The following is a 72,089-nucleotide window of genomic DNA, read 5'->3' on the forward strand; positions in this document are numbered from 1 at the left end:
TTCCTTTTCGCTGATCATCGTTAGCCCATCAGCGATCAACCCTCCTATTTTTCCCCGACCTGGCATACTGCCCGAAGGACCGTGGTCGTGGTGGCTAAGCGCTGCCACGGAGTTCTCAATACGGAGGTATTTCTCTGTAAGGTTGTAGAAGCAGGTGAGAGAAACATCTTCGTCTGATTACAGCTCCTTCACAAATCTATCTATGGACGAACTCTCACGATGATGAGAGTCCGAACGAACTCTTCGGGAGTGTGAGCTACTTTATGGAGCTCTCTGTAGAATCTGTCGATGTAAGATTGGAGGGATTCATCCCTCTCTTACCTTATGTTGCTGAGGTAACTCAAAGGCATTGAGAACTTCATGTTCGCTTGGAAGTGTCTCAAGAATGTTGAGCTCATCTGATTCCATGAGTTGATAAATCCCGCCAGGAGCGACCTGAACCATCACTTGGCATGAGATGTAAGAGTTACTGCCAAGCATCGGCATTTTGCCAAGTCTGAAACTTGGTGAAGTTTCATCAGGTCGTTGAATTCGTACAAATGATCATGCGGATCAGAATTTCCATTGAATGCTCGCATATCGGCCATTCTTAATATGGATGAGAGAGGGGCGACTAACACAACCGGAGAAAAGGGAGGCACATCTACGACCTGCCCTCACTTATTTTGCTGAGCCTTTAGCTTATCCAAAGCTCGTTGCAGCTCTTCAATATGAGGCAGTGGAGCCATCTGGGGATTACTCTCCCCAACATGGGTTCGGCCCTCGCGATTGCAGTTAAGGAAAGTCCGAAGGTTAGATTCCTCTTCGCCTCGGCCGACAGTTCCGGCCGCTCTTGACACACACTGGCTAGAGTCGTGCGATGGCGCTGAATGGTCAGGGGAACCTTTCCGACCTCCTTGGTGGTGTGAACCGACCTGCGGACGGTAGGAACTTCCCACGCGACAACGATCGAAGTCGTCATTTTGGCAATAGTGGGAATCTCTCTGCCTTGTACTTTTGTGGGAGTGCTTGCGCGATGTGGCATAATACAACTCCGGCCGCGACATGTCACCGAGTCTTTGCGCCACGGGTTTTCTACCCAGGGTGCGGTCGATGTTTGTTGGTCCCTCGGAGCCTCTAGGCCCACTGTTTGCCACCTGCTTTCCCTTTCTTTGATGCGCTGCAGTACGCGCGGCACAGGATATCGCCCTTTTTCGCACTTTCATGCGACCTGCAGGCCTTTTTGGTGCCACCACCTCATTTGATTCGGGTGGCGTGACCCGATCCAAACGGTTAACGGTCCAGCCTTTGGTTAACCGTTTGGAGAGTATTGTTGAACCTCTCCAAGTAGCTTATGACGGTTGGATCAAGCCGTGAGCTTGAAGAGATATCCCCTACGAGATTTTGTAGGACTGGGGGCACTTCGGAAGAAGTGTCCTCTTGCACTTGGGAGATATCTTCCTCACCATGATTGGTTCGCTCAGGTTCAAATCGGCGAGCCATTTGTTGTTGTAGGACCGATTAGTTAGAGATTCTCCTGATGAAGGACGAATACTAAATCAGGCCCTCCTTCTAACGCCAAACTGTTGATGCGTGATTTTGACACCAACTAAACGCACGTGAGAAATACTGAGCTGACTCAGATGATACACCTGTACGGGGGTATTGAACTGAATAGAAGATGAAGAACAGTGTTTAAAGTGGTTCGAATGCCTAAATAAGTGAATCCTACATTCACTGGTATCGCATTAATATATGAGATCAGGTCGCGTTCAGCGAGCTGATTTACAAAAGATTACAAGAGAAAGAGAGAGTATATATGTTATTCCAGAGAGAAATTAGCTAATCCCACAAACGGGAGAGGAACCCTCTATTTATAGTGGGATGAGTTAAGGTAATGATTACTAAATCAGGAAGTGGGTCAGATTGTCGTGCAAATCCTTCTTTGCGTCCCGTTATTCACCTGCTCGAGTGATTTACTCGACTCTTGCAGGGATTGGACACGTGGATCGCCTCCAGCCTTTCACTAGCCTGGCGCACACCTACTGCACTGGCAGGAGCATGCCGCTTGCGCCAGCGTATGACATGGCTGCGTCTGAATGGCTGTAAGACTTACCCAAGCTCTGACCGCTTACGCTAATAGGGCTCTACGTCAACCCTACTTTTCCAGGCATAACAAGTTTGATAAAATTAAAAATATATATATATTCAAATTGCATTATTGAGAGAAACTCTTGTCACTCTTCTGTCATCACAACAGCAGCACATAGTAACCATATTTATTTAAAGTAAGAATGGGCTTTATGGTTGTGTTTATTTCATGTTCCTATCCTATCCAAAATACATATTTGCAGAGGCGGATCCAAAGTGTATTATCATGGCCCACCCTCAATTTTTTTTTAAAAAATAAATTAAATACATTATTCTATTTAGTTTGACTTTGGCCCACCCTTAATTTTTATTGTCAAATATTAAAAAATTGTGGCCCACTCTCAATTTTAGAACTAAAAGTCTTGGCCCACTCTCCCCTTTAGTACTAAAAAACTTGCCCACTGCCCACCTTCAATTTTTTAATGAAACGTGTAAAAATAGAATCTTCCTTTGCAGTTGCAATTTGCAAACCCTCAGTAAGTCAGTCCGGTGGTCGCTCGCGTCTTCCACAACTCCTGTGCTGGATTGGTGCTCTCCCTAATTCTTGTTCAACAAAATTCTATCAGTTAATTTCTCTCTGGTTAGTACTTTTTTCTTTGTGTATAGTGTTTTTTTGTTATTTGTGTGTATTAGTATAATAGCATTGTGCATTTAATTTTTTATTGAGAAAACTTTTAGGAAAAAAGGGGAAGTTTTTAGATTACAATATTTTGTGATAGGTGAATGATTGCTTTGTGGTCCCAAAATTTGGAAGAAAAATAATATATAGACAATAGAAATAGAAATATAGATAGAATCAAGGAGGGTTTTATTTTTATGTATTGTTTAAGTCTTTAAGACTTTAAGTTGATGATTAAAAAACTTTAAGTTGGAAAATTTAGAATTTCTATAGTTATTATAGAATTCAATTCATGAGTTAATTTATTTCTTTGTATTTATATAATTTTATTTCTTTGTATTTATATATGGAAAAATATTTTAAAAGAAAGTCAATTGCTAAGACNCTTGAATGTTGTAAAAAGGGATGATATCAATGTTGAAATCATATTTGCTCTGTCCTTCTTATAGACTACAAGTATTAATGCATTCCTTTCTGTCTGAGTTGGACATAAAAACTTTGAATTTATGAATGAATGAAAAAACTACAAAAAAAAATAAGGTAAAATCTATTAACAAAGAAATAGAAAACGAGAAAATTAAAAAGAAACAACAAAAGAATATTTGCAGTGAACAGAACAAGAGAAAAGTTTCATACTTGCAAAACAAATATAACTAGAATAGAGCTGGTAGCAGATGAAAGGATGACCTTTCAATTATGAGAAAACTTGAATGTAAATTTATTAATAAATGATCTCAATATAAATGCTGATTATCAGATCTTTGAGGATTTGATTTACCCTTAATCCATTTAATTATTTAGTTTAACGTGAAACAATACTCCAGTAGTGGAAGACTAAAAAAAATTAAAACTTTTTGACCTAAGTCTTCTCTGCTAGGGGGAAACTTAAAAAGAAACTATAACATAATTGACTGAAGTCTACTCAGTTAGTGGAGACTTATTAGAAATGATACAAGTCTCTGAAGGAATCTTGAAGACAAGTCAAACCAACCAGAAGGCAAAAGATCTTCTGTCTTAATGTAGGTCCCATTCTCCCTAAAAATCTTCATCCAAGATGTTATGCAGGTTTTTCCAAGGACCCATCTCAACTTTATGGTGAAATCCCACGAAGCATTTCGAGGTTGACATATTTGAATCACTTGAACTTATCAAATGACAACTTAGTTGGAAGCATTCCCTGGAGCACTCAATTACAAGAATTTGATGCATCCAGTTTCACTGGAAATAAACTTTGTGAACCTCCACTTCCGACGAACTGTACTGCAACTGTTCCTTGCCTGATCCTAAGATGCAGAATGAGAAGATGTCAGCAGGGGCGGATCCAGAAATTTCTTCTAGGGTGGGCCAAATAAAAATCAATTGTATATAACATTCGTATTCTATTTTTCCGGTCAATATTGTCACAAAAAAAAAAAAAAAAATCTTTTACTATTGTCCTCGGCGGGCCTTCGTATTGAGGAACGTTGCATGACCATCTCTTTATCAACACTGTCAAATATATCTTTCTCAACGTATGGAATTAGACTATCATTCAAGAATTGATCTCCCACCGATTGCGTAAATGAGTTTCACAATTTTCATAGCAGAAAAGGCCTCTCTACACTTGCAGTTGCAACTGGTAAGGTTAAAGCCAATGTGATGAGCAAATATACCACTGAGTAATAGATGCTTTTTCTTTTCAACCATTTTCTGAGCAAGACTGATATATCATTTAGTTCTGAAAATCACTATTGGAGCGCATATCATCAATGTAAATTCAAGTTGAAGTTCAAGTGCCATAAGATCAGTAGAAGAAAATTCAAGTTATAATTGAGCAAAACAAACTAATTTTCCCTTATCAAATGCTTGAAAGCAATCACTTGATTTAGGGAGGCCAGGCAATAAGTAATTTTGTATTACCTCATTAAAACGACTGTCAAGCTCTGATAGTTGCAACTATTATGGCATAAACAACTCAACACATATGAAATAAATTTGTCATCTCTTAACATTACGCCGCGATCTCCCTCGTCCAACAAATTTCTCTTGCATATTGGCATACTATATTATGAGCAATGCAAAATGAGAAACTTCATCAAGTAGATTATCCCATCCGTTATTTCTTATCAACATAATCTTCTTTTGACAAGTGAACCAAGACATAGCATTTATAATCTTGATCCTTCCTTTGCAATGCTTGTGAAAGTTCAAATGTGATTCCCAAAATGTTTTTCATCATGTGTAGGTTAAAACAAAATCAAAGAAGTCATATAATCCCACAATCACTTGCTTCAACTCGATTATCAGAATTTCAGTAAGATCCTCAACAACTTCAATAACAGATGAAAACAAATTAATCAAGCTCAATAAAGTCCCATAATGTGAACCCCACCGTGTTTCCCCTGGTCGCTTAAGACTAGTATCTGATTAAGACCTTGTCCGTTGAAAGCTCCACCACTTTCAATAGCTTTTTTCACCTTCAATGCTTGTTTCTCATTAAGAAGATCCCTACGTCATGTGACATCCAACAATATTTATCACACAAGAAACTTTCAAAAAAGTCTCTCAATATTTGTATCCTTTTTGCCACAGCTACAATTGCTAATTGAAGTTGGTCAGCAAACAATGCACATAGAAAGCTATTCTATCTTTCAATAAGTGCCTTTAACCCATTAAACTGACCTCGCATATTACTCCACCATCATACCTTGTCCACGTAATCTTGATAGGCTCAAATTGTATTTTAGAGAACAATGTTTCGATTCCCATCTTAATGACAAAGCAGTCGTATCTGTGACATGCATAATGCTCATATAGACACTCAACAACACATCTTTTTATTTACATAACGTAAGATAATTGCCATCTGCTCTTTGTTGGATACATCACGAGCTTCATCACTAGTATAGAAAAAAAAAAGCATCTCCAAGATCACTAATTAGTTTGTTGACGGTTTTCAACTGCAAATGCATTGATTATATCTTTTTGGATACTAGGAGCAATCAATTTATCATGTCCAGGACATTCTCCAATGCGACTAATCTATATTCTTCATTTTGCTCGCTGTATAGTGTAAAAGTTCAAGAAAGTTTCCCCGATTCATTGAATTAACAGACTCATCATGGCCACGAAAAGGCAATCCTTGCCGAGAAGAAACCGACTAGCAAAATTGATCCTTTCAACCGAATACGATAATCTTCTTGCTGTTGGTCAATTTCTTATTAATAATTGTACTTACATGCTGCTTTGGTTCATCAAAGCTTGACAATTTTTCACAGCTTGATTATGATAGCTGTTGAACCTCCATATGATATTTATTTTTTTCAAGTCTCTTCCATTTGCGAAACCCATCAAGAACAAAGAATCACCACCACTTTGCTCACCTATATCTGGTTTGAAAAGATAACAACATAACATATGCAGCATCATTCTCAATACTATATTCCAACCAGTAAGGATATTTGTCAAACCAAGAACATTGGAAACTCCGTTCATGATCACCAGATTTTGATTTGGGAACTTATGGTTACGAGGTTTCACGGACCCTTTTGTGATAACGCATTCTGACTTGGTCTCGAATATTAGGATGATAAAATGTAATTCTTGGTCGAAATCCAGGATCAAAAGGAAGATTTTCCAAGTCAACTTCGAAGCAATTTTTCTTTGAAAAAGGTTGGTTTTCATGATCATAACACCAGAACAAATTTGAGATATCTCAGCATGTGACTTCCTTTTAAAATTTTTTCCATATCTAAATACAAAGAAATAAAATTATATAATACAAATAAATAAATTAACTCACTAATTGCATTCATATACGATAGAAATTCTAAATTTTCCAACTTAAAGTTTCTTAATCATCAACTTAAAGTCTTAAGATTTAAACATACATAAAAATAAACCCTCCTTGATTCTATCTATATTTCTATTTCTATTATCTATATATTATTTTTTTCTTTCCAAATTTTGGACCACAAAAAAATCATTTACCTATCACAAAATATTAGAATCTAAAACTTCCCCTTTTTTCCTAAAGTTTTTGTCAATACAAAAATTTAATGCACAATGCTATATACTAATACAACCAAATAACAAAAAACACTATCCCCAAAGAAAAAATACTAACCAGAAAAATTAACTGATAGAATTTTTTGAAGAGGAATTAGGGAGAGGACCAATCCAGCACAGGAGTTGTGGAAGACGCCAGTGACCACCGCACTGATTTACACTTGCTGAGGTTTGCAAATTGCAACTGCAGAGGAAGATTATATTTTACACGTTTCATTAAAAAATTGAAGGTGGGCGGTGAGCAAGTTTTTAGTACTAAAGGAGAGAGTGGGCCAGACTTTCAGTTCTAATTGAGCAAATTGCAAGACGTTTCACCGCCCACCTTAAATCTTTAAGACTTAAGTTGTGATTAAGAAACTTTAATTGGAAAATTTAGAATTTCTATTAGTTATATAGAATGCAATTAGTGAGTTAATTTATTTATTTGTATTTATATAATTTATTTCTTTGTATTTAGATAGGAAAAATATTTTAAAGAAAGTCAATTGCTGAGATATCTCAACTTTGTTCTGGTGTCTATGATCTGAAACCAACCTTTTTCAAAGAATGTGCTTCGAGTTGACTTGGAAAATCTTCCTTTGATCCTGGATTTCGACCAAGAATTAACTTTTTATCATCCTAATGTTCGAGACCATCAGAATGCATTATCTACAAAAGGGTCCTTGTAACCTCGTAACCATAAGTTTCCAATCAAAATCTGTGATCATGAACGGAGTTTCCAATGTTCTTGGTTTGACAAATATCCTTACTGGTTGGAATATAGTATTGAGAATGATGCTGCATATTGTTTATGTTGTTATCTTTTCAAACCAGATATAGGTGAGCAAAGTGGTGGTGATTCTTTTGTTCTTGATGGGTTTCGCAATTGGAAGAGACTTGAAATTTTAAATATCATATTGGAGGTCCTAACGCTATCATAATCAAGCGTGTGAAAATTGTCAAGCTTGATGAACCAAAGCAGCATGTAAGTACAATTATTAATAAGAAATCTGACCAACACAAAGATTATCGTATTCGGTTGAAAGGATCAATTTCTGCTAGTCGTTTTCTTCTTCGGCAAGGATTGCCTTTTCGGGCCATGATGAGTCTGTTATTCAATGAATCGGGAAACTTTCTTGAACTTTTACACTATACAGCTGAGCAAAATGAAGAATATAGATTAGTCGCATTGGAGAATGCTCCTGGACATGTAAATTGATTGCTCCTAGTATCCAAAAAGATATAATCAATGCATTTGCAGTTGAAACCGTCAACAACTAATTAGTGATCTTGGAGATGCTTTTTTTTTCTATACTAGTTGATGAAGCTCGTGATGTATCCACCAAAGAGCAGATGGCAATTTCTTACGTTATGTAAATAAAAAGGATGTGTTGTTGAGTGTCTATTGAGCATTATGCATGTCACAGATACACTGCTTTGTCATTAAAGATGGGAATCGAAACATTGTTCTCTAAATACAATTGAGCATATCAAGATCGTGGACAAGGTTATGATGGTGCGAGTAATATGCAGGTCAGTTTAATGGGTTAAAGGCACTTATATTGAAGATAATGAATTGCTTTCTATGTGCATTGTTTTGCTCACCAACTTCAATTAGCACTTGTAGCTGTGGCAAAAAAGGATACAATATTGAGAGACTTTTTTTGAAAGTTTTCTTGTGTGATAATATTGTTGGATGGTCCCCTAGACGTAGGGATCTTCTTAATGAGAAACAAGCATTGAAGTGAAAAAGCTATTGAAAGTGGTGAGCTTTCAACAGGACAAGGTCTTAATCAAGATACTAGTCTTAAGCGACCAGGGGAACACGTGGGTTCACATTATGGACTTTTATTGAGCTGATTAATTTGTTTTCATCTGTTATTGAAGTTGTTGAGGATCTTACTGAAATTCTGATAATCGATTTGAAGCAAGTGATTTGTGGATTATATGACTTCTTTTGATTTTGCTTTTAACCTACACATGATGAAAAACATTTTGGGAATCACATTTGAACTTTCACAAGCATTGCAAGAAGGAGTCAGATATATAAATGCTATGTCTTTGGTTCACTTGTCAAAAGAAGATATTGTTGATAAGAATTAACGGATGGGATATCTACTTGATGAATTTTCTCATTTTTGCATTGCTCATAATATAGATATCCAATATGCAGAGAAATTTGTTGCACGAGGGAGATCGCGGCGTAATGTTCAAGAGATGACAAATTTATTTCATTATCGTGTTAGTTGTTTCTATGCCATATATTTTGCAACTTCAGAGCTTGACAGTCTTTTAATGAAGGTAATACAAATTACTTATTTGCATGGCCTCCCTAAATCCAGTGATTGCTTTCAACATTTGATAAGGGAAAATTAGTTTGTTTTGGCTCATTTTATCTGCAATTAATTTCTTCTCTGATTCTGATCTTGCACTTGAACTTCAACTTGATAATTACATTGATGATATGCCTCAAATAGTGATTTTCAGAACTAATGATATTATCAGTCTTGCTCAGAAAATGGTTGAAAAGAAAAGCATCTTATTACTACTCAGTGGTATATTTGCCATCACCTTTAACCTTACCAGTTGCAACTGCAAGTGTAGAGAGGGCATTTTCTGCTATGAAAATTGTGAAAACTCATTTACGCAATCGGATGGGAGATCAATTCTTGAATGATAGTCTAATTCCATACGTTGAGAAAGATATATTTGACAGTGTTGATAAAGAGATGGTCATGCAACGATTCCTCAATACGAAGCCCCGCCGAGGACAATAGTAAATGTAATTTTTTTTTTTTTTTTTTGTGACAATATTGACTGGAAAAATAGAATACGAATGTTATATACAATTGATTTTTATTTGGCCCACCCTAGAAGAAATTTCTGGATCCGCCCCTGTTTAAAATTATATTTTCTTTCTTGGAATCAAAGTTTGAATTATTAGCATGATTGTAATTAGTAACTCTGTTTTAGAAGACTTTCAGTCAATGCCATTCCAAAAATTGTGGTCAATAACTTATTATAGATAATATCTATTGATTCAAATAATTAGATGGAGAATTACGAGCTCATCGATTTGATAAAAACAAACAACACGGCTTGACCTCCTTTAGCATTCCGTCAATCTCAAAGTGACCAAATTTCCAAACCGTTTTAGGAGCTAGACTTTAAACTTTGAATAAGCGATGATCTAAAAATTTATCCTTGTCTATAATTTCTAATCGCTATTTTCTCATTGCTCAAAATTTCAATTTTATTGACTCAATAATGAATCAAATTGTCTTATGAATTTCCACAAATATGTTTTTGATCAAAGACCATAATTTTTTATTTTTTTTGAAAAAATTAGGCTTAGAAGTATCAATAGTCACCTGTATTATTTGTCAATGAACTAATTTGGAAAATATGAGACTAGTTGCTTTTTGTTTGTTGTTTTTTTTTGCTTTTTCAGTTGTTAAATTTAATGTTATTTTCTAATTTCATGAAAGTTAAATTTAAATTTCATATGGTTTATTATGCAGAAAGAGAAAAGAGTCTGCATGGCATTTCAAAGAGGTAACGGCAGCAGCCTAACAGTTACTACAGTGTTACTGAACACTGTTACAAGATCCAAGCGTGCTAATGCAAAACCCCATTTATTGTTGGCAACTGTCGGGTGTAAATTGTAATTTTTTTGATTGTTTAGGACTTGATACAAATCTGGTTCATAAGTGTAATTTTATTTATTTATTTATTTTTCCGATCATTAAATTGTTGAGGTGGAAGTGGTCCACTTGAATAGAGTTAGGCTTATTTTTGGAAGATTTTTTAATATCTGAAAGATGTATTTTGGAGAAGAGTGTTAACATTATTATATTAAAAAATTAGTACCCAGAGCATACACTGTATTATTTGTCTACCAGGGATTGTGAGAGTAATTGGTTGCATTTTGGGTTGGTTAAAAATTGGATTATGAAAGACTACATCATTTTAATGGAAGATTTAATTTCTATCAACAACCATTGATCTTGACTTGTAAAAATCAACCATTGGTCTTGCTGTGTGTTAAGCAAAGAAAGAGAATAGATCAGTTTCTGAAATGGAACAGGCATGGCAAGCACATCAACTAACTAACTTACTATTCAAAATTCAGTTAATATTTAGCTCATGAAGACTTCAACGGAAAATGTTACAGAAGCTGTTAAAGTTCTATACTTTCTAACCGTAACCTCAAGTTCCGTTAGTCATCCGCCAGTTACTTAGAAAATGAATAGGTGATGGTTTATCATCTAATACTGTATATTCTTTTAGGGGTCTCAAGGGACATTAGTAAACTATTTTTGTTTTGGTAACTGGCAAATAGAATGTTGGAGCATTGTTGTCATTAAATTTGTCACAGAATTCTCTTACGGGAAGAATTCCTAAGAATATAGGTGCTATGGGATCATTATTCTCAATTGATTTCTCTGCAAACCAGCTTTATAGTGAAATCCAACCGAGTATTTCAAGTTTGTTAATGTTGAATCATTTGCACTTATCTTATAACAACTTACACTACAAGAATTTAGGCTTCTCACAACAAAATAATTTGTCACTATAAATATCAAAATTGTGACCATTTCTTTAATGTGAGGAATTATATTCGTCACTAGGTTTGTCACATTAAGTTCGTACTCTTAAGTGTATGGTAATGAAAGAGCGTTTGGTCACCATAGCCTAATTATTTATTGTGACAATAATAATTTGTCACTTTAAACTAGTTTATTGTGATAAATTATTTGTAATAATAGAAAGCAATTTTGATCACTACAAGTAATATTTTGTCATAATTGATTTACATTTAAAGACCAAATGATAAGCTTTATGGTGAAAAAATCATATATTATGACAAAATTGATTTTGTCAAAATTGTTAATGGTGACTCAATTATTTGGTCATAATTTTAATAGTGACAGAAATTTATTTGTTATTAACTTTATTATGACAACATTTATTTCGTCATATGTTTGTTTATATGACAATATTATTTGTCAAAAAATGTATAGTGACAAAAATAATTTTGTAAAAAATTTAATAGCATGACAAATAATTTTTGATACAAATATTTTTACATGACAGATTTTTTATTGTGAAAATAACATAAGTGTGACAAATATTTTTTGACATCTCAATAATGATAAAAATATTCATGTCTGTGCTTCTAAAATGTGACGAATCCTTTTCGTGAAAAGAATATTCAAGTGAAAAAAAGAAATTATGGGGAAATTAAAATAGTGATAAATTATATTTATCAAATTTTGTTAATAGCGACATAGATACTCTTGTCAAAAACATGAAAAGTGTAGTGACAAAAATTTAAGTCATTAAATTTTGAGACCTTATATAATTTTTTTGTTAATATTAAAAGTGACAAAAATATCTTGTTAACAATTTAAAAGAGTAACAAAAGTTATTTTATATCAATTTGATCTGACAATTTTATATATACATTTCACATTTAATAAATAAAATTATAAATAATTACCTTTTTTTTTTCCCACAATGGAACATATAGCTATTATCATTATCAAAACTATGAATCCATATATCACTTTTAACTTAAGATGAAATTATATCAAGGAAAAATTTATTAAAATATATAAAGTCAACAACATTTTAATTTTAATAAGTTAACACATAAAAATTAAAGACAGTCTACTACAGCATATTATTTATATAAATATGAAAGCATCCATGTGTGATGGTCCCTTCTTGATCATTTTTTCATTCTGAAAAAAAAATATATATTATATGGTCATAGGAATATATGTAGAGAGAGAAGGAGAAAAAAAATAACAATAACCTCTATATAATATTACATATTACTAGAAAGGCTTTTAATTAAACATAATTTTCTTTATTACGTTTATTATATCAAAAAATACATGAAAAAGAAACAAAAAATTTTTTTAGACATTAATTAAGTAATGATCTTACCTTCAGGGGAAATAGAACCATCTTGTCCACTCCTTTGTTGGCTTATCAATTCATCAACCTTTGACATAAGGTTTTCATGGATTCTTGTAAAGCATTGATTATCGCTGTTGATTTTGTATTTGCTTATGTTGATTTGTATTTGCTCCTTCAATTGACCATTTCATTGTTCGAATTCAATTTTTTCAGCATGTAAAAGAGCCTCTAATTTTGACTTCTATATTGGTTTACCCCCAAAACTTTCTCTAAAATTTCACGTCCAGTCATATCAATACCCTCCTCTATTACTTTGAGTCATTTAACCTTTCTCTAATTTTGCTCTTAATTTTATAAAATTAATTAAAAATATTGATTAATTTTAAACTTCACATAAATTTAACAAATAATAAGAAAAATGAACTTGAATTAACAAAAAAAACAAACAATTACCTCTAGTATTTAATGATTCAGATCTCATAGGTTCATTTGGTGTAAGGGTCAAATCATCAATCTCAATTGATGTGGGTGGTGAGATGCCGTTTGATATTCTTGAAGATACTCTTTTTGAGTTCAACGCACCTTTGTTATTCTTGGAGATAATTTTTGAGTTCGACTCAATTTGTTTAGGATGAATGTTCATGGTAAAGTAGTTTTCTTCTTACGATCAGGTGCCATGATTGTGTGATATATGAAGAAAGATTGACAACAATGCTGAAAAGAAGGAAAAAAAAAAAGATTAAAGGTTAGTAAAGAGGGAGTTAGATATTCATTCGTTAAATATTATTTAAATATCCTCAATCAAAGAGAAACGACATTGCTAATCAAGAATAAAATAAGAGGAATTGAAGATGAGGTGAGAAAAGAAAAGACGATAAAACAAAAAAAAAAAAAAAAAAAAAAAGCAAATTTTGCATTAAGGAAATGTAAAAGTGGAGCAAAGAGTGACTTACAGAGAAGTTTCACTGAGAAGGATGTGGAGGGCGTTCGTAGTAAAAGCAAAAAGGAGTAGTTGGTTCTCAAATTATAAGTTCTATAAAGACAGGTGAGAGAGAGAGAGAGAGAGGAAGAGAGAGAGAGAGAGAGAGAGAGAGAGAGAGGAGAGAGAGAGAGAAAGAAAAATGTGAGTTGACAGTTGAGAGTTTTGACGGGAACAATGGTGAGATAAAAAAAAAAAAAAAGATGATGATGATGAAGGGTTAGTAAAGAGGTAATTAGGAAATATATTTAAAATAGGAAATATGTTTAAGAATATATTCAATTTTTAATTGTATATATATAATTGACTTAAGAAAGATATTTAAAATAGGAATGATACTTAAATATTGTTTAGAATTTTAATTGTATATATATAATTGAATTAAAATAGAAAAGATGTTTAAAATAGGAAAAATATTTAAAAATAGTTTAAAGCTTTAATTTTTATATATTCAAGAGGGAATTAAAAAATAAAATTACCGCCTCCTTATAAATTGCCTCCAAAATTTTTACTAAATGTTAGAGAAATGAAAAATTCAACTTGCAATTGTATATAGAGTAATGCTACACTTGCACCATTTTTTTATATCATTTTGTAAATATCATGATGTGGCATATGTTACAATCACATAAATTCTATTATAATAATAAAAATTCAAAATAATTAAAAATTTGTGTGGTTGTGACATGTATCACATCATGATGTAATGAAAATTATGTAAAAGAGTGATATAAGTATAATATTACTCTTGTATATATCAATACCTAAGAAATCTCCGCTTTTAATATAAGAAAATTAGAGTCAAGGCGTTATTCAGTTATTAACACAGTGAGAATGCGAAGGGGCTTGTGGCGCCTCGTTTACTTAAGAATTTTGTAAAATTTTAAAAATAAATCTTAAGTTTCATTAATTAAACAGGTTGCTTTTCATTTCCCAAGGAAAGTGAGACTTTATAACTTTTCAATCTTGAATTAATTGGTGGCGCATGAATCTCTTAATTAATTAATTTATTTTAATTGGGAGTTTATCAACAGTTAAGTGATAGATGCAAAAAACGAAAATTAATATAATTTTATATTGATTAAAAAAAGAGAAGCAAACATTTTATAATGTTATTCGTTAGTTTATCTCGTATAATTTTATGATACATTTGATCCATTAGAAAATTTAATTTGATTTTCTTTACTTTAAATCATTCAAATAAAAAATTATTTATGTCAGCAAATAAAAAAATTATAATTTATTAATTATCATGGGATCCTCTTAATTTATAAATAAGTAGTAACATTAAAAGAGATAAATAATATACAAATCAGTCATCTTACCTTAGGACAAATCCTTGGACAGGAACAAAAACACAAGGTTAATAGATTGAGAACCTAATCTCTTCTTGTTTTTCTATCTTAAGCACACAAAGAATAGGAGATAAGAGTAAAGGAGTAAGCAAAGGAACATGAAGACAAGAATATCTTACTACAGGACGAGCCTTGAAAAATAAAAAAAAACTATACACAACATCATCCCTACTTGGGACAAGCCTTAGGTTAGGGTACGCATATTTATAATTACTTTAATTCCTACTGAACCCAGCAACTTAATCCTCAATTGTGATATTTATATCTGTTTAATTATTCAATTACTTATGCTTATAAAAAAAAAACAAGATTGTCTATCTTTAATATATAAAATATATATTATTATTTGACATAACTATAAATATTATAATTGTTCTTTTTTTTTTTTGTTATAATGTCAAGCTAATATATATTCATCATTTACATGTATATATATTTTCACTCGCCCCATAAAATTAGAAGTTTAAAGCAATTATTCAATTGGAGTCCTAATTGCAATAAATTAGAAATAGCACATCGAATAAAATAGAGTATTAACAAAACCACATATCAAACACTCACCTCAAGGGTAGCTTGAATTACATAATTTATCTCAATATTCTAATTTCATATGGTCATATACTATATATGTTTTAGTACATGACAACCTAAAAGAATGAAAGTGTTCCAAAGAGGACGAGACAACCGTCTGTATGGTCAAATACTGGTTGTAAGGCTTTTTCTGAAATTAATTAATTTAGTCAAGTTTTATTATTCTAGAGTTATTATTATAAGTTGGAGTAGTATTAGGATTAAGTATTACTAGCTATAGTTAGGAATCTTACTCATTATATTATACCATTACAATCATTTTAGGATTATGAATTGGGATAAGATGTAAGTCTATATAAAAAGCGTAAACCATAGATTATCATTGTATTTTTATTAGGTAAAGATATATTCTAATATGCTAAAGCAAGTTTTTTCTTTCTTTTTTCAAATTAAGAGTGAATAACATGCAAAGATCATTGGTGGAGGCGGTGGAGCTGCTAAATATTAATGAAATGGATTAAAAAAAAATTAAAAAAAGACCAAAGGTTTAAAAACCACATTTTTTTTTTTTTTTTAAATGAGGACAGTAAGATTCGAACTCAGGTTCTCCCAAGTCTTTCCCTTAACCACCCGGGCAAATCTGCTCATTTGTTTTATTTCCTTATTAATTAAATATAGTTAGTTTCTTTATATCTAAATAGAAAAACAAACTCAGCTCAAGTGTGAGAGAAACGACGGCGTTTTAGTTGTTTGTTTGTCCCCTCTCCCTGCATATTTTCCTTCTTGCCTTTCGTCTGCCACCTTGCTTCCAATTCATTTTTTCTTCACAATGGCGAATCTTTATTTTTCTTCTTTCATATTTGGTTTTCCCAATTCAAATTTACAAAGAAAAGAAGAGAGCAAAGGCAGCTTACTTCACCCAATTCAATTTTTCCCTTTTTCGCCTAATTCAATTTTTCCCCTTTTCGCCCAAATCAATTTTTCCCCTATTTCCCTTTTTCGCCCAAACTCTAACCCGAACATTAGCTACAAAAAATTTAGGACAATCAAAGGAGAGTTCATAACGAAATCAAGAAAAGAAGCAAAGGAGTAAAAGAAGAGCAAGAAGTAAGAAGGTGACCTTGAAGAAAACCAAAAAAGCAGCTCCGGATCTTGAATTTCGGGTTCTTTGGGCTAGAAACCAGTAAGTTCTTTATCTTATTATTCTTGCTGATCTAGGTTGTTTCATTTTTAATTTATGCGATCCTGGGTTATAATACAATTTATGATCACCGTATCTTATTTATTTATTTTTTATTGAGATTATTTGAATGGATAGAAGTTGGATGAAACTCAATCAAAGATTCATCCCCACATACATTCGAGGGGTACAAAATTTCTTGGATGCTGCAAAATATCACGCTGACTCTGCTAATAGAATTCGATGTCCATGCAAAAACTGTAATAATTGTATCTTGAAAACTTTAGCAGAAGTCAAAACTATAATAACTTGACCCGCCCCTGATCACCCCCCGATCCTGACCAAATTTCTTAGCCCATGACCTTGTATAATGCAGTAGAAGTGTAGCAGAAATTCACTAAGAAAATGCAGAAAGCTGAATGGGGCAGTAGAATGAATGTGGGAGTAGAATGATATTGCAGGTCATGCTGGAATTCAATGTAGAATGCTGCAGAAAGGTGAATGTGTTAGAAAAATGCAGAAAACTTAATATGTGAGTAGAATGCTGCAGAAGTTTAAGGCAGAAAATGCAGAAAGCTGATTGTGTTTAGTACAATGCAGAAAAACTGAAGTGTTAGAAAAATGCAGAGAGTTGATTGTGTTAGTAAAATGCAGAAAAGCTGAAGTGTTAGAAAAAATGCAGAAAGTTGAATGGGATAGTAAAATGCAGAAAAGCTGAAGTGTATTGATAAGCCTCCTATAACTAAAATATACAAGAAGAAGAAAAAGGGCAGCCTGGGAAATTCATTGGACAGGGGCAGCAAAGGAAATTCAGATTAGAATTAGTTAAGAAGAATCTCCACGTAAGGGAGTGCAGAAAGTGTGGTTTCAGTTGTATTTAAGAGAGAGCATTTATTAGCTAAAGGAGGATGAAATCTGGAATCAGTGGGAGGCCGCTAGACCCTCGAAGTGCTAGCCACTCTTTTATCTTTTCTCTATCATTCTTATTTTCTGCTTGTAGTGTTTGTCAATCCAAATCAATATATATATCAGTTTATTTTTTTTAGTCCAGCGCTATTTCGCTGAGTCTCATTAACAATATGTCATTGAGTTTGGGTGGCATTTTGGTGATCTCATCATGTTAGAAAAATGGAGAAAGTTGAATGGGATAGTAGAATGAATATGTTAGTGGTATTTTTTTAGAGACCAATGTAGCGGCTGGATGTGTTAGTTGACTGATATTGCAGAAAATGCAGCTATAACAGAAGGCAGAAAATGAGCGTGTGCATGTGCTAGGAGAAGAAAATGGCTGAGAAAATAATGCTGAATCTGAATGAAGTAGAAACACTGCAGAAACTGAATGCAGTAGCTGACCAAAAAAAAAAAAAAAAACAGAATGGAATTGAAGTTGTGTTTAAGAGGGAATATTAGATGAAGTGGAGAAACGTTGTCCTGAATGTTTGAAGAGAAGTTATGTTCGAGAGGGAATATTAGATAAAGTGTAGAAGAATTGTCCTATATGTTTTTGGAATGAGGTGAATTTGTAATAGTGTAAAGAAAGGGGATTTACTTGTAATAGTCCAAAGAAAAATCAAACGCAACATTTTGTTTAATTCTGTATGTTCAAAACGCTGCGTTTTTTCATTGTTTTTCACCAACTATAAAAGAGTTGGTCTTCGTCTTCTTCAAGAGAGAAATACAATCACACATTTTCAATAGTTTTTTTTTTTTTTTTTTCAGTTTTTCGTTTAGTTACAGATTTATCAACGTCTTTCATACCCGATCCTATGTGTTAATGAGTTTTTTTTTAATGACATATATGCTAAAATTATTAACGATTTTTTTTAAATGACATATATGTTATTGCTAAAAACTTGAGAGGAATGATAAATAGTTGTAAACATATTAATTATGTTTTTTTAGCAAATTTTTGTCACAAAATATCACATATAATTTGACTCAAGTATTTTGTCATTAATACCTTGATTTTAACATATATATATATATATATATATATAAATAATTCTTTTGTGACAAATTAGTTTGTAATTATAGCATGTATTACTAAATATAATGACTAAAGTTTTTATGACAAATATGGTTTGTCACGATAAACAATTTATCTCGGCGCTTAAATTTTGACTCAAACATTTTGTTATTAATACCTCCATTTTAGCATATATTATGACAATTTATTTTTGTAGTTATAGCATGTATAACTAAATATAGTGACTAAAATATTTTATGACAAAATATGTTTGTCACAATAAACAATTTACCTAGGTACCAAAATTTGGCGCCAAAAATTTGTGACGAAATATTATGATAAAATTGTTTTTCTTTAATATATTTCTTATGGATTTCTTTATTATGATAAAATATTATGACAATATTTGTTTTAGTCACTATATATTCCTTTTTTCATACTTAATGTGATGTTTTTTTATTTTGTCATAATACATATATTACTTGTGACGAAATAACTTTTGATAAAATTAATTTTGTCACAATATAATATATTTCTTGTAGTGTTGCGTGGGAGAATTCCTTTAAGCACTCAACTTCAAAGCTTTGATGCATCCTACTATATTGGCAACAAACTTTTGGACCACCACTTCCTAATTGCACTGATGATACTATTTTATAACCTTTACCTAACCACAAAAATGGAGAGGAAATTGACGATTATGGAGATGAAGTGGATTGGTTCTATGTAAGCATGGAGCTTGGATTTTGTGGTTGGCATCTGGAGTTTTATAGGTCCTTTATTAATCATCAGAAGATGGATGTTTATATATTGTGATTTCTTGGACTCCCTCGGTTACATGTTTTACAATGTTTTAAGAAAGTGTTAGTAGAAATTTTGTGTGAGTTGTGTCAGTTTATGTACTTCAATTATCAAATGAAGAGTTATAATAAATGTGGGAACTCTAGTTCGTGTGTGTGTGATTGAAGGTGTAATTTGAAGTATAATTTTGCACACACGTAAAAGAATGGATCAACAAAATGATGTTGTCTTCAAACAGAAGATATACTTTTAGTCTTGTGACCTGAGGTTGTTATTTGTCTCTCTAGTTTGGAACTAACACCCTTGATTTCCGCCATTGATCAACCTTTGCTTGATTTTACTTAACACCCATGATTTCAGCCATTGATCAAGCTTTTGTTGATTTGGGCTAACAGTGTGATAAGAAGAAGACATAACAGAGTGGTTAAGTGAGCAAGTGCTGCCAACATTTCTCCATCATTCTTTTACTGCAATGATAAATTAAACTTGAAGGTGGGGTTAGAAAATTCAATTAAAACTTTGATAGTTCTCTATTGTAATCTTTATTGACTAATTAAATGTACACTATGAGGTCCTACTTTTTAGATTTCTATTATAAATGAGCTGTGTTGGAGTCTCACACCGACTATGCACGCTCAAGCCTATTGAGTTATAAGAGTGGGCAATCCTCCCATTCAAAAAGGCCTTATTGGGTGAGAAGTTAGACCCACCTTAAATTCTATCATGGTATCAGAGCACAGGTTCAGTTGAGCTGAGCACTTGACCAACGGGTGAGGAGTTAGAGCCAGCAACTACCTCCATCAATAGGCATGACCCAACATATGGGCTTGACCGTGAGGGGAAGTGTTGGAGTCTCACACCGACTAGGCACGCTCAAGCCTATTGGGTTATAAGAGGGGGCAAACCTCCTATTCAAAAAGGCCTTATTGGGTGTGAGTAGTTAGACCCACCTTAAATTCTATCAAGCTGGATAAGCTGAGAAATTAAATTGGTCAGCTGAATAGGATATGACTTGGAGTTTACATACTTTATTAATGTTAACCATTGAAATTAATTGGATGGATGAAAAGTACTTTTTATTTACTTTATAGATAACTTCTAGCTCCGAACATTACAGATGATCTAGAGATGCAGAGATGTACGAATCTTTTGGGTCATGATCAATCAAGCATCAAACAATAATTCACTCCAATTAACGTACACAAAACGCATAAAGATCTTATTCTTGTGAAAGACTTGTTGCTAGTGTCATATTTCCAAAATCAAAATCTGAACTTGGAAAAAGTATAGCAATTTAATTGAATCAATCTCATAAAAAATCATGAATTAATATTTACATAAAAATCAGCACATTGTGTGACAAGAAGAAGATGTAACAGAGAGGTTAATTTAGCGAGTATTGCCAACATTTCTCCATCATTCTTTACGACGGTTGAGGGTGGTAAATTTAGTTAGAACTAAACTTTATGGCGGGAAAGGCAGCAGTTCTTGCTAGTAAGAACTTCGAGAGCTAGGTGCTGTGGGTTATTTCTCAATGGCTCATGAAAGGGTTTCCCCCGTTTTTATAGTGAACCTAGGAGGTTGGTGTCCTAGTAGAACTCTGAGTCCTACTTGGTAGATAAGTCTCAATTAGGAAGGAAGCATTATTCCTTGCCTTTATCAGATTAGGCTTACCACTTCAAATAGATTCAAGATCTTGACTAAAGTAGAAAGTAAATAGGATTTCGATTCTTTTTTTGGACTGATGTGGGCTAATGGGCTAGAACTCGATTTAGCTTAACTTGTAGGATAGCCAACCTCATATAGTGGTCAGTTCACAAGGTGGATTTAAGCATAGACCCAACTAGAATTGGGCTAAGGCATTGGGCCATAAGGTGTTTATTTCATTATTGGACCTCGTCAGGCCCAATATGATTTTCGGCCCATACACTATTGCAAACTTTATTGACTAATTAAATGTCCTTTAAATCAACGGTAAGACTTTCTTGATACTTACGTGGAAAATACTGTGAGGTCCTACTTTTCAAAGATGAGTTGGATAAGCTGAGCAATTAAATTGGTCATTCATGAGAAGTTCCATGGATGAATAGATTTAATCGGGTCAGCTGAGTAGGATTTGATTTAAGAGTCGAAAAAATTTATTAATGTGAACCATTGGAATTAATTGGATAGATGAAAAGTTGTAGCTACTTCTGTAGTATGAAATCAAATGTCGCCCATGATACTTTCTATTTACTTCATAGATAACTTCTAGTGCCAAGTATTTTCCATGTACTTTAATCATTCTTAATTTCTTGGTGATTCAATGGTGATAAACAAACTTTCTCTTTAACTACTAATTTGAATTGAAATTTAAACAAGGGCCCGAAACAGAGTAGATAACTAAAGTAATTAGAATTGGACACTAGAATATTTCTCAACAAACTAAGCAAATACTACACAACTTTACAAAATATGAACGGCAAGCTATAGAAAATTTATAAAAGGCATGACTATCTTTGGTTAAATTTTTGATAGACAATATGTCATCAAGCTTTGTACATAAATAAATGGTAAACATTATATGCTAACTCACTCAAAGAATGTTTTGGACTTGGAGAAGAGATTTTTTTGCTAGGTGTGAATTGTAATGTGGTGTGATTTGTGAGGAAAGAGCAAAGCCTCCATTGTGGTCAATAACTTAATGCGTTCACATGCATAATTAACTCCACGCTAATTAATCACCAAGTTACATTTTACCTTTGAATTCTTTTTCTTTTTTATTTAAGTCAAACTTTAATACTTTGGCTTTAATCTTTCAAACTTTGTGTTCTACGTAAAACATGTGGAACGGATATCAGATTTAACATTTATATGGTTAGACAAGATGAAATACTTGTTCAAGGGAAGTAATGGTGCTTCAAATGATAAGAGTATAATCACAATCTAAATTATGTGATCTTCGTTTTGGACAGAGCTTGAAACGAAGTAATTTTCTAAGAGATCACCGTTCTCATATGTGCTTGTTATATGTTATTCTTTTTAATTAACTTGGATTCCTTGCCAGTTATTAAACAAACGTCCATTATATATAAAACATATTACAATAATTTACATAAAAATCAGCACATTGTGTGAAAAGAAGAAGATGTAACTTATAGGTTAAGTAAGCAAATATTGCCAGCATTTCTCCTTCATTCTTTCACTTCAATGATATATTAAACTTGAAGGAGGGGTTAGAAAATTCAATCAAAACTTTTATAGTTTTCTACTGTAATCTTATTGACTAAATTATAGATTTGTGAGGAAAGAACAAAGCCTCCATTGTGGTCAAGAACATAATGCATTCACACGCATAATTAACTCCACGCTAATTAATCACCATGTTTATGGTACTTTTTACTTTTGATTTTTTTTTTTAGTCAAAATTTATTAGTTTGGCTTTAATCTTTCAAACTTTGTGTGCTACGTAAAACATGTGGAATGGATATCAAATATAACATTTATATGGTTAGACAAGATGAAATACTTGTTCAAGGGAAGTAATGCTGCTTCAAATGATAAGAGTATAATCACAATCTAAATTATGTGATCTCCGTTTTGGGCAAAGCTTGAAACGGAGTAATTTCCTAAGAGATCACTATTCTCATATGTGCTTGTTATATGTTATCCTTTTTAATTAACTTGGATTCCTTGCCAGTTATTAATCAAACGTCCATTATATATAAAACATATTACAATAATTTACATAAAAATCAGCACATTGTGTGAAAAGAAGAAGACGTAACAAAGAGGTTAAGCAAGCAAGTATTGCCAACATTTCTCCATCATTCTTTGACTTCAATGATATATTAAACTTGAAGGAGGGGTTAGAAAATTCAATTAAAACTTTTATAGTTTTCCACTGTAATCTTTATTGACTAAATTATAGATTTGTTAGGAAAGAACAAAGCCTCCATTGTGGTCAAGAAATTAATGCATTCACATGCATAATTAAATTTAAATCCACGCTAATTAATCACCATGTTTATGGTACTTTTTACTTTTAACCTTTTTTTTTTTTTTTTTGGTTATCAAGTTTAATACTTTGGCTTTAATCTTTCAAACTTTATGTGCCACGTAAAACATGTGGAATAGATATGTATCAGATATAACGTCAAGCATATTTGCATACTTGCAAGACAAAAGTATATGGAACCCACATTGAGATCAAATCAATAAAACTTGTGAATATCACTTGATTCCATTGATTTCTCCACAAAAAATTTACATTAAAATGTAATAAACAAAAGAACGAGAAAAATTGAAAAGAAAGAACTGTCCATGAATCTATCATACTGCAGTGATCACTTGATTTCAGATTTGCTAAATTAGTTTGAAACCGTGGGAAACGAAAACTGTTATTTTTTTTTACATATTTATTATTATTATTATTGTTTTTTTTTGCACGGCTTCTGATGAGGTGAATTCATTCTAGTGAAAAAGTACACTATTAGTGGAAGACTTCAGAATTTACTTTATTAATGTGAACCATTGAAGTTAATTGGATGTATGAAAAGTTGTAACCCACGATACTTTTTATTTACTTTATAGATAACTTCTAGCTCCAAGCATTACAGATGGTATTGACATATTGTTAAAATCATTCCTAATTTCTTGATGATTTAATGGTGATGAACAAACTCTCTCTTTAATTTCTAAATTGAACTTGAAACAGGTGCCGAAACAGAGTGAATAACTAAAGTAATTAGAATTGTGGACACTAGTAATATTTCTCAACAATTTTTCTGGAACCATACCGATATATATCAATAACTTCAGTGCCATGATGACAATGAGCTCTAATGACCATAAAATGGATATAGGTTACATGTAGGATTCATTTCTTGTGAATAAAGGTCAACTTGTTGAATATAACACAATTCTGAAGTTTGTGAGAGTCATATACCTTTCAGAAAATACTTTCTCACGAGAGATTACTATGGAAGTGACAAATCTTACAACATTGCAATCACTGAATCTATCACACAATTCTTTTACCGGTAGAATTCCTGGGAATATAGGTGCTATGACATTAGTGGAGTTGATTGATTTCTCCACAAATCAACTTTCTGGTGAAACCTTATTTTGAATGTACTGAAATGGGTGTAATAGAAATTATAAAAGAGTACAAAGTTTCTGCTAATTATATTTTTTGTCACTTCTCCGGATTGAATTCTGAGATGTATTTTTCATCATGTGCAATCCGTTTCTCATCGGCATTTTCAATCATAGGGATCATTGTGCATATAGTAATTTCTACTCCTCATGATTTTAACTTTCATGCAAATGTATTTGATCCAAAACACATTCACTTGATTGAGGAATATAAACTTGTAAACTAATTACGTTGTCAATGTAAAGATCAGGTGATGCTGAATCACAGTAAGTTGCCATGGAAGGATACTAGTATCAGTCTCAGAAAACTGTTTCAGTGCAGCGCCAAAAGCCTTTATTATATTGAATCAATTGGTTCTCACAAGTGGAATCATAATTGCTTCATAGATACCGATTCTTTTGGAGCACCATGTATCTGAAATTATAAAGAAAGCCTTGAGGAAATGAGTTTGAAGACCTCTCCCAGAAGATAATTTTTGGAACAGAAATTATTGAAATGTTCTATATCTTTTCTTTCTCCTAAATGTTGTGTGAAATGTTGAAATGGGCAGTTAGAAAAATCAAAGTTTCATATTTTGTCCTCTTTAATTGACTTGAAGTCTACTCTGTTAATTGGACCTACTAAAATTAGAAGTATTTGCATCTTTTCTAAAATGTGTAATGAGATATTATTGATCATGTGAAAATGATACCAATTATTTTGTTTTTTTTTCTTTCTTTAACAGAGCAATTTTTCAAGATTATTTATATTTTCCACGTCAATATTATAAGGCACGGGGTCCCATATCTTTGAAATTTTGATGCAGAAGTAAATATTATGATACTTTCTATTTACTTCATAGATAGCTTCTAGTGCGAAGTATTTTCCAAGTACTTTAATCATTCTTAATTTCTTGGTGATAAACAAACTTTCTCTTTAACTTCTAATTTGAATTGAAATTGAAACAAGGGCCCGAAACAGAGTAGATAACTAAAGTAATTAGAATCGGACACTAGGAATATTTCTCAACAAACTGAGCAAATATTACACAACTTTATAAAATATGAACGGCAAGCTATAGAAAATTTATAGAAGGCATGACTGTCGTTGGTTAAAATTTTGATAGACAATATGTCGTCAAGCTTTATACACAAATAAATGGTAAACATTATATGCTAACTCGCTCAAAGAATGTTTTGGACTTGGAGAAGAGATTTTTTGTTAGGTGTGAATTATAATGTGGTGTGATTTGTGAGGAAAGAGCAAAGCCTCCATTATGGTCAATAACTTAATGCATTCACATGCATAATTAACTCCACACTAATTAATCACCATGTTTACGGTACTTTTTACTTTTGAATTTTTTAAAGTCAAAATTTAATACTTTGACTTTAATCTTTCAAACTTTGTGTGCTACGTAAAACATGTGGAATCGATATCAAATATAACATTTATATGGTTAGACAAGATGAAATAGTTGTTTAAAGGAAGTAATGCTGCTTCAAATGATAAGAGTATAATCACAATCTAAATTATGTGATCTCCGTTTTGGACAAAGCTTGAAATGGAGTAATTTCCTCAGAGATTATTGTTCTCATATGTGCTTGTTATATGTTATCCTTTTTAATTAACTTGGATTCCTTGCCAGTTATTAAACAAACGTCCATTATATATAAAACATATTACAATAATTTACATAAAAATCAGCACATTGTGTGAAAAGAAGAAGATGTAACACAAAGGTTAAGTAAGCAAGTATTGCCAGCTCTTCTCCATCATTCTTTGACTTCAATGATATATTAAACTTGAAGGAGGGGTTAGAAAATTCAATCAAAACTTTTATAGTTTTCTACTGTAATCTTATTGACTAAATTATAGATTTGTGAGGAAAGAACAAAGCCTCCATTGTGGTCAAGAACTTAATGCATTCACATGCATAATTATATATAAGTCCACGCTAATTAATCAACACGTTTATGGTACTTTTTACTTTTAATTTTTTTTTTTTTTTGGTTATCAAGTTTAATACTTTGGCTTTAATCTTTCAAACTTTGTGTGCCACGTAAAACATGTGGAATTGATATCAGGTATATCATAAAGCATATTTGCAGACTTGCAGAACAAAAGTATATGGAACCCACATTGAGATCAAAAAATTTACATAATAAAATGTAATAAACAAAAGAAAGAGAAAATTTGAAAAGAAAGAATTGTCTATGAGTCTATCACACTGCAGCAAATATTATTTCGGGTCAATTGACTATGAGGCCATGGGGGTCCCTTATCTTTGAAACAGGGGATCTTGGAGCCACGTGGCCCACTGACATCTTTAAAATCTTGATGTTATCAGTAAAGATCAAAGAGATTTCCTGCAAGTTTTAAAATTGATTTCTGGACAAACTAGTTGAGTGGTTCAGTGAATGGAAACTCTATAAATAGCAGGCCACTAATAATAATATTCTCATGCACAATTCCTTTACCATAAACTTCTCCTATGCAAATGAAAACCATGAGCATTTTTCTTGCCTTTCTTTTCATTTCCACAACCCTCAACATTAGCTTCTGCGGAGGAAGCTCTTACCGGGGTTGCATTGAAATTGAGAGACAAGCTGTTTTAAGGTTCAAGAAAGATCTGATAGATCCTTCCAACCTGCTTGCCTCTTGGACTTCTGGTCATGCAGATTGCTGTACATGGTCTGGCATTTTTTGTGACAACTTGACGGGCCATGTCCTTGAACTCAACCTTACAACTCCTCCGTTGATTTCTATAGTTGATTCAACTATGAGGCCAAGGCTGGGTGGTAAGGTAAATCCCTCTTTGCTTGATTTAAAGCATTTGCGCTCGTTGGACTTGAGCTTTAATAATTTTTCTGGAATTCAGATTCCTAAATTTCTTTGTTATATGCACAATTTAAGATACCTTGATCTTTCTGCAAATTCTTTCCAAGGTATAATTCCTCACCAGCTTGGAAACCTCTCTAATCTGCAGTATCTTGCCCTCGGTTCTGGTTCAGATGTTGACGATGTAGGGTGGTTAACTAGTCTTTCTGTTTTAGAGGTTGACAATTTAGGGTGGTTATCTAGTCTTTCTTTGTTGAAACACCTTGACTTGAGTGGTGTAAATCTCAGCGAATCCTCTGATTGGCTGCATGTGATCAATACACTCCCTTCTCTAGTAGTGTTAAAATTGAGTTTTTGTGAAATCCATCATTTTCCTCAACTACCCATTGTAAATTTTTCGTTTCTTGAGACCCTTGATCTGAGTGCTAATCATTTTGAAGGTCCAATTCCTTATGGACTTCAAAACTTGACTTCCCTTAGATATCTTGATTTATCTCAAAATTATTTCAATTCTTCAATACCCAATTGGTTTTACAGACTTAGCCGTCTCCAGAGACTTTCTCTTGGTAGTAATTGGTTGAAAGGCACGTTGGGGATTCTAGGAAAATCTGACATCTATAGAAGAGCTTGATCTCTCATCAAATGGATTTGAAGGTGGAATCCCAAAATCAATGGGACGACTTTGCAACTTAAGGTTAATCGCTCTCTTATATGTCAATTGAAGCCAACCAATATCTGATGTCCTTGATATTTTTTCTAAATGTGTTTCAGACGTACTAGAGATTTTGGATTTAACTGAAAGTCAAGTTTTTGGTCAATTTACTGATAGACTTTGACAATTTAAAAAGTTAGATACTCTTTATCTGTTTAACAATTCTATTTCAGGTTCTATTCCATCCTCTTTAGGAGAACTATCGTCGTTAAAATATCTTCATATTGGGTTTAATAAATTGAATGGAACTGTTTCTGAGATGCATTTTTCCAATCTGACAAGATTATAAGAATTTTATGCATATGAAAATTCATTAATATTCCAAGTCAGTCCTTATTGGGTTCCTCCTTTTAAACTTGAAGTTCTAGGATTGAGATCTTGTCATTTAGGGCCTCAATTTCCACCGTTCACAAAAGCATTTACAATATCTTGACATATCCAATTCAGGAATTAAAGATGTTGTTCCAACATGTTTATTCAAAATTCCTTTCAATTTTGTAAATCTCTCTCACAACCAACTCTATGGGCAAATTCCAAATTTAACAGAGTCCACTCAACTTGAGGTGCTTGACTTGAATTCAAATCATTTATCAGGTTCATTGCCTCTTTTACCCTTCAACTTGTATCGACTTGATCTTTCCAACAACATTTTGTAAAGATCAATTTTCCATTTGTTGTATCATAAGATGAATGAGTCAGAGCGCAAGATGCAAATTCTCATCCTTAATAACAACTTTTTGTCAGAAGTTATACCTGATTGTTGGATGAATTTGAAAGCCTTAAAAGTCTTGAATTTAGGTAACAATAGATTCACGAGTAAGCTTCCAGCTTCTATTCGGACTTTAGGTTCTCTTAAATGGTTAAACCTTCGCAAAAACCACTTTTCTGGAACAATTCCTGTGTCACTCAAAAATTGTACACAGATGGTGTCGCTTGATTTGGGTGAAAATGAGTTTGTTGGAAATCTCAAGGTGTGGGTTGGAGAGAGATTTTCAAGAATGAAGATTCTCAACCTTAGATCAAATAAGTTTTCTGGCCATTTACCAAAAGAACTTTGTAATCTTCATTCTCTGCAAATCTTAGACCTAGCAGATAACAACTTCTTTGGAACCATACCAAGATGCATCAATAACTTTAGTGCCATGAAGTCAAAGAGCTCTAATGAGGAAAACGATATGAATTATGAACCTGATGCAGGTTATTTATCAACATATTTGGAGAGTGAACTACTTGTGAAGAATGGTCAAATGGTTGAATACAACACAATTTTGAAGTTCGTGAGAGTTATAGACCTTTCAAAAAATAAGTTATTCGGACAGATTCCTATGGAAGTGACAAATCTTTCAAGATTGCAGTCATTCAACCTGTCACACAATGATTTTACTGGAAGAATTCCAGAGAACATTGGTGCTATGAGATATGTAGAGTCTATTGATTTCTCCAGAAATCAACTTTCAGGTGAAATCCCACAAAGTCTTTCAAGTTCGACATTTTTGAGGGACTTGAACTTATCCAACAACCACTTAACTGGAAGAATTCCTTCAAGCACTCAATTAAGTGGCTTTGATGCATCCTGTTTTACTGGAAACCAACTTTGTGGACCTCCACTTCCTAATAATTGTACTGTGACTGTTCCAACACTCAACGGTCATAACAGAGGAGAGAAAGATGGTAATGAAGATGAAGTGAACTGGTTCTTTGTGAGCGTGGCACTTGGATTTATTGTGGGATTCTGGAGTTTTATAGGTTCTCTACTCGCCAGCCAAAGATGGAGGTACCTGTATTGTCAATTCTTGAATGGCCTCCAGGACAAACTGGGCAATGCTGTAAGAAAATGTTACTAGAAGATTTTTTTTTTTTTTTTTTTTTTTCTCTTCTATTGGAGCTTAGTTTGTATGTACTGAAAAAAGGCGTAAGTAATGGTTTGAACGTGTGTCATGAAATGATATTTGCTATCATTTTTACAACCAAAAAGATTACAACACGCTGATCAGTGACTAGAATTGTTGTAGAATGATTAAACTTTTTGTTTTAATTGGGCATGCAAAAATTGAATAGACGACATAAATATTAATAAATACAAATTTAGCGGCAAAATCTAATAACAAAGGTAGAGAAAAGTGAATATCTATTTAAAGGAAGAATAATACTACACATACATCATTCGTATACAACATTTCTCATACAACATTACGTGACAAGATATGATTGGGTGAAAGTTTAATTTTAACTTTAAATTAGTCAATCATATCTTACCACATAATGTTGTATGAAAATGATGTATGTGTAGTATTACTAAGCTTAAAGGAATATATACAAAATTAAGTATACAAAGTGAATATATATTGACACTGATCTATCTCTCTTTGATGAGTTTACTTTACATTTTCACTCTCTAAACCATAATATGACACATCACTGTATACACTACGACATGGAAGAGAAAATCTAGGGTTGTCTATGACAATGTAGTAAACAAGTTTAGAAAACAGAGATATAAATTTGAAAATCCAATATATTTAGAACGAAACTTCATAATAGATATAAAAAAATTATCAAATAGCTCCAAAAAAAAGTTATTAATACTATAAATAATCAATTATCAAATAACTCCAAAAAAAAAAAAAATTAATACTATGCATTTTCAACAGCTAAGCAATAAATGGTCTGAATATATATTATTAATACTATGCATTTTTAATATCTTTCTTATCAACCACTAATCACAACCTTGTATTTTGTTTAGGTAAATATTAAATCATTAGTGTTTGGAGTTTAGCTTGAATGTGCTAAAAAGGGATTAGACCAGTGGTAGGAACATTTGAGACATGATGAAATCATATTTGCTCTGTCTTTTTTACAGACTACAGGTATTAATGCATTCATTTCTGTCTGAGTTGGACATGCAAACCTTGAATTTATGAATGAATGAAAAAATTACAATGATAAGGTAAAATTTACTAACAAAGAAATAGAAAACATGAAAATGAAAAAGAAATGACCAAAGAATATATGTAATTAGAGAAAAGTTTCATACTTGCAAAACAAATATAATTAGAACAAAATTGATAGAAGATGTAAGAATGACCTTATAAAATTCAATTATAAGAAAACTTGCACGGAAATTTATTAATAAATGATCTCAATATAAATGATGTTTATCAGATCATTGAGTATCTGATTTACCCTTAATCCATTTAATTATTTAGTTTAGTTGAGCCATGGCACATATATTTCATTCGAGTGAAACAATACTCCAGTAGTGGGAGACTTAAAGAAAATTAAAACATATCTGATGTTCTGCAGGTTTTTCCAAGGACCCATCTGAACTTGGTAGGTGATTTTTATTTAGATTATCATCATTTCCTTTCAATTCCCCACTCTAAACGGAGTGCAAAACAGGAGATGCGAGTTTCGGGACACTTGCTATTACTGTGCAATGCCAAAAGCCTAATTAGAAATTCTTCATAGATACCGATTCTTTCTGCATGGAGAAGCATATATCTGAAACTATAAAGGAAACAATTATGAGTAATGCTACAGTTACTGACTGGTGTATACCGATTTTGTGCACCGAATGACGTGGCACAATCCTGACCGTTTATTTATTATCAGTTAATATTAATCAACGGTCAGGATTTTGCCACGTTATTCAGTGCACAAAATCGGTATACACCAGTCGGTAGCTGTAGCATTTTCCAACAATTATACGGTTAGACAGGAAGAAATACTTGTTCAATGTTGCTTGATGATCAAGACTCGGGATAATATATGAAATCTAATTATAGAAATAGTACTAGATATTCTTTGTTTTATTATCTTTTTGAATGCAAGGCCACAGGGGTACCATTAATTGAATTGAATAAAGAAACCAAAAGACTTTTGAATAATATGATCAATGATGAATACTTTTCAAAAGGAAAAAACAAAACCACTTCCAGTACTTTTCTCTCTCTTTTTTGAAGCAAAAAGATGAAGAACCCTATACTCACAAATCCCACATTTTTCTGTCTTCCATAAACAGACTTCAATTTTTAATCTTCAAGACTGACTCTTGATTTTCTCTCCCCCTTGCTCACAAAGAAACCCACATACCCATTTCAAGAGACGGTTTTTTAGACATCATTTGTGAGTTCCAACAATGGAGGATGTGGTACAACTTGGCGTTGAAGTGAGACAAGAGTTGCTGGTTTCTCCAAGTGATGGGATTCCTACAAAGAAGCTAGCCCATTTTCTCAAACCTACCATAAAATCTTCAAAAGGTGTGGTTTTTGAGCTTCCTCCCCACTGTCTTGACCATTTGCCGTCCACTTTTGGGCCAAAAAAGTGGCCTATCATGGATGGAGGTTCCCACAAACAGATTGGAGAAAATGGGTGGAAAAAATTGCTGCTTTACTTGAATGTACATGGGAGAAAGTTGGTATACGAGAAGCGATCTTGAATTCTATCTATAAAATTAAGAGAAATGATGATTTGGTTCTTGGTCTTGCAGAGCAATGGTGTCCTGAAACTAAAAGTTTAATTTTTTCTTGGGGTGAAGCTACAATCACTCTATAAGATTTGCTGATTGCAGGGTACTCAGTGTTGGGGTCCCTTGTTTTTTGCCCTGTAGAAACAGATGAGTTGAATGAGTTGGAAGAGAAATTGAATCAAGCAAGATCAGAACTCAACAAGAGTACAAGCAAGAAGGCAGTACGTAGTTCATGGATGAAGAAATTTATGATACTGGAAACGAAATTGAACACGAAGCTTTTCTTGCCTTGTGGTTCTCAAGGTTTGTTCTTAGCCCCTATAATCTAGTTGTTAAATCTGTATTTCCTATTGCGATACGTTTAGTTAGACGGACTAGAATTGCACTTGCACCTGCTGTTCTTGCCAGCATTTACAAAGATTTGACTTCATTTAAAGAAAAGATTGTTGCTTTAACTAAGTTTGACAATTGGGCAGATGAAGATAATGAATTGGCTGTTACTATACGTTCACCATTTCAGTTGGTCCAAATTTGGGCTTAGGAAACGTTTTAACACTTGAGGCCAGAGCCTAATTTGATCAAAACAGGTGAACCAAGATTTGCTCGCTGGCATGAGCAATTTATTGTTGTTGAGAATGTGAGGAAAGTAATAAATTCAGCAAAAGATGATTTTGATTGGCGTCCCTAAGTAAAACCTGTTGCAAATTGGAACTTTCCCAAGTTTTATGGAGAAAAAGAAATGTTGATTTCAGTTGATCCTAATTTATCTGAAGAACTGCAGTCATTTGCTCATTGCTTGAGGGTTTTTGAGCTAGTTGGCTTTGAAAGTATAGAGCGATACCTTCCACATCGTGTTGCCATGCAATTTGGATTAATGGACCAAGATCTTCCACCTTGTGTTTCTCGAATCAATGAGACTCCTTCTATTGCTTGGAATTATTGTAGTATGCCATTTTGTTACGCTTTGTATATTCCATGCCGGCTGAATGAGGGAGATGTAACAAGCCAATACTCAGAGTGGTGCAAACAATCGATCTCATGTCTGCAGGGTGCTAGTGAGTGTAGCAATTTTGATTCTACTGGTACTAAAAAGATCAAGGAGATGGCAAAAGGAAAGAAGGAAACTGATACTTCATCAAACTTTAAGACAAAGCCAAAGATATTGGGAGGAACAAATGCAAAGAACTTTATCAAAAGGTTCAAAATAAACCAAGGAGGTTTGATGGAATGAATAAAATTAATGGCGCCTCTACTCATTCTAGTTCCATGCTGAAGAATTTGAGGGAAGGGAATGATTCCTTGGTTCCTCCGGGTTTTCCTCCAAAATCTATTGTGGCTGAAACAAAGGATTCAGCAGAAGAATGTGATATGACTATTCCAGATTTTATGAAATCTAGTATAAAGCATGATGATGGGAATAATAGACAGGTTCCACATGTTAAACATGCATCAAGTCAATCTCAAAAAATTTCCTTTTCAGCCACAGGTGATGAGGTTATTAACGCAATTGATCCACAAACAGAATTGGCAGAAAACATGATGCAAGATGAAACTGAGATTGTGAAAGTTGTAGTAGAGGCACTTAGTGAACTTGTGACTGATAGTAAAGCAAGTGATCAAGATCATAATACGCTGAGGATGCAGGATGGTGAAAGAGATGGCAGTGAAAATGCAATGGAGATATTGGAATTGCAAATTTGAATGAAAATGCAATGGAGATACTGGAATTGCAAATTCGAAGAACGGGTTAGTAAGCTTGAGAAGATCTTGGCATAGCTGAAAGCTACAAGATTTGCTCCTAAATGATCTGTTTTTACCCACTGACATCGGAATGAATTCGTAGATTAACATGATATGTTATAGTCCAGCATTTAGCAACATATGTCAGGTTCACTGTGTATCACTTTTTGCTCTCCATTCACGGTGATCTTAGTGTAAACAACATTGTACTTGAGCCCTTTGCTTCATAGAAATCTGATAAGCTTCTCCTTTTTATTATTCTGACATTCCAATCATGGTAAAGTGGACATGGTTTAATTTCTGAATGCGAGAAACAAATGTTATGTTTATAGTTACATATAGTAAAGCTTGTCTTTCCTTTTCCATGTAGCACTGATGTTCACAACTGTCAATGGATATACTATACGGATAAAAGTTCTTGACAGTTATACATGCCTTCTCTTCTTCCTTAAAATCTTGATGCAGATCTATCATAATTTTAATCTTAAATCCACAGTTAGGTCAGTGGATGAGCTGGGGTAATTATATGCTACAGGGATCATTGGGTTTTTATGATGGCAACAAAAGAGATTTATATACAGCAGCCTCCTGACAACACCATGATGCTCAGTTTGATTCACAGACTGTTACTAAATACTAAAGTTGTGTTGAAAATTGCAATATATATTATACTGTATGTGGTCTGGCATTGTTTGTGACAACTTGACAGGCCATGTCCTAGAGCTCAGCCTTACACCTCCTCATTTGAAAGATGATTCATTTTATCCTTACAATGAAGCTGATTGGAGGATAGAGTTGGGGGGTAAGATAAATCCTTCTTTACCTGATTTAGAACATTTGTGCTCCTTGGACTTGAGCGATAATGATTTTCATGGAATTCAGGCTCCTTTATTTCTTAGTTATATGCAGAATATAAGATACCTTAATCTCTCTTATGCTATATTGACTGCCATGAAAAGAAAAAAAAAAAAATTATAAATAGCACTCTACTGATAACAGTCTCATTCTCATTTCTCTTCAATGTAGTTTCTGTTTGCAGGTGTTTGCCAATAACAAGTTACCATGAGTGTCATCAAATTTCTTTGTTTGAGTTGCTAGGTATTGCAACCATCAAAATTAGCTTCTATAATGGAAGCTCTTGTGTAGGCTTCATCGAAAGCGAGAGACGAGCACTTTTAAGGTTGAAGCAAGATCTCCTAGATCCTTCCAGTCAGCTTGCCTCTTGGATTGGTGATGGAGATTGTTGCACATGGGCAGATGTTGTATGCAACAAGTCTACTGGCCATGTCCTCAAGGTATGAAACTCTTTTGCCAATCACAGACCATCATATGCTGACTTTAAACATTTGAATTACTTGGACATAAGTGGTAACAATTTATAACGAAGTCAAATTCCCAGATTTCTTGGTTCTATGAAAAATCTAAGATACCTGAATCTCTCTAATGTTGTTTGGAGGAATGATTCCACACCATCATGGAAATCTCTCTAATCTGCAATATCTTGACCTCAGTCAAGATGTCTGGTATATGCTGAGAATATTAGTTGGTTTTCTGGTCTTTCTTCGCTGAAGCACCTTGATTAGAATGATGTGGACCTTAGGAAAGTCTCTGACTGGCTGTTGGTGATGAACACACTTCCTTCTTTATGAACTTCCTCACTCTCCTCAGCTGTCCCTTGCTAATTTTTCATCCCTTACTACTCTTGGGCTAACTGATAATTATTTTCGAGGACCAATTCCAGATGGACTTCAAAATTTGACATCTCTGCGGCACCTTGATTTATCATTCAATCAGTTTGGTTCTACAATACCAAAGTGGTTCTACAAATTTAGTCGTCTCAAAGACCTTTCTCTTAATGTCAATAATTTCCTTGGTACAATTTCCAGTACGTGTTCTGGGGAACTTCTCTCAATACACTTGATCTGTCAAATAATAATTTGAAGGGAGAATTCCAAAATCTTTGGGAAGATTTTCCAAATTGAGATCATTTTCTATCTCAAGTATCAAACTGGATATTATATTAAAGTTTCTGGATTTGAGTGAGAACCAACTTTTTGGTCAGTTAGCAGATCAACTTGGACAATTTAAGAATTTGACATTTCTAAGTTATAACTCTGTTTCTAGTCCTATCCTTAATTAGGAGAACTTATCATCGTTGCAATCTTTAGATCTTTCATATAACAAATATCAAAAGATTGTATGTTTTTGATGTATCTGGAAATCCTGTTAGATTGAAAGTAGTCCTCAGGGGATCCCTCCTTTTAAACTCCAAATATTAGGACTAAGATCTTGTCATTTAAGGCCTCAATTTCCATTATCGCTCCATACATAGAAGGATTAAGTTTATATAGATATATCAGACTCAGGAATTTCAGATTCTCTTCCAATTTAGTTATTTGAATTTTCTTTCCAATATATCTATATAATCTATCTCAGAACCAACTCTATGGGAACATTCCGAATTTAACTGAGTTAACCCAACTTAATTTACTAGATTTGAGCTTAAACCATTTGTCAGGTCCATTGCCTCTTATACCTTCTAGTCTGTATGCACTCAATCTTTCCAGTAATGCTTTGTTTATCAGGTTCAATCTTCCATTTCTTGTGTTATGGGATGAATGAGTCAAAGAACCTGATTGAAAAGTTAGTCCTTAGAGAAAACTTTTTAGATGGAGAATTTCCGGATTGCTGGATGAATTGGAAACACTTGACAAGCTTGAATTTCGATAACAATAAATTTTCTGGTAACCTTCCAACCTCAACTGGAACTTTAAGTTCTCTTAGATTGCTACACCTTCGTGAAAACAACCTATTTGGAGCAATACCAATGTGTCTTAAAAATTGTACAGAGTTACTAGAAGTTGATATTAGTGAAAATGAGTTTGCTGGAAACATTCCAGCTTGGGCTGGAGAAAGTTTCTCCAGACTATTGATTCTCAACCTTCGTCCAAATAAGTTTGATGGTGTTTTACAAGCAGAAATTTGTCATCTGGATTCTCTAAAAATCTTAAATCTTGCTTGCAACAATTCCTCGGAGCGTCCAATTACAAGGCAATTAACTTTGTGGACCTCCACTGCCCAAAAATTGTATTGTGACTTCTGATGCTGGAGCCAATTAACATGAAATGGGCTTGCTGTGCATGACCATGACTATTGGATTTATGATGACTTTCTGGATTGTAATTAGTCCTCAACTTGTAATCAGAGGATTTAGATTTGTGCATTATCATTTCTTAGGCAGCTTTTGAAATGAATATGGGTGTACTGTAAGAAAAAAATTGCTGGTTATTTAATGTTTGAATCAATATCCTTTTATGTAGTTCAAGTCATTGATCAATGATCATATGGATGATTACATTAAAAAACAAAAATCTATTGGCTTCTAAAAGGTTCTCTGTTTTGAACAGAGCTTGAAACAGGAAACCCTGGAACAGAGTGATTTTGTTATTTTGCTTTAATATTTATTTATAATGCTATCAAACGATAAGCATTTTAAAACATGAAAGGGATAAAAACATATATTTCTGATTCTACCAGCAACTTTATCCTCTTCACAGCTCTATCACTTGCAGTTATGTTGATAGTATTCAGAACTAATTCCAGTTTTTTGTCCATTAACATCCAGCTATTCCTCTTGACGCACTTAAAACATATATTTAAAATTTATATACCAGGCCTAGCTATTCAAACAAAACTGTTTCAAAGATCCCTCCATCACACTCTTCAGAAGATTTATGAGTAATCCAGAATGGTTTTTACTGCTACTTCACGGTAACATTACTGTTGAATCACCACAGTAATTTTACTAGAACCTGAGGAACCAGTAACGTTACCATTTTGCTGCACCATCGCTGTATGGTTACTGTACCTCAAGACACTTTGTACGTTACTGTTGCAATGTACTATCGCGGTAACGTTACCGGTGCCTCAGGTTCTGGTAACACTACGGTTGCAATGAACATCACGATGATATCACTGGAAGCTGAGGCACGGTAGTCCTGCTGTAGCATTACAGTAACCCTACTGCAACATGAGGTACCAGTAGCAAGTTACTGAGACAGTAGGAGCAGGTGACGTTGCAGGTGGAAAGCATAGTGCAATAACATTACACTTTCATACAACAATAACATTACACTTTTATACAACAAATCTACTCACTGTTACACCAACTATTCAGAGATATCTAAAAGTTTGAAATTTAAAACAAAGTTTACAACTAATACACCCTTAATCACAGCTGAGAGCAACTAAACTTATCACCAAAACATATCAACTTCAGCAGCTCTTACACGGCAGAATGCAAGGCAAAACAGAGAGCTCTTTTGGCGCCGAACGGTTTTTTCAAAACAAACTGAATTTCAGTTATATTTCCAGCAAAATATCACTGTTTCAACAAAATCAAAGACAAAGATACCGGAAAAGAAACCTGAAGGGACCGCTAATATGCAAGTGTGAGTTTGATCCACCGAAATGTTGTTACAAATTTTCTACGCATTTCCATGATATAAGTACGAGATATTGAAAAAGAAGGACGAAGTTAGAAAAATAAGAGCTATAAATGTTGTCTTCATTACTTGGTGTCCATGCCGTACGTAACAGGTTATAATTATAAACAGTGAGATGTAAAGCAAGTCAGAGAATGGAGAAATTTTCAACTTGGGTTCTGGTCCACCTTAAGACTTTGTGAATAGGTAAGACACGAGTAAAATCACAATCTAAATTCTTTGATCTCTGTTTCGAACAGAGCTTAAAACAGGGGACTACGTGAAACAAAGAAATCATAAGATAACTTCTATAACTTTCCGCTTTAATCTGTGATTGGGTTTTCCAAATTTGTCTTCTTTAATTGACTTGGGAGTCTACATTCTACAGAAGTCAATGAACACTGAAAACCATATTCAACCTTCTCAAATTGGACTGTGAAATGCCATTATCGGTCTCTTGCAATTGATGATATTCTCATTCACATTTTCTATTGCAGGGGTGGTTGAGTAGATTACAATATAATCCCTCCACTGCTGTATGTAACAGAGTAAAAGGTAACATTAATTTCCAGGTAAACACTGTAAGGTCCTACTTTTCAGACTTCTATTCCAGAAGAGCTGGATAAACGGAGCAATTGGTCATTCATGAGAAGTTCCATGGATGATGGATGCTATAAAGAACATCAATCTACGATGATGGAAAAGATGGTAATGAACATGAAGTGGACTGGTTCTATGTAAGCATGGCACTTGGATTTCTGGTGGGTCTCTGGGCTTTAATAAGTCCATTACTCGTCAGCAGAATATGGGGGTTTATGTATTATAATATTTTAGATAGTCTTTGGATCAAATCTGGTAGTGTTGTAAGAAACTTTTGTGGGTTGTTTTCTGTTTGAAGCTATGTCTGTACTTTGTTTAATGTACTACAATCATGATTATCTGAAGTGTTACAATAAATATCAAAGTTTGTTTGCTTCTGCTCCAGAAAAGGGTTCTTCTTTATTTATTTTTTGGGGTAAAAGTCAAATGTTGGTTTCTCTCAAGGGATTTTAACAGTAAATTGTCTGCGTTATAGGTTCATTCTGAAAGGTCTTTATTTTTTAGATATATGATATATCAAACACTGCTCTTTCATATTTTACTTCTTTATATGGAATTGATCTAGCATAACCATAGTTTCTCTTTAGCACCATATATAATTTCTCTTTAACAGAGCTTGGAACTGGGGATCCTAGAACGTAGTAATTTCCTAGGAGGTCATAGCGATGACCAAATTTTCTCTTTAGTTCTTAACTTGAATAGGAATTGAAATAGGGATCCGAAACAGAATGAATAAAACTTACAATCAGGACACTATTTCTCTACAAACTAAGCAAAAACTTTATATAATTATGAATGGCAAGTTATAGAAAGTTTATACTATGGATGACTTGTCGTTCATTAAATTTTTAATAGATGATATGTTGTCCAACATTACAGATGAGTTGATTAAATTTTTATTAAGTGTTAGAAATGAATAGATGATGAACATCATCTATATTTTCTTTTCTTTCAGGGTCTCAAGGTACATTAATAAGCTATTTTTGTTTTGGTAACTCGCAAATAGATTGTTAGAGCATTGTTGTCATTAAATTTGTTACACAATGCTCTTACGGGAAGAATTCCAAAGAATATTGGTGTTATGGGATCATTAATCTCAATTGATTTCTCTGCAAACCAGCTTTATGGTGAAATGCCACAGAGTATTACAAGTTTGTAATCTTGCATCATTTGCACTTATCTTATAAAAACTTGAGCGGCAGAATTCCTTTAAGCGCTCAACTTCAAAGCTTTGATGCATCCTACTTTATTGGCAACAAACTTTTGGACCTCCACTTCCTAATTGCACTGACGATACTATTTCAGTACCTGTACCTGACCACAAAAATGGAGAGGAAATTGACGATTATGGAGATGAAGTGGATTGGTTCTATGTAATCATGGAGCTTGGATTTGTTGTTTGCTTCTAGAGTTTTATAGGTCCTTTATTAATCATCAGAAGATGTAGGTTTATATATTGTGATTTCTTGGACTCCCTTGGCTACATGTTTTACAGTGTTGTAAGAAAGTGTTAGTAAAATTTTTGTGTGAAGCTGTGTCAGTTTATGTACTTCATTTATCAAATGAAGAGTTATAATAAATGTGGGAACTCTTTTCGTGTGTGTGTGCGATTGAAGGTGTAATTTGACATATAATTTTGCAACCACGTAAAAGAATGGATCAACAGAATGATGTTTTCTTAAAATAGAAGATATACTGTTAGTCTTGTGACCTGAGGTTATTCCGTGTATCTCTAGTTAGGAATTAACAACCTTGATTTCCGCCATTGATCAATCTTTGCTTGATTTTGGTTAACACCCGTGATTTCAGCCATTGATCAAGCTTTTGTTGATTTGGGCTAATAGTGTGATAAGAAGAAGACGTAACAGAGAGGTTAAGTAAGCAAGTACTGCCAGCATTTCTCCATCATTCATTCACTTCAATGATATATTAAACTTGAAGGAGGGGTTAGAAAGTTCAATTAAAACTTTGATACTTTTCTATTGTAACCATTATTGACTAATTAAATCAAAGTTTGATATTCTGTCCTCTTTAATTGACTTGAAGTCTACTCTGTTAATTGGACCACTAAAATTAGAAGAATTTGCATCTTTTCCAAAATGTGTGATGAGAAGTCACCACTAGTTCTCTATCAATCCAGCTTTAACTATTAATTCGCACCAACATACACACACTAGTTAGTGTTGATTCGTATTTTGTCCTCCTTTAACTGACTTGGAGTCAACTGAAGCGATTGAAGACTGAAAATGATATGCAACTTTCTGAGTTTGACTCTCATATGCTATTGTTGATATCTTGCAGTTGATAATATCATCATTCACATTTTCTAGCTATTAGGGTTTAGTTTGTGGCAGAGATGATCATCCATGTTTACATAATTGATCTAGAGATGCAGAGATGTACAGATCTTTTGGATCATGATCAATCCTTCTTTATTGACTAATTAAATGTCCTTTAAATCAACGGTAAGACTTTCTTGAAACTTACACCGTAGATATGTGAGGTCCTACTTTTCAGACTTCTGTTCCAGATGAGTTGGATAAGCTAAGCCATTAAATTGGTCATTCATGAGAAGTTCCATGGATGAATAGATTTACTCGGGTCAGCTGAATAAGATTTGGCTTGGAGTCTACAAACTTTATTAATGTGAACCATTGAAATTAATTGGATGGATGAAAAGTTGTAGTTGTCTTTGTAATATGAAATGATACTTTCTATTTACTTTATAAATAACCTCTGGCTCCAAGCATTACAGATGGTGTTGACATATTGTTAAAATCANTCATAACTCTATTTCTGGTCCGATTCCATCAGCTTTAGGAAAACTTGGGTGTTTGCAACGTCTTGATCTTTCCTACAACATGTTCAACGGAACTGTTTCTGAAATCCATTTTTCCAATCTCAAAAGATTGTTGCAATTTGGTGCATCTGGAAACTCTCTAACGTTGAAATTCAGTCCTCAATGGGTTCCTCCTTTTAAACTTCAAAATTTAAGTTTGAGTTCTGTTCCTTTAGGACCTCAATTTCCATCATGGCTTCGTAAACTAAAGCATCTAACTTATCTAGATGTATCCAACTCGAGCATTTTTGATAGTGTCCCAATATATTTTTTTAAATTTCCTTTCAAATTTGTCTATTTAGATCTCTCACACAACCATATCTATGGTCAGATTCCAAATTTAACAGAGTTAATTCAACTTGAGTTTCTTGACTTGAGTTCTAACAATTTATCAGGTCCTTTGCCTCTCATACCCCTTAATCTGTATATGCTCGATCTTTTCAACAATGCTTTGTCAGGATCAGTTTTCCCTTTTTTGTGTTATGAGAAGAACGCATCAAAGTCTTTGATGCAAATTCTCATCCTGAGGAAAAACCTTTTATATGGAAAATTACCTAATTGTTGGATGAACTTACCATACCTAAAAGTTTTGAATTTAAATGAGAATAAATTTACTGGAAACATTCCAGTCTCCTTTGGATCTTTAAGTTCCCTTCAATATCTACATCTTCGCAAAAACCACCTCTTTGGAAACATGCCTATGTCACTTAAAAATTGTACGGAGATTGTTACACTTGATCTTGGTGAAAATGCGTTTGTTGGAAAAGTTCCAGCATGGTTTGGAGAAAGTTTTCCTCAGATGGTAATTCTCAATCTTCGATCAAACAAGTTCGAAGGGCTTTTACCAAGAGAACTTTGCCATCTAGCTCTGCTACAAATCTTAGACATTGCTGATAACAATTTTCACGGAATTGTACCAAGATGTATCAATAACTTCAGTGCCATCAAAAACTGTTCGGGAGAAAGTGCAGATCTACAATATGGTGAAACCCTAGAATTGTTTCAAGGTTATGTTGAACATGCATCACTTGTGAATAAAGGTCAAATGGTTCAATATAGCACAATTCTTAAATGGGTGAGAATAATTGATCTTTCCAAAAATAGTTTCTCTGGAGAGATTCCGGTGGAAGTTACAAATCTTGTTGCAATGCAGGCATTGAATCTATCACATAATTATTTTACCGGTAGAATTCCTGAGAATATCGGTATTATGAGATCATTGGAGTCTATTGATTTGTCTGGAAATCAGCTTTTTAGTGAAATCCCACAAAGCATTTCAAATTTGACGTTCTTGAGTCACTTGAACTTTTCCAATAACAAGTTAATTGGAAAAATCCCTTTAAATACTCAAATACAAGGGTTTGATGCTTCCTGTTTCACTGGTAATGACCTTTGTGGACCTCCCCTTCCCAAGAATTGTAGTGTGGTTGTCCCAACATCAAACTACGATGATGGGGAAGATGGCAATGTACATGAAGTTGACTGGTTCTTTGTAAGCATGGCACTTGGATTTATGGTGGGTTTCTGGGCTGTAATAAGTCCATTACTCGTCAGCAGAAGATGGAGGTTTACGTATTATAATTTCTTAGATAGTCTTTGGATCAAATTTGGCAGTACTGTAAGACGATGTTGTGGGTTAGTTTCTGTTTGAAGCTATAACATGTACTTTGTTTTATGTACTACAATCATGATCATATGAAATGTTACAATAAAAAGCGAAGTCTGTTGCTTCTAAAAGGGTTCTAGATTTTTTTTTTTTTTTTTATTTTTTTTGGGTAAAACTGTTCCAATCTGCCTCAGGAATTTTAGTTTGTCTGAGGGAAATCAACTGTAAATTGTGTGCATTATGGCTTCATTCTGATAGGTCTGTCATATTTTACTTTGTTATATGGAATTGATCTTTCATAAACAGTTTCTATTTAATATCTGTTTTTAACAGAACTTGGAATAGGGGATCTCAAAACAGAGTAATTTCGTAAGAGATATATTCTTTTATGTGCTTGTTGCTCTACAGAGTCAATATATAATTTCTTCTAATAAAGATGGAAGAAAAGTTGTTGCTGTCTTTGTAGTATAGATGACACATCGTCAACGACACTAGTTATAAATTATAACAAGTGTCAAGCATTACAGATGATTTATGTCAGTATTCTGTATTTAATTAAATTCCTGTGAAATCATTCTAGTAATCGTAATACTAAGCATTTTGGGGAGTCTGTATTATCAGCATACTATGCAGTTATAAACAATATGACCTGATTCTAGTTATTTCACAGAGCTTAATTAATAAATATAATGAATCTGTTCAATTTATCTCCCTTTTCCAGAGTAGATTTTCCGGTCTGAATAGAACCATGATTCATTTGTTAATCCATTCTTTTTTATTCATCTTGGAAGTTACTTCTTAATAACGGATTTGCCATCCTTGTTCATTTGCTCATTTGTTAATGTTTCCAGCTTTAACTAATTTTTCCTTCCTCCCTAGATGCTCTTTACTGAAAGAGACGTAAGTTAGAAAAATCAAAACTTCTCTTATTTTTCTCTGCTGTAGACTAAGAGGTCACAGGTTTCCATATCTTGGAAATCTTGCAGCATAAAATGAAGAGCAAGGAAATTTCCTGCAACTTTCCAGAGTTAAAATCTTGACCAACTAGTTTGGTATTCACAACTTACAAATGGTACCCTCTAAGGTTGAGACAATCAGCTAAGGTTTATTTATTGTATTATAAGTCAACAAAAACACTATAAATAACATGCCATTGATAATACTCTCTTGCACATTTCCTTTTTCTGGTAAGTAATTCTTTTTCTTATGTTAACAAAAGTAAAACAAAGACAAAAGAAACCTGAAGGGACCGCTAATATGCAAGTGTGTGTTAGTCTTCCCTAATTGTCTTATCATGAGAAATTGAATTGACGGTTGCATATTTTCGAAACCTCTCCAATAATAAAAGTTCAATGATATATGAGATATTGAAAAGGAAGGACGAAGTTAGAAAAATGAGAGCTATAAATATTGTCCTCATTACTTCTTGTCCATGCCGTACTTAACAGGTTATAATTATAAACAGTGAGATGTAAATCAAGTCAGAGAATGAAGAAACTTTCGACTTGGGTACTGGTCCACCTTAAGACTTTGTGAAATGTTAAGACGAATAAAATCACAACCTAAAATTTTTATCTCTGTTTTGAACAGAGCTGGACACAGGGGATTCCAAAACAGAGTAAGTTCCAGAGATCACATTCTCATATGTGCTTGTTAATTAGAAAAATCAGCTAGGTATTATATTAATTAACTTGGATTCCACTATAAATCAAAGCTTTATATATATTCTCCAAATTGCTACATTATTTCCCACTTTTTCCATTACATGATCATTGTGCATATTATTATTTCTATTTTCTATTCCTGAACAAGTTATTTAACTTATAGAATTCAAATTGGACTGTGAAATGTCATTGCTGATCTCTTGCAATTAATGATATTCTCATTCACATTTTCTACTGCAGGGGTGGATGAGTAGATTACAATTTAATGAACTTAGAATTGTTATCGTGAAGTGACAATACAAAATTGAAAATATAAAACTCAGCACATTGTGTGAAAAGAAGAAGTAAGCAAGCATTGCCAGCCAGCATTTCTCTATCATTCTTTCCCATAAGTGATATATCAAACTTGAAGGAGGGGTTAGACTATTTTTTCAGGAGAAATTCCTGTAGAAGTGACAAGTCTTGTGGAATGGGAGTCACTGAATTTGTGACACAATTTTTTTACAGGAAGAATTCCTAACAATATTGGTGGCATGAGATCAATGGAGTCTGTTGATTTTTTCTAGAAATCAGCTTTCCGGAGAATTTCCATGGAGCATTTCAAGGTTGTCATTCCTAAGTAAGTTGAACTTGTCCAACAAAAACTTGGTGGAAAAATTCCTGCAAGCACTCAATTATCATTTCTTAGATAACGTCTGGTACAAGTTTGGCACTGTTGTAAGAAAATGTTGCTAGATATTTTCTATTTTAAAGCTATAGCCAACAATATTTTATGTACTTCAAACACGATCAGATCAAGGTATGCAGAATAATAAATCATAGCAGTTGATGTTGCGATCGGATTGTTGAATTTTTAGTTCCTTGTGAATATAAATTTGCTCTCTCATCTTATTTATTTAAAAATATGACTTTTCCAGCATTCATAGCAAAATAATAGCTTAAGTCTTCACTTGATTCCAAACGTGTTAATTACTCTTGGAAAATTCCACATTCTTACCTATCATATTTCAATGTGTGGTGGAGATATCTGCATATATTATCCAGAATTGAAGTAGACATTAGTTCATTATCTGCATATATGGATCTGCTTGGTGAAGATAATTTTTTTCACCAGAGATGTGCTTGCCATATCATCAATTTGATTGTTAAAGCAAGTTTAGAAGCTATAAATTCAAAAATTGAAAGCGTGCGCGCGGCTATTGGATTCATCGTCGGTGGTAACAACAAAAGATGGCAGTAGTACGTTAAATATTGTAAGCAAGAGGATCCACCGGTTTGACCTTTGAAGTTATATATAGACATGCCTATCCATTGGGACTCCACCTACTTGATATTGGAAAAAGTTTTGCCAAACGTAAGACAAATTACCGATTTCGTCAATTGGAAGAATCCGCAAGAAGTTGTCAACTATGATGATTGGCAGTTTGCAAACTTTTTTATTCATTACTTAAAGTTTTTTATGAATCCACCAATACATTAAGTGGTATTTATTATCCTACTGCTAATTTAGCGTTAGATATTTTACTTCAAATTTTTAAAACTTTTGCTAAATGTAGATATAATGACGTGTTAATGGAAATTATTTCAAAGATGGAAAAAAATTACGAGAAATATTAGTTAGATATTTCATTCTTATATGGATTATGTCTTGTTGTAGATCCTAGATTTAAATTACGCGTAGTTAATTGTATAGTTACTGAGATAGGCCAGCATTTAGGACATGATTATACGTATTATTTGATTAATTTTAAGCAAAAATTGGAAAACCTTTTTTCTTTATATCAGAGTAGGTACAATGGAACTAGAACGTCTAGCAGAGACGACCAATAGGATCTTGATGAACACAACTGTCAAGAATCAAGCATGTGGACGTATATGGAAGATGGTGGCGAAAGTAGTAGCTCCGATGCATACATACATGCATCAAATGAGTTGAATCTTTACCTACAAATGGAAACGTGAGATGGATGTGCTTCAATGATGGAAAGAATATCCAAGTCGATTCCCGATTGTAGCCAAAATAGCACGTGACATTCTATCTGTGCCGGTTTCTACAATTGCATTTGAGTCAACATTCTCAACAAGTGGCTAGATTGTTGGAGATAGAAGATGCTCTTTAACCAATGAGATGATTGAAGTGATAACGTGTTTACAAGATTGGACTCATGTAGAGAGAAGACTAAGTAGCACCCTAAAGATCCTGAACTACTCGAAGTCTTCAGAAACACAGATTTGAATGATGCAAATATTGTTGACGATGAATAATTTAATAAAAAAAAATTATTTAATCGTTTATTTGTGAAGTGTGAATGTATGATTGTGTGAATATTACATTATGTTAAAATTAATTAATTAAATTATATCTTTAAAGTTTAAATTTAAATCCTCATATTTATAAATTATTATTAATTATAATTAACCATTAATTAATTAATTATTTTTTAAAATTAATTAATTAATTATTTTTTTAAATTAATTAAAAATTTACTAATCTCTTGGTGTGGAAAAAATTTTCCAAGCCGCTAAAAATTACATAAACCCCCCTTATATAATTATTTTTGGCCCCAAATATAAAAAAAAAATTAGGGGGGTGAAAAATAATTTTTCAGGCCCATAGGACCAATCTTAAGGACCGGTCTCGGTCCTGATATTTCCCATGGGTCTAGGACCGATCCCAAGCCCATGAGTGACTAGTCCCAATGAGGCCCAGACCCGAGCCCGGTTGGGACCGGTCTGTGCCCAGGTCTAAATTAAATAGAATGCTACTGATAACTTTTCTCATGCACATTTCCCTTCTTTTCTAATTACAAAGCCAATGAAACCAACTATGAACATTGTTGTTAATTTCCTTTTCCTTGAGTTACTTACCATATCTACAATTACTATTAGCTTCTGCTATGCAAGCTCTTACCTTCAGGGTTGCATCGAAAGTGAGAGAAATGCACTTCTAAGGTTAAAGCAAGTTCTCAAAGATCCTTCGAACCGGCTTGCCTCTTGGAGTACTGTTCATGGAAATTGTTGTTCATGGTCTGGTGTTGTCTGTCACAACTTCACAGGCCATGTCCTTGAGCTGCACCTCAGAAATCCTCTCAAAACATTCAATTCTAAAGCTTACCTTGGGTCGATGTTGGTTGGTAAGATCAATCCTTCTTTCTTGATTTAAAACAGTTGAGTTATTTGGACTTGAGTGTTAATTAGTTTGAAGAAGTTCAGATTCCTCAATTTCTTGGTTCTATGAAGAATCTTAGATATCTTAACTTTCTAGAACTGGATTTTTAGGAATGATTCCCCACCAACTTGGAAATCTCTCAAATCTCGAATATCTTGATCTCAGTCTCAATTATATTAATACTGGGAATTTATATGTTGAGAATTTCCAGTGGCTTTCCAGTCTTTCTAACTTGGAACATCTTGACTTGAGTGGTGTAAATCTCAGCAAATCTTTTGATTGGCTGCAGCTGATAAACACACTCCCTTCCTTGGTAGAGCTAAATCTGTCAGCTTGTGGACTCTACCACATTCCTTCACTACCCTTTACAAATTTTTCTTCTCTTTCCACTCTTGATTTAAGTCATAAATATTTTGAAGGTCCAATCCCTGATGTACTTCAAAACTTAAACTTCTCTTGTCCATCTTGATTTATCTGATAACTTTTTCACTTCTTCGATACCCGACTGGTTGTATGGATTTAGCCGTCTTGAAGACCTTTCTCTTCAGTACAATGGCTTGCAGGGAAAATTTTGTGGCGCTCTCGGAAACCTGACTTCCATTAGAACACTTGATCTTTCCCACAATGCTTTATCAGGATCTATTTTCCATTTTTTGTGTTATGGGATGAACTTGTTCAATAGTTCGCTGCAAATTCTCATTCTTAAAGAGAATTTTTTTTGCATGGAAAGTTACCTGATTGTTGGATGAATTGGAAGGACTTAAAAGTTTTGACTTTAGGCAACAATAAATTCACTGGTACTCTGCCAAACTCCATTGGAACTTTAAGTTCCCTCTGGTCACTCCGTCTTCGCAAAAACCACCTCTCTGGAACAATACCAATGTCACTTAACTGTACCGAGCTACTAGCACTGGATATTAGTGGAAATGAATTTGTGGGAAACATTCCAGGTTGGATTGGAGAAAATTTCCCCAGGTTGATGGTCCTCAACCTTCGTTCAAATAAGTTTGATGGCGTGTTTCCTACAGAAATTTGTGGTTTAGCTTCTCTACAAATCTTGGATCTTGCTCACAATAGTTTTTCTGGAAGGATATATGCATATGTCTTTTCTTGGATCGCCTTGGATACAGAATCATCATTTTTGTAAGGCAGATTTCTAGAATTAATTTGTATTTCTCGTTTGGACTATTACCTATTAGAGGTAAGAATTTTTGTTTGATACATTCCTGTAATAAATAACACTCTGATGACCAAGTACAGCAGCGAAATTTATGGTCTTTAGAAAAATAAATATACATATAGATAAAATTAAACTACCAAATAAGTTAAAATACAAAAAACTGATTAGCAGAATTTTTCCCTCAATTTTTTTTTTTTTTTAAAATGGATTTTGAATGGAGGAAGTTAGAAAAATCAAACCTTATGTGTTGTCCTCTTTTAGTCGACTTGAGTCTAATCTGTTGACGGGACCTACTAAATTTAGAAGTTGGCAAATTCTTGGAAATTATTTTTAAACTTCTCCACAATTGGATTATTAGGTATTTTTGGTCATGCATGTTCAATTGATATATTCTCGTTCGCATTTTCATTTAATTTTGGTTTCTCAATTCTTGAACGGCACCGTCAACTTTTCCAGGCAACCATGCAGTGTAAATAATAATAATTAAAAAAAAATCTAATATTAATTTTTTAAATTTTTTTCTTAATTTAACAATTTTATTCTATCAATAGTAAATGTGTGCATTATGGCTTCATTCTGATAGGTTTGTCATATATTCTTTGTTCTAATGGAATTGATCTTTCATAAACAGTTTCTCTTTAATATCTGTTTTTGTTGATACATTTCGTGTAATAAAATCACTCTGATGAACACGTATAGCAATGAAATTTATAATTCTTTAAGAAAATAATTATACATAAATAAAATTAAAATCTATCAAAATAGTTAAATACAAAATTGTCTAGCAGAACACTATAAAGATATAATAATAAAAATCTATATTATTTTTTCTTGAATACAATATTTACTCTAATAATAAAATTCAAAATTTAATGTCATTCAATACAATCAACGATGGTCAACGATTGGTCGATGATGGTAACAACGGATCAACCAGTCTAGCAAATTATTTATAACTTTTCCAAATTTGATTATGAGGTATTATGATAACCTTCTCGTTCACTTTCTATTTAATTTTGGTTGCCCAATTCCTGAAATCTTGCTCATAAAATACAAAGCAAGGAAATTTCCTGCAGATTTCCAGAGTTGAAATCTTGACCACTAGTTTGGTTTCAAAACTTCAAATGGATCCTGAGATAAGTTGAGATAATCAACTAAGATTATTTAGCGTATTATATGTCAACAAAAAACACTATAAATAACACGCCATTGATAACACTCTCTTGCACATTTCCTTTTTGTTGAACTACTTTCGAGGGGTATGCAAACGAAAACCATGAAATCATTGTTGCCTTTTGAAAGTTTTGTGAAGCCAAACAGAGCCGTTTCACTTAAGTCAAAACGGGTCGTTTTGTTTAAAGCCATTACCAAGTTTCAGCCATCAGATCAAGACAGATCCAAGGGCTGAGAACTGCTGATAAAATCATATATAAGAAGATCAACAGTACACTTGATAGACGTATTTCGTTATCGGGATTAGGGTTTGAAAAAGGGGATAAACACTCGGGCTAGGGTTTTTCTTCTGTGAATCTTTCTGGGTTAATCTGCTTTGGTGAGAGAGGGTTAGTTTCCTTCTAGAGGCTGGTTTGTCCTCTGGTTCTTGCAGATTGTTGAGAGGTTCTGGAGTGATTAGGCCGTAGTGGGTGGTATCTGTTTGAGGCAGACTTGTAACTGTGTCTTCTTTATCTTTACTGTCTCATTAGTGCAGTGGGCTTCCATATTTCGGAGCTCAACGGACGTAGTCTATCCAAGATTGGATAGACAACCACGGTAAAAATTGTGCCTTGTGTATTGTGTGTGATTTTCTTGATCCTTAATCTTGTGTGTTGTTTTGTGTTGCGGATTTGTTTATTAGGCTTAGGTTATAACAGTGGTATCAGAGCTTTCAAGTTCTAAGGGATTTAGGGTTAGAAACGTTTGGTCCTTTTACAAATTCTGAAATTAGGGTTTGTCAAGATTTGGGGGTTTTTCGTTTTTCAGATTCTAGACCGTTAGGACTTCAATCTTGTTAAGTCTTGGGCTAATTCGTGAGAATATTACAAACACAAGGGATCGACGAAATTCGTACAAATTCTGAAATTAGGTTTGTCAGATTTGGGGGTTTTTCGGATTAAAGGCTATAGGTCTTTAGGGTTGTCGATAGTCCTTGAATCAAGTCGAATTGGTCAGTCTGAGTCACAACACAAGTCAGAGTAGAAGTCTCGGTATCGTCTAGGTATATAGGCTGGAACACCCGTAACTGCCTTAAAAACTGCTTGGCAGACTTGGCGAATTCTGGTATACAACGCCACGTACCCTTTGACTGTTCTGTCTGCTGTAGTAGTCTAGTCATTTCAGTCTTGTTTGTGTCTTGCATTGTGTAATACAGTTTAAGGGTATATACTGGAACACCCGTAACTGCCTTAAAAACTGCTTGGCAGATCTTGGCGAATTCTGGTATAACAACGCCACGTACCCTTTGACTGTTCTGTCCTGGTACTACATACAATGAGCACTACTCGTATGGAAATCACCCAACATGGGAGATAGATTTTAATACATGGAAAAAGAAGATGAAGCCCTTCTTTCGCACAATAAAGTCGGGCTTGCCCTAGAAAAGGATGCCACCAAGTGGTCTGAGAGAAACTGAAAAAAAGGTTGAAGTGGATGAGGGGCCTACAATCTTATCATAATGAATCTGTCCGATGCAGTCCTGCGAAAGGTTGATGGTATGGAAACACCACTTACTCTGGGGTAACTCGAATCCCTTTATTCCTTACAGTCTGCACCAAACTTAGCATTTCTTAAGGAGCACTGTTTTCTTATAAGATGGATGTTACTAAGTCTGTAGAAGAAAACCTAGATGAGTTTTCTTAGATGACATTAGTACTGAAAGGTACAGATCAGGAGTTGGTGACTCCAGCTGCTATGATATTGTTAAATTCCCTGCCTGATAGTACTTAGTGGTAAAGAATCTCTACAATACACTAGGACAGTTCCCAGTGTTGACCTGATTATAACAGGTCTTAATCTAGGGAATTGGAGTTGAAAATACAGAAAGGAATGGCAATAACCTGTTTGTCAAAGGTAGATCAGAATCCAGGTCAATCAGGAAGGGATAGCAATAGGAATTTTCAACAACACTAAACCCTAGGGCTAAGAAAAGGGAAAGAATAACAAGCCTAAGGGAGAAACTAGAAGTGTTTCCCCTATAATAAACCTGGCCACCCTAAGAAGAACTGCTATGATTGATAAAGAAACAAAAACAGCAAAATACAGAGAGTAACCTAGCTAGCACTAGCACTGGCATTGAAGTTTCAGAAGCCCTCACTATCTCAAACCATGCTAGTAGTAAGGAATGGGTCCTAGATCAGGGTGCACGTTTCATATGAGTCCCAACATCCATGGTTCCAGAACTTTAAGAAGGGAGAGTTAGAAACTGTCTTTATGGGCAATAATCATTCTTGTAAGGTTCAAGGCATAGGAAACATAACCATTAGGTTGAACAATGGCAAAAAATAATGCTAACCAAAGTGAGGTATACCTACCTCAAAAGAAACCTGGTCTCCTTGGAACTTTGGATGAAGCTGGATGTAGTTATAAGGCAAAAGGGATCCATAGTGGTGTACAAGAATAATGAAATATTACTTGAAGGGGTCAAACAAAATGGGCTATACATTCTGTGTGGTCAACACTGTGCACTCACTGTTAAGTCTGCAATATCACCTTCAAACCTGACTGCTGCAAGAGAAATGGCATCTGAGACTTGGCCACATAGGCCAGAAAGGTATGACAGTGTTAAGCCAACATGGGTACTTTGGTAAGGAATCTTATCTGATTTAACCTTCTGTAAGTTTGTGTGATGGGGAAACATCACAGATAGAGTTCCAAAGGGAATCATCTGGCTAAAAAAGGGTTAGACTATGTTCATGCAGACCTGTGGGTCCTGAAAGGGTTAGAACACATGAGGGAATTGCTATTTCCTCTCCATTGTGATGACTATACAGAAAGGTATGGGTGTACCTACTTAGGTCAAAGAAGGTTAACCAAGTTTAAAGCTGGAAAAACTTGGTGAAAACCAGTTACAGGAAGGAATACAGACCCTTAGGACTGATAATGGCCTGGAATTCTGTATCAGGACTTGACTCCTATTGTGAAGAGGGAATCTTGAGGCATAGGACTGTTAGGGGAACCCCTCCAAAATGGAGTTGCTGAGAGAATGAACAGAACCCTTCTTGAAAGGGTTAGATGCCTTTTATTCACAGCTGGTCTACCAAAAACTTTTTGGGGGGAAGCCTTAGGCACAGCAGCTTACCTTATAAACAGAAGTCCTTCTAGCTCATAGACTTCAAGTTGCCCTGAAGAGAAGTGGTCTGAAGGAGACCACTCTTGAACACCTAAAGTCTTTGGATGTGCAGCATAGCCATACCAGAGATGGAAAGTTAGAACCAAGATCCCTCAAGTGTGTCTTCTTAGGTATCAAGAGGGAACAAAGGGTATAGGCTATGGCAAAGGGATGCCCAGGGGTCAGGGTAATTGTCAGTAGGGATGTGATTTTCAATGAAGTTTTTCCCTGCAAACCTGGCACTAACAATCAGGTAGCTCACAAGAAGAGTCTGAAACCCAGGACAAACTAGGACAACCCATTTGAGGTGGAGCCTGAAACTAATTCTGACCAACACACCCAAATAAATGATCCTGACCCTGTTGAAGATCAACCTCAACAAAATCAGGAGCAGGAGGTGCAGATTACCCTACTGACAATGCTGAAGAGGATCAGCAGGACAACTTGGCCCATATCAGTTAGCCAGGGACAGTCAGAAGGGAAATCAGACCCCGCAAGGTACAGCTATGCTGACCTGATTTATACAGCACTCCTAGCTAGGGCAGAAACACATCGATCAGAACCAAATACCTATGATGAGCAATGAGTTCAAGGGATAGAGAGATTGGGTGGCTGCTATGGGGAAGAGATGGAGTCATTGCACTTAACAAAACCTGGACACTGGTTCCAAAGCCAAAGAATCAAAAATTGGTTGAATGCAGATGGTTGTATAAACTGAAAGAAGATAAATGAGTCTGACCCACCAAGATTCAAAGCAGTTAGTGGCAAAGGGCTACACTCAAGAGCAGTATTGTTTCACTGAAAATTTTCTCCAGTAGTTAAATTTAAAACAATTAGACTCATGTAGCAGTTGTAGTTCAACATGATTTAGAGATAGAACATGGATGTTAAAACTGCTTTCTTGCATGGTGATTTGAGAGAAATATTCATGAGTCAACCTGTGGCTTTAAGACAGAAAACTGCCTGATTATGTATGCCTGCTTAATAAATCTCTGTATGGACTAAACAGTCCCCTAGACAGTGGTACAGAGATTTGATGCTTTCATAATAGAAATGGATTCACTAGAAGCATGTACGATAACTGTTTCTACTTTGCCTGTATGAATGACATACCAATCTACCTTCTCTATATGTAGATGACATGTTAATAATTAGCAAGTCCATGTCTCAATTAATGCATTAAAGGCAAATTGAATACTGAATTTGATATGAGGACTTAGGGAAGGCAAAGAAAATACTAGGAATGATGATTGATAGCAACAGTGCACAACACTAAACTGCATCAGTCCTCATACTTACAAAAACTAGTGTTAAAATTTGGACTGAATGAATCCAAGGCAGTGACAATGCCCTTAGCAAACCATTTCTACTTAGTAAGTCACAGTCCCCAAAAACAGAGTCTGAAAGATTGAAAATGGAGAATGTCCCTTACTCGAATGCCATAGGTTCTGTAATGTATTCCTGATATCCACCAGGACCTTACTTTAGCATATGCAATATCACTATTAAGCAGATTCATGTCAAACCCTGGAAATGAACACTGGAATGCATTAAAATGGTTGATGAGATACATTAATGGTACTGTTCAAATTGGTTTAATGTTCTGTAAAAGATATGCATCACTTGATCTTGTGGGGTATGTAGATGCAGATTTTGCAGGTGATAGAGACTCTAGGAAGTCCACAACTGCCTATTATTTCACACTGGGGGGAAACTGTGTCAGTTGGAAAGCTCAGTTGCAACCTCTGGTTGCATTGTCCACTACTGAAGCTGAGTATGTAGCAGTTTTAGATGCATTTAAGGAAGCAACATGGTTGCAAGGAATCCTTAAAGAAGCTAATCTGCTGAATGGCACAGCAACAGTCTACTCTGATAGTCAAAGTGCCATCCACTTAAGCAAGAACCCAGTGTATCACGAACGAACTAAACATGTGGATGTAAGGCACCACTATGTCAGAGACTTGATTGCAAAGGTAGAGTTAAATCTGTTGAAGGTACCCACTGAAGACAATCCAGCGGACATGGGAACAAAAGTGGTGACCACAGCCAAGTTCAAGCATTGCTTGAACCTGCTTCATATAAGTAAGTACTGTCCTTAAAGAGCTGAGAAGAAATACAGGATAGCTCACTGCACTAAAGGGAATGAAGTTGGCTTCAAGGTGGAGACTGAAAGTTTTGTGAAGCCAAAAACGGAGCTGTTTCACTTAAGTCAAAACTGGGTCGTTTTGTTTAAAGCCATTACCAAGTTTCAGCCATCAGATCAAGACAGATCCAAGGGCTGAGAACTGCTGATAAAATCATATATAAAGAAGATCAACAGTGACACTTGATAGACGTGTATTTTCGTTAATCGGGATTAGGGTTTGAAAAAGGGGATAAACACTCGGGCTAGGGTTTTCTTCTGTTGAATCTTTCTGGGTTAATCTGCTTTGAGTGAGAGAGGGTTGATTTTCCTTCTAGAGGCTGGTTTGTCCTCTGGTTCTTGCAGATTGTTGAGAGGTTCTGGAGTGATTAGGCCGTAGTGGGTGGTAGTCTGTTTGAGGCAGACTTGTAACTGTGTTCTTCTTGTATTCTTTGACTGTCTCATTAGTGCAGTGGGCTTCCATATTTTCGGAGCTCAACGTGGACGTAGTCTATCCAAGATTGGATAGACGAACCACGGTAAAAATTGTGCCTTGTGTATTTGTGTGTGATTTTCTTGATCCTTAATCTTGTGTGTTGTTTTGTGTTGCGGATTTGTTTATTAGGCTTAGGTTATAACACCTTTCCTTTCATTACTATAGCTACTATCAATGTTAGCTTCTGCAAAGCAAGCTCTTACATGGGTTTCATCAAAAGTGAGAGAGAAGCACTTTTAAGGTTCAAGAAAGATCTCATAGATCCTATGAACCGGCTTGCCTCTTGGAATTCTAGTCACAGAGATTGCTGTACATGGTCTGGCATTGTCTGCAACAACGTGACAGGGCATGTCCTCGAGCTCAACCTTAGAAATCCTCCACTGGAAGAGGATGCATCATCTCCAGCAGAATCTGATGCCGAGAACTCAATGTTGGGCGGTAAGATAAATCCCTCTTTGCTTGATTTAAAGCAATTGCGTTCCCTGGACTTGGGTGATAATAATTTTGAAGGAATTCAGATTCCGAGGTTTCTTGGTTCTATGCACAACTTAAGATACCTTAACCTCTCTCTAAGTGATTTCCAGGGTGTGATTCCTCACCAGCTTGAAAACCTCTCCAATTTGCTATATCTTGCCCTCGAAGGCAGTTTAGATATTGACAATTTAGGGTGGTTATCTCGTCTTTCTTTGTTGAAACACCTTGGCTTGAGTGGTGTGGATCTCAGCCAATCCACTGATTGGCTGCATGTGGTCAATACACTCCCTTCTCTAGTAGTGTTAAAATTGACAAGTTGTGGAATCCATCATTTTCCTAAACTACCCATTGTAAATTTTTCGTTTCTTGAGACCCTCGATTTGAGTTACAATGATTTTGAAGGTCCAATTCCTTATGGACTTCAAAACTTGACTTCCCTTAAATATCTTCATGTATCTGGAAATCATTTCAATTCTTGAATACCCAATTGGTTTTACAGACTTAGCCATCTCCAGGGACTTCTTCTTGATGATAATGGGTTGAAAGGCACATTACGGATTCTAGGAAATTTGACATCTATAGAAGAGCTTGATCTGTCATCAAATGGATTTGAAGGTGGAATCCCAAAATCAATTAGACGACTTTGCAACTTAAGGTCAATCACTATCTCATATGTCAATTTAAGCCAACCAATATCCGATGTCCTTGATATTTTTTCTAGATGCGTTTCAAACGTACTAGAGATTTTGGATTTGCAAGAAAGTCAAGTTTTTGGTCAATTGAGTGAAAGACTTGGACAATTTAAAAAGTTGAATATTGTTCGTCTGCATTACAATTCTCTTTCAGGTTTTATTCCATCCGCTTTAGGAGAATTATCGACGTTACAACTTCTTTCTATTGGCTATAACAGATTGAATGGAATTCTTTCTGAGATGCATTTTTCCAATTTGACAAGATTATTTGTATTTCATGCATTCGGAAAATCATTAATGTTCCAAGTCAGTCCTCATTGGGTTCCTCCTTTTAAACTTGAAGTTCTAGGATTGGGATCTTGTCATTTAGGGCCTCAATTTCCACCGTGGCTTCGTTCACAAAAGCATTTAGAATATCTTGACATATCCAATTCAAGAATTAAAGATGCTATTCCAACATTTGTATTCAAAATTCCTTTCAATTTTGTAAATCTCTCTCACAACCAAATCTATGGGCAGATTCGAAATTTAACAAAGTCCACTCAGCTTGAAGTGCTTGACTTGAATTCAAATCGTTTATCAGGTCCATTGCCTCTTTTACCCTTCAATTTGTATCTACTTGATCTTTCCAACAACGTTTTGTCAAGATCAATTTTCCATTTGTTGTGTCATAAGATGAATGAGTCAAAGCGCATGATGCAAATTCTCATCCTTAATAACAACTTTTTGTCAGAAGTTACACCTGATTGTTGGATGAATTTGAAAGGCTTAGAAGTCTTGAATTTAGATAACTGTTAGGGTCAAAAATCGTCTTGGGCTTGACAATGCCCAATAACAAAATAAACATGTCACGGCCCAAGGCCTCAACCCAATCCCGATTGGGCCTACGCTTAAAATCACCTTACGACCTACCCACTCTATGAGTTTGGCTATCCTATAAATTAAGCTAAACTGGGTTTCAGTTCATTAGCCTGCAACAGTCTATAAATAGGAAATCAGAGTCCTATTCTATTTCCTCGTCTACTAAGAGTCCAAATCTTACTCAAACTATTAAACTTGATTTAATAAGGTCAAGAAATCATACCTCTTTCATGATAGGGATTATCTCCCAAAATAAGACTCAATGTCCTATTAGGATTCCAACCCCTTGGGTTCACTATAAAAACAGAGGTTTGCCCTCTCATTAGGCAAGCAATCTCCAATAGTCAATCTACACTACTCAAAACCATCTATTTGCTCCTAAGTTCTTGCTCCCAAGAACCTGATGCCTCTACCGTAGTCCTAGCTTCTGACAAGACTCCTGGTAATTCTTCCTCTCCTTAATTCTTATCAAATAACCTCTTTCAGTCTCGCTGACTTGAGCGTCGGAGTGCCTACGGTAAACACCACCCCAGTGTTTTCCAGAAGCTTCACGCTTGCCTTTTCATGTGTGTAGGTCCAATAGATTGTCAGTGGCCTCAACCTTACGGGATCAGACCCTATTTTCATGACGGTAGATTTTTTACATCTACAATAACAATAGATTCATTGGTAAGTTGCTAGCTTCTAGCTTCTATTGGGACTTTAAGTTCTCTCCAATCATTAAACCTTCATAAAAAATACTTTTTTGGAACAATTCCTGTGTCACTTAAAAATTGTACACATATGGTGTCGCTTGATTTGGGTGAAAATGAGTTTGTTGGAAATCTCAAGGTGTGGGTTGGAGAGAGATTTTCAGGAATGAAGATTCTCAACCTTAGGTCAAATAAGTTTTCTGGCCATTTACTGAAAGAACTTTGTAATCTCCGTTCTCTGCAAATCTTAGACCTTGCAAATAACAACTTCTTTGGAACCATACCAAGATGCATCAACAACTTAAGTGCCATGACAAAGAACTTTAATGAGGAAAACGATATGAATTATGACGCTGATACATATTATGTTTCAACATAATTGGAGAGTGAACTACTTGTGAACAAAGGTCACATCGTTGAATAGAACACAATTCTGAAGTTTGTGAGAGTTATAGACCTTTCAAAAAATAATTTCTTCGGACAGATTCTTGTGGAAGTGGCAAATCTTTTAGAATTGCAATCACTCAACCTGTCACACAATGATTTTACTAGAAGAATTCTAGAGAACATTGGTACTATGAGATCTCTAGATTCTATCGATTTCTCCAGAAATCAACTTTAAGGTGAAATCCCACAAAGCCTTTCAAGTTTGACATTTTTGAGTGACTTGAACTTATCCAACAACAACTTAACCGGAAGAATTCCTTCAAGCACTCAATTATGTGGCTTTGACGCATCATGTTTTACTGGAAACCAACTTTGTGGACCTCCACTTCCTAATAATTGTACTGTGACTGTTCCAAACTCCACAATCAGAATAAAGAAGTGAAAGATGGTAATGAAGATGAAGTGAACTTGTTCTTTGTGAGCATGGCACTTGGATTTATTGTGGGATTCTGGAGTTTTTAGGGTTCTCTACTCATTAGCCAAAGATGGAGGTACTTGTATTGCCAATTCTTGAATAGCCTCCAAGACAAAGTGGGCAGTGTTGTAAGAAAATATTACTAAAGGTTTTTATTTCTTTATTATTTATTTATTTATTTATTTATTGTCGTTTGGAGCTTACTTCGTATGTACCAAAAAGGGATGTGACTAATGGTTTGAACATTTGTCATGAAATGATATTTGCTATCATTTTTAAAAACCAAAAAGATTATGTTAATGCATTATTCACTGCTTTAGCACATTGATCAGTGACTAGAATATTGTAGAATGATCAAATTTTTTGTTTTAATTGGGTGAGCAAAAATTGAATAGATGACATAAATATGAATAAATAAAAAACTAAATGCAAAATTTAATAACAAAGGTAGACAAAAAGTGAACATATGTTTAAAGGAATAGTAGTACTACTTTTATAAAGTTTATATACAAGTTTAAGTACATAAAGTGATGTAGCATTACCCCTTAATTGACACTGATCTATCTCCCGTTAATGAGTTTACTTCACATTTTCACTCTCCCAACTATAATATGACATATCAATTTGCACATTAGACATAGAAGATAAAATCTAGGGTTGTCTATGACAATGTAGTAAACAGTTCAAAAACGGAGATAGATATTTGAAAATCCAACAAAAATAGTTCCAGAAGTGTTTTCATAAGTTGACCCATGTTTCATGCTTTTGAAGAGCAATTTAACAATCCAATTTCAATTATCAACTCAACACCACTTCCAATACTTCTCTTTCTCTCTTTTGAAGCAAAAAGATGAACCCTATACCCACAAATCCCAACTTTTTCTCTCTTCCATATACAGACTTCAATTTTTAATCTTCGAGACTGACTCTTGACTTTCTCTCTCCCTTGCTCACAAAGAAACCCACATACCCATTTCAAGAGACGGTTTTTTAAACATCATTTGTGAGTTTCAACAATGGAGGAAGTGGTACAACTTGGCGTTGAAGTGAGACAAGGGTTGATGGTTCCACCAACATGTGATAGGATTCCTACTAAGAAGCTAGCCCATTTTCTCAAACGTACCGTACAATCTTCTAAAGGTGTGGTTTTTGAGCTTCCTTCCCACTGTCTTGACCATTTACCGTCCACTTTTGAGCCGAAAAAGTGGCCTTTGAAAGTGGCATATCATGGATGGAGGTTCCCACAAAAAGATTGGAGAAAATGGGTGGAAAAAATGGCTGCTTTATATGAATGTACATGGGAGAAAGTTGGTATATGAGAAGCGATCTTGGAAAAAATGATGATATGGTTCTTGGTCTTGCAGAGAAATGGTGTCCTGAAAAGTAGAAGTTTCGTTTTTTCTTGGGGTGAAGCTACACTCACTCTAGAAGATCTGATGATTGCATGGTACTCTGTGTTGGGGACTTGGGGTCCCCTGTTTTTTGCCCCGTTAAAACGGATGAGATGACGGAGTTGGAAGAGAAATTGAATCAAGCAATATCAGAACTCAACACCAGTACAAGAAAGAAGCAGAACATAGTGTATGCATGAAGAAATTTATGGATAGTGGAAGCCAAATTGAACATGAAGCTTTTCTTGCCTAGTGGTTGTCAAGGTTTGTTCTTAGCCCCTATAATCTAATTCTCAAATTTGTATTTCCTATTGCGGTACGTTTAGCTAGAGGGACTAGAATTGCACTTGCACCTGCTGTTCTTGCCAGCATTTACAAAGATTTGACTTCATTGAAAGAAAAGATTGTTGCTTAAACTAAGTTTGACAATTGGGGAGATGAAGATAATGAATTAGCAGTTAGTATAATTCAGAACTCACACCCTCACAATGGCCTAATTAAAGATTAACAGCCACTTTAATTTGTTTTGTTCTCAACATTACTTAAATTTATATGATGATTGCGCTATTCCTCTGACACAAGAATGGCCTACCCAGAATCCACACATCAAATATATATTCAAAATAAATATCATACAACTGCAGACCTGATCTGCAATTAATGTCATCTAAAATAGAGAAGCTATTCTAACAGAACTCTGCTGAAGATTTACCGGTCATCTAGAATGGTCGTTTAGACCTTCTCCTTCCGTCAGAGTCTTCCAAATAAATAGCATGAGTATTGAATTGACAGATAATCACTTCTTAAGAGGATTGTGGGGAAGAAGAAGGCATTACCATCATCACAGAAATCAACTTCCAATGAAAAAAATTTGACGAGCACTGTAAATTCTACGTTACCGTTATAATCATAACACCAGTAAAATTAACACTGAATATATATATGATAACACCAACATTACTGCCGGAACAGGAGGTGCCTGCTAACGTTACTGTAAGATACGGTTTGGTAATGTTACGGTTATACTGCACCATCAGCGTAACATTACTGGGGGATGAGGTACTCCAAGCTTAGTGGTGTGCTGCACCATCACGGTAACGAAACTGGTGCATGTGGTACCGATAACGTTACTGTAACATTAGTGGTGCGAGAAATTGAGTAAACAGTAGTAACATTGCCTGGGGTTGAATATCAAAAGTAATTGGTTTTAGGGCTTATAGAATGTTGGAGAAGACACTTTTTTGTGGTTGCCATTTATAATTTGGTTGTGATTTGTGAGAAAAAAAGAACTTGGCGTCCATTATCGTCAAGACCTTCATGCATTCTCATGCATAGTTAAGTCGAAGCTAATAAATCACCATGTTTTATTTTTTCTTTTAGTCAAAATTTACTACGTACTTTGGCTTCAATGTTCCAAACTTCGTGTGCTATGTATGTTTAAAACATGTGGAAGGGAATTCACATTTAACATAAAGCATATTTGTGCATACTGCAAAAATCTCTACTTAATCCTTTGTTTTGAACAGAGCTTGAAACAGGGGAGCCTGGAGCAGAGTGATTTTGTTTCTCTTCTTTAATTGTTTTTGTTACTTAAACTTCACCAACTTTTTGTTTTTAATGTCTTCACACGTAAGGATGACCTCGTAAAAATCAATTGTAAGAAAACATGAATGGAAGTTTATTAATAAATGATCTCAACATAAATGCTGATTATCAGATCATTAAGTATATCATTCAAATGAAACAACACTCCAGTAGTGGAAGACTTGAAGAAATTAAAACATAATCAACACTCCAGTAGTGGAAGACTTGAAGAAATTAAAACATAATTTACTTAAGTCTTCTCTATTAGTGGGAGACTTAAAGAAACTAAAACGTAATTGACGTAAGTCTACTACGTTAGTGGGAGACTTGAAGAAATTAAAACATAATTGACTCAAGTCTTCTCTGTTAGTGAGAGACTTAAAGAAACTAAAACATAATTGATTTAAGTCTTCTTTGTTAGTGGGAGACTTAAAGAAACTAAAACGTAATTGACGGAAGTCTACTCTGTTAGTGGAAGACTTAAGGAAACTAAAACATAATTGACTTAAGTCTACTCTGTCAGTGGGAAACTTACTAGAAATGATACAAGTCTCTAAAGGGAAAAAAAATCTTCTTTCTTAATGTAGGTCCCATTCTCCATTAACTTCTTCTTCCGAGATGTTATGCAGGTTTTTCCAAGGACCCATCTGAACTTGGCAGGTGATTTTTATCCAGATTATCGTTATTTCCTTTCAATTCTCCGCTCTAAACAGAGCACAAAACAGGAGATTCGAGTGTCGGTTTCAGTAAACTTGTTATTACTATGCAATGCCAAAAGCCTAATCATAAATTCTTCATAGATACCGATTCTTTCTGCATGGAGAAGCATATATCTGAAACTACAAAGGAAACTTTATATGGTCAGACAAGAAAGACACATTTCCAAAATTTGCGTTAACCAGGAACAGTACAGATAAGTTCAGTTACGTTGCTGATGGACAGATTTGAAAGATGAAATGAAAAGAGAAGAAATGAAACAAAAAGGTTAGGTTTAGAATTAGGGTAAATACTAATCCCTTTGATCCCTCACTACTTCAATGTCCAACGTTAAGTTTTGGGGCTCAAAATTAATATATTTTAATAGAGAATGACTTTAAACCGGTCCAAATGATAAGAGTAAAATCACAATCTAAATTCTGTGATCTCCATTTTGAACAGAGCTTGAAACAGAGTAATTTCCTAAGAGATTACATTATCATATGTGCTTGTTATATAATATCCTTTTTAATTAACTTGGATTCCACTATAAATAAAAGCTTTATATATCATATCCTTTATAATATTCTCATTCACATTTACAATTGCAGGGGTGGTTGAGCAGATTACAACTTAATTCATGCACTTCTCTATGTAACAGAGTAAATTGTCTTTGTATTACTTTTTAAGGTAACATTAATTACCAGGTAATTTTGTATTTAATACTTTGGCTTTAATCTTTCAAACTTTGTGTGCTACGTAAAACATTTGGAATGGATATCAGATATAACATCAAGCATGATTGCATACTTGCAGAAAAAAAGTATACGGAACTGCAACTTGTGAATATCATGAATTCTCTGTTCAATCCAAGAAAAAGTGATCTGAACTGAATCCACAGTAAATTAAAAGCTTGGATAGTTTTCTCTTTAATTGACTTAAGTCCATTCTGAAAACTGTAGTTGTAATTTTATGAAAAATGAAGGTAATATCTACTAAAGAAAGAAACAGAACATGAATATTTCAAAGAAATGATGAAAAAATATAATGGTATGTGCATAAATGGTACAAGAGAAAAGTTTCATATTCGCAAAAAAAAAAAAAAAAAATATATATATATATATAATTAGACAGAGCTTATAGCATATGTAAGGACGACCTTATAAAATCAACTATCAGGACTTATTAATATAAGCACTTAAAATGTGATTTAAGCAATAAGAGATCTTAATATATCTATTAATAATCAGATTTTTGAGGATCTGTTGTACCCTCAGTTCATTTAATTATTTAGTTTTTATTCATTCTAGTAAAACCATACTCTGATAGTGGGAGACTCAATAGAAATGATACATAATTGACTTAAGTCTTTTCTGTTAGTGGGAGACTTAAAGAAACTAAAACATAATTAAGTCTACTCTGTTAGTGGGAGACTAAAAGATGAATAATTAAGTCTAATCTGAATTAACTAAAAGATGAATAAAAAAGAATTACTCTGTTAGTGGGAGACTAAAAGAATTATTCTAGTTAATTAAGTCTACTTTGTTAGTGGGAGACTAAAATATGAATAAAATGATCAATGATGAATACTTTTCAAAAGGAAAATGAAAGGAAAATGAAAAAAACTATAAATAACATGCCATTGATAATACTCTCTTGCACATTTCCCTTTTGTTGTAAGTACTTCCTAGAGGGGTATGCAAACGAAAACCATGAGAATTGTTGTTGCCTTTCTTCTCATTACTATCAATGTTAGCTTCTGCAAAGGAAGCTCTTACATGGGTTGCATCAAAAGTGAGAGACAAGCACTTCTAAGGTTCAAGAAAGATCTCATAGATCCTATGAGCTTGCTTGCCTCTTGGAGTTCTAGTCATAGAGATTGTTGTACATGGTCTGGCATTGTCTGCAACAACTTGACAGGGCATGTCCTCGAGCTCAACCTTAGAACTCCTCCAGTAAAAGAGGCTGCATCTCCAGCCGGTTTTGAACCTGTAGAGGAAGCTCCTGAGAGCTCAAAATTGGGCGGTAAGATAAATCCTTCTTTGCTTGATCTAAAGCATTTGCGTTCCTTGGACTTGAGTGATCATAATTTTGAAGGAATTCAGATTCCGAGGTTTCTTGGTTCTATGCACAATTTAAGATACCTTAACCTTTCTTTAAGTGATTTCCAAGGTGTGATTCCCCAGCAAATTGGAAATCTTTCTAATCTGCAATATCTAGCCCTCGGTGGCTTCTCAGATGCGAAGTTACATGCTAAAAGTTTGTGGTGGTTATCTCGTCTTTCTTTGTTGAAACACCTTGACTTGAGTGGTGTGGATCTCACCAAATCTTATGATTTGTTTGAGGTGATAAAAGCACTCCCTTCCTTAGTAGTGCTAAAATTGTCATCCTGTGGACTTCATCACTTTCCTCCCCAACCTATTGCAAATTTTTCGTCTCTTGCCACCCTTGATCTAAGTCTAAATCATTTTGAAGGTCCAATCCCTGATGGACTTCAAAACTTGACTTCGCTTATAAATCTTGACTTATCTTACAATCATTTCAGTTCCTCTATACCTGATTGGTTGAATAGATTTAGCCATCTAGAAGACCTTTTTCTTCAGGCAAATATGTTTGAAGGTGGAATCCCAAAATCGATGGGAAGGCTTTGCAACTTAAGGTCAGTCTCTATCTCAGGTCTCAACTTAAGCCAATCAATATATGAAGTACTTGATATTTTCTCAAAATGCGCTTCAGATGCTCTAGGGTTTCTTGATTTGAGTGACAGTCAACTTTTTGGTCAACTGACCAATCAACTTTGACAATTTAAGAAATTGCAGACACTTGCTCTATCAGACAATTCTATTTCTGGTCCGATTCCATCGTCCTTAGGAGAACTTTCGTCCTTGAAATATCTTTATCTTCCCAACAACAAATTAAGCGGAACTCTTTCTGAAATCCATTTTTCAAATCTGACAAAACTGTTAGAATTTGACGCATCTCAAAATTCTCTCATGTTGACAGTCAGTCCTCAATGGATACCTCCGTTTAAACTTATGTTTTTAGGATTAAGTTCTTGCCATTTAGGGCCTCTTTTTCCATCTTGGCTTCGTTCACAAAGGAGTTTGCTTTATCTTGATATATCCAACTCAAGCATTTTTGACACCATTCCACAATATTTATTTAAATTTCCATTAAAATTTTTAAATCTCTCTCACAACCAAATCTATGGGGAAATTCCAAATTTAACCGAGTTTACTAACCTTCATTCGCTTGACTTAAATTCGAATAATTTATTCGGTAGGTTACCCCTTATCCCGTTTAATATGTCTTCGCTTGATCTTTCCAACAATGCTTTTTCAGGATCAATTTTCCATTTCCTGTGTAATGAGATGAATGAGACAAAAAGTTCGATGCAAATACTCATCCTTAGTAAAAACTTCTTATCAGGGGAAATACCTGATTGTTGGTTTAATTGGAAAAATTTAGAAGTCCTGAATTTAGATTACAATCGTTTCACTGGAAACCTTCCTACCTCTATTAGGACTTTAAGTTCTCTTCTATCATTAAACCTTCGTAAAAACCACCTTTTGGGAGAAGTATTTGTGTCGTTTCAAAATTGGACAGAGATAGTCAAACTTGATCTTGGTGAAAATGAGTTTGTTGGGGACGTCCCAGTGTGGATGGGAGAAACATTTTCAAGAATGCAGATTCTGATCCTCCGATCAAATAAGTTTAACGGTCTTTTACCTAGGGAACTTTGCCATCTCAGTTCTCTACAAATCCTTGATCTTGCAGATAACAATTTTTTTGGAACTATACCAAGATGTGTTAGCAACTTCAGCGAAATGATAATATTGGGTACTTCTCAACCAGAACTAGAATATGCATCTGATTCAGATTATTATCTAGGTTATATGGAGGGTGCATCAGTTATGAATAAAGGTGAAATGGCTGAATACAGTATAATTTTGGAGCTTGTGAGAATTATAGACCTTTCCAAAAATAACTTTTCCGGGGAGATTCCTATTGAAGTGACAAATCTTGGAGCACTGCAGTCACTAAATCTGTCACACAATTCTTTTATTGGGAGAATCCCAGAAAACATTGGTGCTATGGTATCCCTAGAATCTGTTGATTTATCTGGAAATCAACTATCTGGTGAAATCCCATCAAGCATTTCGAAGTTGACGTTTTTGAGTCACTTGAATTTATCCAACAACAACTTGTTTGGAAATATTCCTTTAAGTACTCAACTGCAAAGCTTGAATGTATCTTGTTTTACTGGCAATAAACTTTGTGGTCCTCCGCTTCCTAATAATTGTGCAGTGACTGTTCCAACACCCAATGATCAAAACAGAGGAGAGAAAGACCGTAATGAAGATGAAGTGGATTGGTTCTATGTAAGCATGGCACCTGGATTTGTGGTGGGATTTTGGTGTGTAATAGGACCTCTAGTCTTCAACAGGAGATGGAGGTACATGTATTGTCAGTTCTTGAATCGCCTCCAAGAGAAACTCGGTAGTCTTGTAAGGATATGTTACTAGAATTTTCCATTTTTCCTTTTTTTTTTTTTTTTTTTTGGGTTCTATAATGTTTGCAGTTTATCTTGAATGTGCTAAAAAGGGATAGGATCAACAGTATGAACATCTGCGATCATGAAATTAATCATATTTGTTGTGTCTTTCTTACAGACTACAGGTATTAATGCATTCATTTCCGTCTGAGTTGGACATGCAAAAGAGTTCATGAATGAATGAAAAAATTACAGAAATAAGGTAAAATCTGCTAACAAAGAAATAGAAAATGTGAAAATTAAAAAGAAATGACGAAAGAATATTTGTGGTAAATAGAACAAGAGAAATATGAAAACAAATATAATTTGAACAGAGGTGATAGCAGATATAAATGCTGATTATCAGATCTTTGAGGATCTGATTTGCCCTTAATTCATTTAATCATTCAGTTTAACTTGGCCATGGCACATATATTTCATTCCAGTGAAACAATACTCCAGTAGTGGCAGACTTACAGAAATTAAAACACAATAGACTTAAGTCCTGTCTGTTAGTGGGAGACTTAAACAAAGTAAATCATTTTGTGGAATCTTGGAAGGGACAAAAGTGAAAAAATCAAAGCTGTGTTTTGTATATGCTGTCCTCTTTTTATTGGCTTGGAGTTTACTATGGGATCTACTAAAATTTGAACTACTCTAAGAATACTATGATCTTCACTTGACTTGAAACGTATCAATTACTCTTGAGAATGAAGCCTTTCTTTCGCAATTATTAATTTACCTTTTTTTTTTTTTTTTGGCTGGGGGGAGCGGGAGGGGGGAACTTAATTCAGATGATGTCCACTTTGTTAGTGGAAGACTTATAAAAAATGAAAATTCTATAAAGTTTTCTGCAGATTAAAGTGAAATTCTTTAAATTTTTTATTTGCCACTTTCTCGACTTGTATTATGAGGTCTTGATCAGGGGACTTCACATTGACAGTTTATCAGGAGCACTTGATTTCGCATTGACATTTTTTATTACGTGTTATCAGAAAATGGCTCTGGATTTTAACTTTTGAGTCTTCTTCATGTTGGGAGCTTATTTTGTGTGTGTCAAAAAGGGGTGTAATCATTAGTGGTTGTTGATCATTTCAGATGATAAAATCTATCTTTGCATTGCTTTCTTTGTCACAAACTAAAATTATTATGGTAATGCAAACGTAGCTAATCCCTTGGCAATAGAGGTTTTAAATTCATTATTCATACACAAAGAAAGCGAAATCTTGAAATTTTTTAAAAGAAAGACTAATTGCCTATGATAATGTAAGTCTTCACTTGATTTCAGACTTATTAAATAGTTTCAAGCTGTGCAGAAGAAAGTTACATATGTTTAACTTAGAACGGTCTTTGATAATAAGATTGAATTCTTTAATTCATTTATTTATTCACCTTTTCTTCGTCATGGCATCTGATGACCTGAGTTCATTCCCGTGAAACAGTTACTCTATTAGTGGGAGACTAAAAGAAATTAAAATATAATTTGACCCATATGTAAATTATAAGAATCAAAATCTAGCCACCACAATTGCATAATGCATCCCATTGGTGATACATAACTTTTTAAAATCTTAATGCTAATTAATCATTAATTCCCCCCAAAACCATTAATGGGTTAGTGAGATCATTGAGTTTTATCAGTGGCAATAAAAAAATTATTAAGTCTCATTCTCATATCCCTTCTCTATAGTTTCTATTTGCTGGTGTATGCCAATCAAAAGTAACCATGAGTGTCATCAAATTATTGCTTTTGTTTAAGTTTCTTGCTATAGCAACAATCAAAATTATCTTTTGCAATGGAAGCTCTTATGAGGGTTGCGTCGAAACCGAGAGACAAATCTCTTTTAAGGTTGAAGCAAGCTCTTAGAATGTTTTTCCCGCAGACTAGAGTTTCTGGATTCGAATGAGAACCAACTTTTTTAGGTCCTTTCCCATCTTCTTCATGAGAACTTTCATCATTGGAATCTCATGATCTTTTGTATAACAATCTCAGTGGAACTCTTTCTGAAGTCCATTTTGCCAATCTCACAAGATTGTCCATTTTTGAAGTGACAAAACTTGGAGCATTGAAGTCATTGAATTTGTCGCACAATCTTTTCATAGGAAGAATTCTTGAGAGTATTGGTGTTCTGACACTATTAGAGGCCCTTGATTTATCTGGAAATCAGCTTTCTGGAAACATCCCACAAAGCATGTCAAATCTAATGTTTCTAAGTCACTTGAGCTTATCAAATAACAATTTGACTGGGATAATTCCCCGGAGCATTCAGTTACAGGGCTTCGATCCATCATGTTTCAATGGCAATGAACTTTGTGGACCTCCGCTGCCCAAAAATTGTGCTATGACTTCTGATACTGGAGCTAATGAACATGAAGTTAGCTGGTTCTACATAAGCATGGCAATTGGATTGATGAGTTTATGGGACGTAATAAGTCCTTAACTTGTCTCTTTAGAGAGATTTAGATTTTTTTTTTTTTTTTAATTATCTTTTGTTAGACAGCTTTTTGAAACTAATATGGTTGTGTTGTAAGAAAATATTTCTGGTTATTTTACGTTTGGACCCAAATCTGTTTTCGTGTTGGATCATTGGAGCAATTGAATTGATGAATATTTGTGCATACAACAAAAATCTCTACTTAATCCTCTGTTTTGAACAGAGCTTGAAACAGGGGAGCCTGGAACAGAGTGATTTTGTTTCTCTTCTTTAAGTGTTTTGTTACTTAAACTTAAACTTTTTGTTTATTAATAAATGATCCCAATATAAATGCTGGTTATCAGATCTTTGAGGATCTTTGAGACTTTATAAGAAATTATACAAGTCTCTGAAGGTAAAAAATCTTCTTTCTTAATGTAGGTCCCATTCCCCATAAACTTCTTCTTCCAAGATGTTTTACAGGTTTTTCCAAGGACCCATCTGAACTTGGCAGGTGATTTTTATTCAGGTTATTGTTATTTCCTTTCAATTCTCCGTTCTAAATAAAGCACAAAACAGGAGATGCGAATTTCGTTTTCGGGACACTTGCTACTCTGCAATGCCAAAAGCCTAATCTGAAACTGTTCAAAGATACATATTCTTTCACTTAAATGATATATTAAACTTGAAGGAGGGGTTACAAAAATCAATTAAAACTTTGATACTTTTCTATTGTAAGCTTTATTGACTAATTACATGTATACTGTGAGGTCCTACTTTTCAGACTTCTGCTCCAGATGAGCAATTTAATTGATCATTCATGAGAAGTTCCATGGATGAATAGATTTACTCGGGTCAGCTGAATAGGATTTGACTTGGAGTCTACGTACTTTATTAATGTGAATGATTGAAAGTAATTGGATGGATGAAAAGTTGTAGCTGTCTCTGTAGCATGAAATGTCGCCCATGATACTTTCTATTTACTTTATAAATAACTACTATTTACTTTA

General features: G+C 34.3%; 5 protein-coding genes and 1 pseudogene across 5 annotated transcripts in view; all 6 read left to right on the forward strand.

Moving 5' to 3' along the window:
* Positions 1–27,122: 27,122 nt before the first annotated feature.
* On the forward strand, positions 27,123–30,028 carry LOC116121529 (receptor-like protein EIX2). The gene is made up of 2 exons (XM_031407481.1): positions 27,123–27,437; positions 28,010–30,028. Exon 2 carries the CDS (start codon positions 28,871–28,873, stop codon positions 30,026–30,028), a length of 1,158 nt encoding a protein of 385 aa, XP_031263341.1. The 5' UTR covers positions 27,123–27,437; positions 28,010–28,870.
* LOC116121528 (receptor-like protein EIX1) lies at positions 27,141–28,103 on the forward strand. The gene has a single exon (XM_031407480.1). The coding sequence runs from the start codon at positions 27,141–27,143 to the stop codon at positions 28,101–28,103; it is 963 nt and encodes a 320-aa protein (XP_031263340.1).
* Positions 30,029–34,367: 4,339 nt separating the features above from the next.
* LOC116121530 lies at positions 34,368–49,996 on the forward strand (annotated as a pseudogene).
* Positions 49,997–55,778: 5,782 nt separating this feature from the next.
* Positions 55,779–58,843, forward strand: LOC116121531 (receptor-like protein EIX1). The gene is made up of 3 exons (XM_031407482.1): positions 55,779–56,343; positions 57,009–57,546; positions 57,853–58,843. Exons 1-3 carry the CDS (start codon positions 55,779–55,781, stop codon positions 58,841–58,843), a joined length of 2,094 nt encoding a protein of 697 aa, XP_031263342.1.
* A 6,977-nt stretch (positions 58,844–65,820) lies between these two features.
* On the forward strand, positions 65,821–68,670 carry LOC116121544 (receptor-like protein EIX2). The gene has a single exon (XM_031407499.1). The coding sequence runs from the start codon at positions 65,829–65,831 to the stop codon at positions 66,930–66,932; it is 1,104 nt and encodes a 367-aa protein (XP_031263359.1). The 5' UTR covers positions 65,821–65,828; the 3' UTR covers positions 66,933–68,670.
* Positions 67,437–72,089, forward strand: part of LOC116121532 (receptor-like protein EIX2) — a 6,498-nt gene continuing 1,845 nt past the window's right edge. The window contains 4 exon segments of the mRNA XM_031407483.1: positions 67,437–68,639; positions 68,714–68,811; positions 70,659–71,091; positions 71,521–71,593. Coding sequence (XP_031263343.1) covers positions 67,437–68,639; positions 68,714–68,811; positions 70,659–71,091; positions 71,521–71,593 — 1,807 coding nt within the window.

Source organism: Pistacia vera, unplaced genomic scaffold, assembly GCF_008641045.1.
Source record: "Pistacia vera cultivar Batoury unplaced genomic scaffold, PisVer_v2 Contig993, whole genome shotgun sequence".
Lineage (NCBI taxonomy): Eukaryota > Viridiplantae > Streptophyta > Magnoliopsida > Sapindales > Anacardiaceae > Pistacia > Pistacia vera.

Coding starts and splice junctions, on each gene's coding strand:
- LOC116121531 (XM_031407482.1), top strand. CDS start 55,779: ATGTCAAACCCTGGAAATGAACACTGGAATGCATTAAAATGGTTGATG. Junction 56,344..57,008: donor CTTGAACCTGCTTCATATAA/GTAAGTACTGTC, acceptor TTTGTTTATTAG/GCTTAGGTTATAACACCTTT. Junction 57,547..57,852: donor TTAGATATTGACAATTTAGG/GTGGTTATCTCG, acceptor TTGGTTTTACAG/ACTTAGCCATCTCCAGGGAC.
- LOC116121529 (XM_031407481.1), top strand. CDS start 28,871: ATGAATGAGTCAGAGCGCAAGATGCAAATTCTCATCCTTAATAACAAC.
- LOC116121528 (XM_031407480.1), top strand. CDS start 27,141: ATGAGCATTTTTCTTGCCTTTCTTTTCATTTCCACAACCCTCAACATT.
- LOC116121544 (XM_031407499.1), top strand. CDS start 65,829: ATGCAAACGAAAACCATGAGAATTGTTGTTGCCTTTCTTCTCATTACT.